This window comes from Lissotriton vulgaris, chromosome 8, assembly GCF_964263255.1.
Source record: "Lissotriton vulgaris chromosome 8, aLisVul1.2, whole genome shotgun sequence".
Taxonomy (NCBI): domain Eukaryota; kingdom Metazoa; phylum Chordata; class Amphibia; order Caudata; family Salamandridae; genus Lissotriton; species Lissotriton vulgaris.
Window position 1 is genome coordinate 93,467,143 of NC_141696.1, and position 72,089 is coordinate 93,539,231.

At 45.1% G+C, this 72,089-nt stretch overlaps 1 protein-coding gene across 1 annotated transcript; it reads right to left on the reverse strand.

The window, feature by feature from the left end:
- Positions 1 to 14,285: 14,285 nt before the first annotated feature.
- Positions 14,286 to 15,233, reverse strand: LOC147693504 (olfactory receptor 52K1-like). The gene has a single exon (XM_086936029.1). The coding sequence runs from the start codon at positions 15,231 to 15,233 to the stop codon at positions 14,286 to 14,288; it is 948 nt and encodes a 315-aa protein (XP_086792155.1).
- Positions 15,234 to 72,089: the final 56,856 nt, after the last annotated feature.

Genomic DNA, 72,089 nt, shown 5'->3' on the forward strand with positions numbered 1-72,089 from the left:
GAACTTGCAGGAGAGGCAGCTGAAAGGTCCGTCGGTGCGTCTCGGCGTGGCTCGGTAGCATCCCGGGACTCGGCCGGTGTTGAGTGCGTTGAGGGTGGCGTCGTCGAACGTCCGGCGGGTGGGCTGGGGTGCGCGGGGGCCAGGGGTACGGGCACTGGGCGTGGTCCAGGCGCGGACGGGCACAGACGGGCTTACCTTTGGCGTGCCTTCGGCACGCTTAGGGCGCGCCCACTGCGCGTCAACGCTGCGCATTTGCCACTCTGCCATAAGTGGAGAGTGGGGGGGCGGAGCGTGGGAGGAGCAGCTGGGAGGCGGGAGCAGGGCGGCGAATGGGAGGGCGACACAGGGGAGTGGGCGGGGCCGCAGGGGGGCAGCGGCGGGGAGGTGGCGGGAAAACGTGGCGGGGGCTGGCCTCGGCAAGGGGGGGACAGGGGACAACGGCGGGTGAAAGGCGGGAAAAGCTGGCAACGTCGGAACAAAAACACGGGCAGAAAAGCAGGAAACAGACGGTGACACGGCGGAGTTAGGTAGCAGGGGGAAGGAGCAGGCAGCGCAGGCGGGGCACAATCAGAAGCGGCGGCCGGGGACCAGGGGCGCCGCTGCGGGCAGCGGCCGCACAAGCCTGGGACCAGGGGCACAGTAGACGGGCAGTGGCGGCACTAGGCGGCAGCGGGGGCACACTTGACACACACCTGGAGGAGTGAGCTCGGTGCGTGGGGTGACCGGCCCAGAGGGTCAGTGGTCACCAAGATATAGTTATTTCGGGCATAAGGCAAAATCCAGGATTGATTACACATGATAACATTATATATATTTCATAACATCACCTCATACCAACTAATAAAAGTAAACACAAGTGATCATGCCCAGCCGTCAATACTAATGGATATTGGAATAACTTTGAAAAAGACTTACCAGATGGTCCAAGGGCATTTTGGTACTATTAATTATAAAAAACTGATCTGGAACATTAGTAACAAAGATGTAATGAATGATCAAGTGGAAAAGATCTTGGAAAAATGCCTGCAAGATACTGCATCAAAAACAGCAATTGAACAATGGGAAAATCTGACTGGGATGTTGACTAAAACACAAGGGCAAACTAAAACAAAAAAGCTCAAATACGGGAATGAACCTCAAAAGGAAAATGAAGTCAATTTAAACCTGCCGCATACAATAAGGACACTGAAGAAAGAACGAAATAGGATTATCAGACTAAGGAAGAAACCGGATATAAAAGCAGAAAACCTTGGAAACCTAAAGTTATTAAATCAGACTTTGAAAAAATTATTATGGGGTGAGAAAAACAAAGCGAAACAAGCTATCTGGGCAACAATATTCCATGCCAGTAAACAGAAAAATTCAAGAGACTTCTGGTATATTATCAATGGCCTTGCTAGACCCAACAAGTGAGTAGTCTCATCACCTTTAACTGAGCAGGATTGGGACAAGTTCCTTAGGAGACATTTAAACCAAGACTCTATACACACATCTTCACTGGAAATGCAACAGGGGCGTAAATCCGACAATGAGAATGACATTACTTATCAAGATAGTGATACGGATATGCAATTTCCTATAGAAAAAGAAGAGATAATTAAACTTATAAAACACCAGAAGAACGGTGCCCCGGGTCCAAATGGTATTCCGTTTGCCCTCTTGAAAGAAAATTCAGAATTATGGGCAACAATCCTACAGAAACTGTATTTAGAAGTCATGCTGACAGGAAAGGTACCCAAGTCATGGCGCGGATCCCTAATAACCCCAATCTTTAAAAAAGGAAACTGGGCACTGCCAGAAAACTACAGGCTGATCACACTGCAAGACTCTGATGCCAAGCTATTTGCCAGAATAATATTAACTAAACTAACTGACTGGGTGACGGAAGAAAAAAGAATGCCCTTAAATCAAACAGGCTTTATACGAGGATTAGGAACTACCACTAATACACTGATTCTCGCCCTACTTATGAACAAATCGCTTAGATTAAAGCAACCCTTGTATCTTTGCTTTCGATTGCGTCAACTTTATGTTTGAGGGCCACTACACCCGCCAGCTGGTGGAATTTAAAAACAGCCATGTCTACGTGGTTTTTCCAACTCATATTACACTGAAGGGATATTTCTAGATACGTGAAGGTCTCAACCTGTTCCAGGGGAGTACCATTAAAATTAATTGAACCCTTAAAAGTGTTCCGCTGGTTCAAGCACATGAACTTGGTTTTGGAGGTGTTTATCTCAAGACCACGTGTTTGGCAGAACTCACCGAAAGTGTTAACTGCCTTCTGGAGCCCACTCGGTGTTCGAGAAACTATAAGGGTGTCGTCCGCAAACATGAGGACTGGCATGCGTGCCCCTGCTAGAACAGGAGCATCGGTGGGAGAACGGCTTACACGGTCTACAATGCCATTGATGTAAATAGAAAACAGTGTGGGTGCCAAAACACACCCCTGCCAGACCCCACGTTCGACAGGGAACGTGTCCGTCACCTCACCCTGAGCCCCCCACCTGATTCTAGCATAATTGTTCTCATGCAAGCGGACAAGAAGCGTCAGCAATTCCGGGGCCAACCCAGCTTAGGCAAGTACCCACCAAAGTTTACAACGAGGAACTAGATCAAAAGCTGATTTTAAATCTACAAAAACAGCGTAGAGAGTCCCATTAGTTAGCATCACGTTCCTCCAGTATAGAGCTATGAAAAAAAAGACCTGGTCAACTGAACTTGTACAGGGACGGAAACCAGCTTGATAAGGGAATAAAATATCTTTTTCTACTATCCAGGTTTGCAGTTTGTTTTGCACTAGTCGAACTATTAATTTTTGGGCAGAGTCTATAAGACTGATATGTCTGTAATTACTAGGTAGGGATTTGTCTCCCTTTTTAAAAACTGGAATTATTTCTGCACCCATCCATGAGGTCGGCATTGGTGCACCCCTAGCCACAGAATTAGCTAACCACTCAAAGTACTGACACCAAGATAATCGATCACTTAAAAACACATCAGCAGGTATGCCGTCCATTCCTGGTGCTCGGCCCCCTATAACGCAGTCTAGCGCTATACTAACATCTTTTTTTAGTAAATAGCTGACATTGATAAAAAACTGTAGGAGGTAGTATACACTCTCCTTCGGCTAGAAGAAGTCTAACCACTGGTTTTTAGCAACATTATTTTGCGGGGGTTGTGCTAGCCCCCCTCTATCCCACTTGACCAGGGCCCAAAATTTACTTTGATTCTTTGCGGCACAGGCGGATTTAAGATCACGCCAGTGGGCCTCATCCCACTGTTTCCTGGCCTCTTTTTGTGCCTTCCTATATATATCCTTTGCCTTTCTCACACCTAGGATGTTCTTGTTTCTAAGTTCGGTGCTGAGATTCTGGCGGGCAACTCTACAGGACTTATCGTACCATCCCATTTTGGGTAATTTTTTTTTAACATTATCCAATTTTGTGGGCTTCTTGAAAAACTCCTGGAGCTTGGCAAAAAAGTTTGTATGAGCCTCAAGCGTAATTTCAGGAAGGTTTTGGTCTATAGTATGTGAATTTATCTTACCCACTTCTTCGACCACCACTTTTTAAAGATCCTCCTACCTCTCTGTGTTCTCAATTAGTCTGCCCCATTTTATGTGGCGCAGGTTATTCGAGGCTACAATATCTAAGGTGACTTTGCCACCCCCATAATTTGGTTCTCTTAACCCCATATTTGCTTTGAAGACCATACAGAGAGGGTTGTGGTCACTCTCCATCCTGATTTTTACAGCCATGTCAATCAGCCTGTGCCATTCTCTAATGTCCACCAAGAAGTAGTCTATTCGGCTAGAGAACCTACCATTGTCAAATGTTTTGTTCCCCATGCGATCTGAGGGGGTACGTCCATTAGCTGCTCTGAGTCCTCTTGCTAGACATAAAGCCTTCAGTTGGATGGCCACCGCTGTCCATCTTCTGACTACGGGTAGTTCTAGCTGGGGGACACCCCACTTGCTATCCTCCTCTTATGCTAGGATTTGGTCTTCTTGGCCAAGCGGTTCAAATGTGATGTTGACATCACCCCTCACAATAAAAGACAGCTGTGTTGGGAGTGCCTCGAGCTCAAGGTCAAGAGCGGTGATTACTTCTGATATTTGACCTCCCACTACTCCCCTGGCAAAAATGTTGAAAATAACCACCCCCTGTCCGTTAGCCCATGTGAGGTTAACTGACAAAATATCATCTGATGGAGAACTCCTTTGCTGGATTCTACAGCATAATGTTTGGCAGATCCAGATTATCAGCCCCCCTGATGGGCGACCCTTAGGATTTTTTGTAGCTGGGATTTGGAAATTAAGAAACTCTAGATGATGTACTGGGGTGTGTAGTACATGCAAGTTGTCTCTCTAGTCTATTTGGAATACTTATTGGCTTATGTTCTATGTTCTACATTCTTGTGTTGTCTGTTCACTGGGTTCTTCACTGTGGCAGTTGGTGTCTTGCTGCTGCTGTGGAGGGTCCGCTCTTATCCTGCTAACTATCCTGCAATAAACATCTCTACAACTACTTATCTCCGACTGATGGCTCTATTTACTACAATATTTTGGCGACGAGGGTGGGATTTTCTAAACTAGATCTCAGGAGTGCATACCACCAAATTGATTTGCATAGGGATTCTAAATGTTTGACAGCGTTTATCACTCCATGGGGTACCTATCAGTTTACTCGACTACCTTTCGGTCTCATTTCTGCAGCGAGTGTTTTCCAACAAATGGTTTCCAGCATTTTTGAAGGGGTACCAAAGGTTGTTTATTTTCAGGATGACATTTTGATCTATGGTCAAACTGAAAGTCAACACAATGCCAAACTCAAAATTGTTTTGGATAAGTTATCCACTGCTGGTCTTACCTTGCATAAAGATAAGTGTTTGTTTGGGGTGGACCAAGTGGATTATTTGGGTTACACCATCACTTCCTCAGGCATTAAACCAAAAAAAACTTGTATGAAGCCATTCGTTCTGCACCTCAACCTTGTGATAAGGATCAGCTTCGTTCCTTCATGGGACTCATCAAATATTATTCGAAATTTGTTAAAAACTTTTCTGATAAGACTGTTGGAATGAGATCTTTACTCAACGTGGTGTGTGTTTTACCTGGGGAATCCAACAACAAGAATGTTTTGAAAACATTAAGTAGGAGATTTGTGATGCAAAAGTATTGTTTCCTTTTGACATACATAACAAGTCCATTGTCACGGTGGATGCCAGTGCGCATGGTTTGGGTGCCATGCTCTCGCAAATGAAGGGGTCATCAGAGGTTACCATAGCTTTTGCATCAAGGACTCTCACAGATACTGAGAAAAATTACTCGGTCATCGAAAGGGAGGCGCTAGCTGCATCTTGGGCTGTTGAATACTTCCGTACGTATCTGTGGGGCATGAAATTCATTTTAAGGTCTGATCACAAACCCCTTATCAAAATACTTTCACCGGGAGGAGCGGGTAAAGGTTCAGCCCGACTCATGAAGCTTGCAGCCAGGTTACAAGAGTTTCAGTATTGTGTTGAATACATTCAGTGCTGGAGGAATGTTCAGGCCGATTGTCTTTCCAGGTTGCCGTTGGACTGGCGTTCCTCTCATAACTCTGAGGTGTCTTTAGACAGTGATGACATTGCTGTGGCTTCAGTTGAGGATGCTGTGTTTGTTGGTGAAGGTGTTTTCTCATCTAGTGATTGGTTGAAGGAGATGTCTGTTGATGTAACTCTTCAAGAAGTTATCAAACTGATTAGATTGGGATCAAGATGTGAGAGTTCAGTCTCTATATCAGTGAGACCTTATATAAAAGTTTTGGATGAGCTTTCGATTGTTAATGACATTCTTCTCAAGGGTGAGAAATTCATACCACCTTTTGGGTTGAGAAACAAGTTGCTAGCTTTGGCACATGAGGGGCACATGGGTCAGACTCTCACTCAGAGACGCATTAAGGACCACTTTTGGTGGCCTGGCATAGATTCGCAAGTTGTTGAGTGGGTTGAGAATTGTCCAATGTGCAGAGAAGGTGAGAAGCGTCTGAAAACTGGTCCAAGGGTTGTTCCTGATACACATATTCAGAGTCCTGGTCTGCCTTGGCACACAATCTGCTTGGGCTTCATTGGTCTGATGGGTGAGTTAGGTGAGAGGGACAGATTTGCTATAGTGGTAGTCGATGTTTTCACTAAGTGGTTGGTTGTCCAGTTTACTAATGATATCACTACATCAAATAACATCAGATTCTTAGGTAATCTTTTTAAAGAAGAGGGTCTACCTTCTGTCATTGTTACGGATAATGGACCTCAGCTCACTTCTGGAGACATGCAGGTGTTTTTGAAAGATTGTGGCATCTCTCATCATCGCACGTCTTTGTATAATCCCCAGGGCAATGCGATATGTGAGAGGGCGAATAAAGTAGTCAAGGGCATTATTCAAATGGCTTCCAGTGGTGGGTGCATTGTCAGAAAGATGGTGGATGAAATGTTATGGGCCTACCGCACTACGCCCTTAGTCGTTGGGGATTTGTCACCATTTCAATTGATGAGAGGGCGTGATCCTGGGTTGAAGTTGTTTCCTTCATGGATGAGAGATGTTGTTACTTTGCGTACTCAGTCTAACACTTTTGATGGTGAGGAGGTTAGTCCATCCTCTTCCCATGTTTCTGTTTCTTCTCCCTTTGTGGTAGGCGATTTAGTCAAAATTAAGTTGAGTAGATTTGAAAAGGGTTTGTCTAAATTCAAGGGGCCTTTCAAGGTTAAGAAGGTCTTAAATCATTGTGTGATCCCAAATAATGGGGAGTGTTGGAATTTCAGACGTGTTGCTCTCTACAAGAGAGTGAAATCTACCTTGTCCTCTGTTGTTCTGCCTAAGAGTGATTCTACTCCTCTTGTGCCTGATACTGCTGATGAGAGGTTACATGTTGGCTGACCATGTGCCCTTGGGTCTCCAGTACATAGTGCAGTTTCTGGCTCGGGAGGTGGTGATGCTCCTGTTTCTTCACAGGTTCTTCCCTCCCCGCACAATGATCTTGTTGGTACTCGTTCACTTAGGTCTCAACGGCCTCCTGCTTATTTGCAAGATTTTATTTGTTAAGTTTTTTTTCTTTCTTGTTTCACAACAGAAAGGGAGAAGATGTGTAGTACATGCAAGTTGTCTCTCTAGTCTATTTGGAATACTTATTGGCTTATGTTCTATGTTCTACATTCTTGTGTTGTCTGTTCACTGGGTTCTTCACTGTGGCAGTTGGTGTCTTGCTGCTGCTGTGGAGGGTCCGCTCTTATCCTGCTAACTATCCTGCAATAAACATCTCTACAACTACTTATCTCCGACTGATGGCTCTATTTACTACAGGGTCAATGACCATGTTCCCTGGAACAATAGAATGTCAAATTGATCTATAAAGTTACACCATTCTGGTGATGACAGCTTGTTAGTAATTCCGGCAATATTCCAGGAAAGAAAAGACAACCCTGCTTCATCTGCTGCTAAGCATAAGGGGACCTGAGTTATTAATGTGCCTTGGGTTTCATCCTCCAGCCCTGGTTCTGGTTCTATGTTAATACAATGATGACCTAATGGTTCGGGTGAAGGATCCTGGCCCAGCCCAGTCACGGTCAGTCTCGGACTGTCTAAGACTGTCCGCCCTTTGTCCGGGCTTCGTCGGGCATCCCGCTCGCGTCCCGCTGAGCGTGACACTGACCGTTGATATAGGAGAGCGTCGCAAGCGGGGGGCGTGGCTACCAGGGGGCGCGGCCGAGTTGACCGAGGCTGTGCAGGGACTCCTGGGCAAGAGAGTCCCTGCCACGCACCACCCCTGTAGCTGCAGCTAGCTCCCCTACTCGTGCTCGGTCTACAGGTTTAGTTTCAGCCCCCACCTGGAGCCGCGAAGCGGCACCGGCGAAGCGGGTGCAGCGAGAAGTGGCGGCAGCAGCAAGGATCCGCAAGGCAAGGTGAAGAGGGCAGCCCCAGGTCAGTTTCCTCCTTCAGAATTCGAAATGTAGCGTGAGCACTAACAGATGTTGATGCGAAAATATTTGCAAGCTGCCTTTTGGAGGAATTGGAATCATGGGCCTTAAGAGAAGATTTGATACCAAACTTACAAAATGGTTTTAGAAAGGGTGAATCAACTTGTACAAATTTGGTTTTATTACCATTATTAGGCGAAAGAGCCAAATATAGGAAACAAAAGTTGTACATATGCTTTATTGATTTAAAAGCCGTCTTTCAGTCTGTGCCCCGAGACATATTATGGTCAAAGTTAGCCGATTGGGGTATATCTGATACACTTTTAAACATGATCAAATTACTATACTCCGATGCTTGGGTTCAGATTAAAGTAGACGACGGCAGACACACAATTCGCCGCCTTGAAACCAATATTGGCTTGAAACAAGGATGTGTTTTGGCTCCTTTGCTTTTTAACCTTTTTATGTCCGACCTTCCAGCCCATTTCAAAGACATTAATGCTCACTCCCCCTCTGTGGTGGGTAAAGAGATTAAAGATTTACTATACACTGATGATACCATTTTACTAAGCCAAACTGTTATAGGTCTTAAAAGATTAATAGACTTGTTAAATCTATATGTTACAAGAAATGGTCTAAAAATAAATACAAAAAAACGAAAATAATGACCATGAGAAGGGGTAAACAAGGAGGAAAAGAATGGAATATAAATGGTCTGGTTATTGAGTGTGTAAAATCTTATAAATATCTGGGAATTACATTTGATGATAATTTGTCCTTTAGGAAACATTTCAATAACCTTGAAGCTAAAGGCACATCTCTCGCATTTGCTTTTAGAAAACTGAGAGATACATTATTATGCCCAAACTATGATTAAACCCCTCTTTGGATCTCAAGCCAACACAGGTTTGCTAGCGAACCTTCATCGGATCTGGATAACGACAATAAGAACTTTAAAAATGTAGATTGCCTAACTAAAAACGGATTCTTCAATCCAAATTCGAGTCTTACATTCGCGCGGCTAATATGTCTTGGAATCCTAAAGACCGATTTATATGTCCTTAATTCAATATCATCAAGTAATTTCACATCTTTGCCCTGAAAAATAATAGAACCATAGTCCAAAGATGGAATTAACTTCGCTTTCATAGCTTTCAACAAATAATTTATTTATTTATTTAAGAAGCTTATAAAGCGCGCGGCTACCCCCAGCGGGGGTGTCCCGGCGCTAAGAGTACAGGTTAATCACTAGAATCTGACAGTTCCCAGATTTAGGCTTACCCGAAGTGGCGGCAGAACGTTCGCCGTTACGGCAGCCAAGCACTGGAACAACCTACCTCTGGACCTTAGGTTCATTGAGTCAGAGCAAGTCTTCCGACGCAAACTAAAAACCTGGCTGTTCACCAAACTCTGATTAAGTGAGCCTCTGCAGCCCCAGGTTTTTGGATGGTTTTGAACCAGGTAACCCCCTCTAGTGATTAACCTGTACTCTTAGCGCTGGGACACCCCCGCTGGGGGTAGCCGCGCGCTTTATAAGCTTCTTAAATAAATAAATAAATTATTTGTTGAAAGCTATGAAAGCGAAGTTAATTCCATCTTTGGACTATGGTTCTATTATTTTTCAGGGCAAAGATGTGAAATTACTTGATGATATTGAATTAAGGACATATAAATCGGTCTTTAGGATTCCAAGACATATTAGCCGCGCGAATGTAAGACTCGAATTTGGATTGAAGAATCCGTTTTTAGTTAGGCAATCTACATTTTTAAAGTTCTTATTGTCGTTATCCAGATCCGATGAAGGTTCGCTAGCAAACCTGTGTTGGCTTGAGATCCAAAGAGGGGTACATGTGAAAAGTTGGCAAATCTATTTAAACGAGTGTTTACGTACCTTTGAATGCCCAAACTTATGGGATGAAACGAGGAGTAAAATGGTTTATAAAAAATCAATTAATCAATCTGCAGCCCTGTTGTCTTCCATAATGGATAAAGATGAACTAAGGGAAAAAAACTATGGTCAATAGCTAATTCTTTTATCAAATTGTATCCCCAACCTTATTTGCTATTTCATTTCAAACCTTCGATTAAGAATACATTTATGTTACTAAGAGTTGGGAGATACCCAACGAAAGATGGAATTCCAAAATGGGAGAAAAAGTGGCCATCTAATGTTTGTAGATTATGGCGGAAGAGTGAAGAAACCATACAGCACATAGTAACCTTGTGTCCAAAATTGCTTACAGAACGGAAGATGGTTTTAAAGTCAATTTTTAAGGAAATGGGAGTAAGAACTTGCAGAACCGCAATTATTGTATGTCTAAGAGGTATTAACACTTGTTTCATTCATCAATTTGTTATGTTTATTCTTATAGCTGAAACATAATTATGTACTGTAGATATTTCAACTGATGAGTTCCCTGCTATGAAGGCTAACTAAAAATTGATAAAGATATATTGTTTTTAAATGCTTTTAGGGATAGTGTGGGCTATTTTAAAGCATGTTCAATGTTAACTATTATAAATGTATTAGCCATGCACTTTAATGTTACCCCTTTATAGTGGATTACATCTCATTTATACATGGAAAGATAAAATAAAAACAACAAATAAACTTTACTTACTTACAGCCTCCTGTGAATACTGAAAGTCTTAAAGTTAGGATTGCTCTCAGTTTAGGAGTAGTAAAGTTGGGATTCCTATCTTTAGGACTTCGAAATGCCTTCTGTGAATAGCGAAAGTCCTAAAGTTCGGAGTCTTAACTTTACTACTCCTAAACTGAGAAAAATCCTAACTTTAAGACTTTCGGTATTTACAGAAGGCATTTAGGAGTCCTAAAGTTAGGCCTCCTAACTTCTGTGTATACAGAAATGAGTAAGTGCCTTCTGTGAATACCAAAATGAGCAAGTGCCTTCTGTGAATACCAAAATGGTAGTAAGTTTAGGATTTTGTCTTAAGTTAGTTCTATGAATCGGGCCTGTTTACTCAAAGCCTCTCTAATACTTATTTATTTTGATCATGTATTTATTGATCGTTTTGGACGAATACAGAATGCTAGTACATAGCTAAGCAGCCCGGAACTACAAATGGATGGGGAAGCAATGAATATGCTATCTAGACAAATAGATAATGAAGGACAGATTGGTGCCAGGGGTGTAACATAAGCCTCATGGCACAGGGGCCCCAACCCTCCAAAGAGCCCTAAATCATTCAGGGGGCTCTCTTTCAGCCCATGGACTATGTATATCTGTGAGAGATCGGAGACTTGGTGGCTCCTCATCACACTCTGCAGGGTGGCCCCATTAATTTGTGTAACACCACTGATTGATCCTTTATTCCTGTGGTACTATTATCTGTGCAGATTCAATACATTCCATGCTCTCTCTCTTTGCTCCTATAGTCCCTCCTACTGCAGGCCCAACCTTGACTACTCTACACCCACTTGTTAGATTCTCCACTTTTTCCACTTAATGAGATGTCATTTCTCCCTCTGGCTCTGTGCCACTGTTTGCATGTGCTTGTGTGATGGTGAAGCTATTAGCTTCCACCGCTCAGACTGAATGTGTAGAGGAGTGGAAGACGAAACGTTGGCCATTGCTTCTCCCTAAACCAGAGAGGGACAGCCAGCATTAATGGCATTGCAGCTTGGTTCAATCTGGCTTCAATCTTTCAGTGAATCTCCACAGAAGGGATGCTCCAGTCTTTGAGTGTCTTGCCCCAGTAACCCCAACTACTTGAATTATTCAGGAATGTATTACTGGGAAAAAAAGATGGAAAGGTATTGTGTTCTTCTACGCTCCAGCATTTCCATGGTACCCGCCTTGCCGACTTAGGAGTGACCGGAGATGCCCTGACATGGTTCGACTCTTTTTTATCTGACAGAACCTTTCAGGTCTTCGACGGCACATCCCGCTCATCCACTCGTCCTCTGGGATGCGGAGTCCATCAGGGCTTCTCTTTAAGCCCTACGCTCTTCAACGCATACATGAGGCCACTGGCTGAGGTTGTTCGTCCGCATGGTGTCAATATCATCTCCTATGCGGACGACACCCAGCTGGTGGTCTCCCTTGCACAGAAGAGCGGCCTCCAGCCGCCACCAGACCTAGCGGCCTGCCTGGAGGACGTAAAGAGGTGGATGATGAGCTCATGCCTAAAGCTAAACGACGATAAAACTGAGCTAATGCTCCTGGGCCCAGCCTCCCCTGCCTCCATAGAGCTGATCTGGCCATCAAGCATGGGAGTGGCCCCACCCCCCAGAGACAACATCAAAAGCTTAGGCGTCTGGCTCGATAAGTCTCTGAGCCTTAACACACAGGCCACCAAGATTTCAGCCACCTGTTTTGGCCTCCTCAGGGTGATCAAAAAAGTCCTTCCCCTCCTCCGCTTCGAGGCAAAACAGATAATCATACAGGGCCTCATCCAATCTCGTCTGGATTTTAACAACGCCCTCTACTTGGGAGCCCCAGACTACACCTTACAGAATCTCCAACGCACCCAGAACTGTGCTGCCAGAGCGCTGCTGGGAATCCCTCGGAGGACTTCAATTAAAACCGGCCTAAAGACCTTACATTGGTTACCTGTCAGGGACAGAATCAAATTTAAATCGCTCTGCATTGCCCACCAGACATTCTGGGAAACGGGCCCAGACATCAACCGCTCCCTGATTTCTCCCTACAGGCCCAATAAATCCCTCCGCTCTTCAACAGCATTCCTGGCCAAGATTCCCAGAATCCGCAGAACCAGAGCAGGAGGACGCTCCTTTTCGTATAATGTTTCCAAACTCTGGAACTCCCTCCCTCTGCAGCTGAGAAATAACCCCAACCTGACTAGCTTTCGCAAACAGCTAAAAACCCTACTGTTTAATGCCTAATAAAGTAACCTCATGAGGGCTTTTTCTGTTTCAGCACCTGGACGCCTCAGGGCAGCTGCAGCGCTCTACAAATCACATTTTCATTTCATTTCATTTCATTTCACTTTGCTATCCATGGAAGGGTCCAAAATCACTTCCTGGCTGATTGGGTAATTAGTTACTCTGCCTGTTGTGCCTGGTTGTGTAAGTGCATTAGTTGTGGTGTCCTCTATCAGTATGATTTTTGGTGTCATGCGTGGACCGTGGAGGTGTACTCACTCCACACTTGGTGTAGCATATGTGGCAGAGATTTGCCCATGAAGCTGTGAGTGCAGAGAGCCTTTGGGATAATTTCTACAAACAGTTTGATGTGTAGTCTCTGAGCCAGTTGAATCCTAACTTTAGGAACAATCAATGGGTTTCTTGAATACATACCAGATAATGCTGATTTATGCTCTCTTTGGGAATATGTTCCAAGTCTTGTACATCTGGGAAAAAGAGGACTTACCACTAATGTAGGTTTGTGGCAATCATTTTATGGCTCTTTCAGACCCCCAGAACGTACAGTATGGGATCTACCCATGAGCAAAAGAGGCACAACTAGGGCGCAATATTAAGCCACCAGCATTCAGTTAACTCCGGGCCCCTGGGGGCACATTACAATTGACTGGTTTCCCCGTTACCAGCAACAGTTTTGTATCCTACAATAGGCATGCTCACTTTGCCTCCCTCAAATGATGGGCATGACCTATATTAAAAAAAGAATCATCTTTAACGGGAGGTTTTCACAGTCCTCAGAGGGTCTTTTTGCTCCTGATGTGGCTTTTGGGGAGAGAGATTCAAAGACAGTACTCTGAAGCACAAAAGGCAATATTACCTGGCTTCCTAGTTGAGCTTGATGAGGAACATAGTTGTGTCTGCTTGAGAGGTAACCCTGGCTCAGTATGTATCTAATTATGTATGCAGCATTTATATTATGTGAACCTAGGTGGGAGGCAGCACTGAATTGTACAAAGGCAAAAGCAAAGATACTGACACACAAACCCTTGAGTGCTAGTGTGGCTTTGCATGAAAACAAATTTGGCAAGTGCACTCAATTTTCCGCCACACAAATTTTGCTGAACAATTCTGTGACTGTATTCCTACCTAGGATAGATTAATTTTGAGATGTCCTTACTTCTAAGGCTTTATTCTATTGTTTTCTACAGAGTCTAAAGTCTTTCAAGTCCCTGCACACAGGATACATAGATATATACATATATGCATACTTACATTCTGAGGAATGTGGCATGTCCTGGTTTATAGGAATATCTTAGATGTCAGCACGAGGATACAGGAAAATTGTTTTTGCAAGGAACAATATTCTGACATGTTTGCCAAATAACACAAGAGCTACTCTCTTTCCCATGGGTATGATTTTCCAGCCCCAACTACCTAATTTTCAGATGTGAGTCTCATGGCAGCGCATCACTGGAAATAGGTGCTATCAAAACTTCCTGTTGCAATGGAACAACTTGAGCACAGATATCCGTATCTGCTTTGTTTTGACCCCATAAATGATAGGATTGACCATGGATGGTCCCATGAGATAACAGTTAGCCAGCAATATGTGAATGTGAAGAGGGACATTGTGACCAAACCTGTGTACTACAGATGTGAGTGACACTGGCACGTAAAATGTTAAAATAGCACCAATATGTGCTGCACAAGTGCCAATCGCCATCATGCGCTCTTCCTTAGATGCCAGGCTGAAGACAGCCCGAAGGATCATTATGTAGGACAGAATGATGAACAACAAGTCCAAACCAACAATAAGTGAAACCAGAGCCATGCCATAGATGTTATTGAAGGTGGTGTCAGCACATGCTAGCTTTACCACAGCCATATGTTCACAGTAAGCATGGTGGATAAGATTGGAATCGCAGAAAGGCATCTTCTTGATAAGAAATGGAAGAGGAGCTATGAAGACCACAGCTCTAGTTATAACAGCTAGACCTATTTTACCAATAAGAAGATGGGTAAGAATGGATGAGTATCTTAACGGATTGCATATGGCAATGTAGCGATCGAAGGCCATTGCCAAAAGCACTGATGACTCCATGATGGCAAAGGAATGGAGAAAGAACATTTGGATAAGACAGGCATCAAAATAAATTTCTCTTGAGTTAACCCAAAGTATGCCCAGCATTTTTGGCATGGTAGATGTGGCAAGAACCAAATCAATGATGGACAACATGCAGAGGAAGAGGTACATGGGCTCATGGAGGCTGCGCTCTACTTTAATAATGTAAAGTAGGGTGATATTTCCCACAAGTGCAATAGTATATGCTGAGCAGAAAGGAATGGCAATCCAGGGGTAGAATTCTTCCAGGCCAGGTATGCCCATAAGTATAAACATGGAAGGTCTGAAGATGCTGATATTTGTATCTGCCATGATCCTCTGAAGAAATACTTCGTTTTGGAAGATTTCCAGAAGGTATTTTTCCTATTAAAATGAGTTGGAAAAAAATACAATTAGTACCTTTACAGACATATACATGAATAAGATGCTATTAAAAACATAGGATCATATTTATCAGTATTTCATTCAATCCATCTCAGCAAGACAACCTGCTGTATTGCGCTGTGTGAAAGGGAGAGGAAGGGACACCTTCCTGCACAAAATAATAATGAGATGTGTTTTTCTCTTTCTGGGAGTGTTCCAGAATGCAGCACTCTAGGAAAAAGGAAACTACGCAGAAAAATAAAGATACTTCCCCTTACTAGGCCTCCCATGGAAGGGTGTAGCATTTTGATGCAGTATCAGGTTTACCAGTCTTGAAAAATCTGGGAATGCACCAAAATCCATGGGTGGTAGCTTGTAAACACCCAGCCTTCACCCATGGATTGCCTACACAGGGCAGAATAACACAAGGCAGCGACTTATGCTCCCTTCAATTACTCAAGATTTACTAAGCAACGGAGAGCCATGCAAGGTGGCCTTGTGCTGCTTGGTCAATCTGACTTTCGTACAGTGCTGTCCGTGCGACACCATGCAAGGGCAACACAATACAATGATGACTCTCATCCATAGTTAATTATCTGGTAACACACCACTGTTGTTTTTAGTATGAAATAGTTTGAAAGATAAACTATGCTTTGTAACAACAGCTTCAGATTGCAAATTCTAAATATTACATATTAATTATATCTGAGAAAAAACTGTTGAAAACTATAGGCTCCTAAATTGATGTGTCAACCATATTTATTTTTATTTTTATGTCACACATTATTTTAAATCATATTTGCCAGGCTATGGACATTTGAATACAATACCTAGTGCAGTTTGTCACTGTTCAACGTATCTTGTCTTCTTTATAAGTATACCATTCACAGATGATGATCACTGAGCAAAGTTCAAGGTAATTTTTTTGTTGGCAGGAGTCTGACCCTGCCATTTAAATTGCCTAAATATGTTATTTTATTTATGCTACATGTTGCATGTGTGTTGTTAAGTACCTCATTTGAAGTTGCCACTTCCATTTGCTCCTGTGAGATATTTTGGATCCATAAAGTAGTGTGTTGATATAGGGTATGCTGAAAGGGATGATCCTGAATGTGGGCCTAAGCACTGTAAACTCACCCATGAGACTGGGTCGCCCATTGTATCAGTGTTCCTTTTCATCCTTTTTAAATCCTCCCTGTATGACACAGAAAGTACATTGGGAGTCATTAAATAGCAAATACATTTTGCTACATTTACTTCGGGAGTCACTATTCACAGAAAAATACTTTAAATAAATAAAATTAACTTAATATATATTTTCTAGAAACACACACACACACACTCCCACACCCACACATACACATACACACGCACACATACATACACATATATTGCCTACTGGCTGTTGCCAGTAGGTAGTTATAGTTAGGACCTAATTTCCACAGGAAAATCCTTTTTTGTTTTGTCAATCACGTTGGCGCCGTTTGACGAATCCTCACAAAATGTTCAAAACTAGTATGACACTCACTTCAGGTGCTGTCTTGAAAGTTTTGGGGTGATCTGTCAAGTTGACAAGAAAAAGGGGGGACGCAAAATGCATTTTCTATTTGTTAATAGCAGTAGGGATTTTAAACAGAGCTACAGCCTGAACCGCTGAATGGAATTACACTACATTTGGCAGAAAGGTAGCTGTTGGTACAGAGAAGTGCTTTGTTCTGATTTAGTGTAAATTCAAAAGAAAAGCAGGAGGGTCTTGCAGACCCCCATACCCCAGGGAACAACACCTGCCTGGGGTTATTTACTTTGCAATGGGGGGCAACCACCTCCTTGAACACAAAATGTTTTTTGAAAATGGTAGGGGAGGGGGACCTTCCTGGAGAAGGCCCTACTATATCAAAGGAGAAGGGCTGCATGGTCCCCCTCCTAGAGCCAAACAGCCCTAGGGTCCACCACTCCCCAGGGACCGCTCCTGCTATGTCTTGGGGTACGCACCCCAGGGACATAGCTGTTTGCTGTGGCTTAGTGGGAGCTTTAACTGCTCCCACCAAGTCACAGCATACTCTCTGCTTTCAGTATGCAAGAGCTGTGAAATTTTTCTCACTTGCTGTATGTGGAGCATTCATCTGTTTCTCTGCCTGCTGTCAAGTAAGCAGGTAAACAGACAAAGGGGCTTATTTACAAGCCATTGCTCCACCAGTGTGTCACTTTTATTGACGCACCAGCAGTGCAATGGGATTCTCCATATTTACAAGATGATTTAAAGTCACCCTGGGAGACCTAACATGGCCTTGTGAATATGTTTCTCTTCCACACATAGCTCTTCGCGTGAAAAGGGTGTTCCATTGGTTTTCCATGAGTGTTTCTGTGGGTGTTCCCATGCAACATCAATGGAACTTGATGTATTCTGAGATTTACAACATTTTGTAAACTTAGGCATTCGGCAGAATTCGAGGCGCAACGAGGAAAAATACTTTTATTTCTCCTTGTTTTTCTTCTTGTATGCATGCATACAGAGGAAAAAATGCCTTTATTGATTGTTTTTGTGCAGGAACATGTCCCTTCCTGCACAAAAACAATCATCTCTTCATCACAGGCACCCATGCAAAATGATGCAATGGTGTCTGCGCTGGCGCATGTCTACTGTGAAGGACAGGAATGTTGTATGGCCTGTATGTTGTAGATATGGCACATGCCTGCCCTTTTATTTTGATGCACAGCAGCGCCTTGAGGCTCCCCTCATGGTCCCAATGTAGGGTGGGTGCCATGGGGGCACCCTGAGAACCATGGGAAGGCCATGGGATGGGGTTCCAAGGGCCGAATTTGACCCGGGGAGGGGTGTCCCACGGTCCACATCACCCATTTAGTGACGGCTGGGCTATTGCTGTGACAAGTAAGTTCTCCACAGTGGGATTCCCAGGATGTAATTGGAGGCCCATCCCCTTTCTCAACCACTCTGCACAGGGAAATCCTGGTGAACCTATTGTTTGGGGGTGAACTCCCCTTGGCCGCTGAGAGTCATTGGTGGCCAAAATCCCTTATTGTTGTGATAAGTAAGTCACCCACGGCTGGACTGCTGAGATGTTGTTGGAGGCCCGCCCCTTTCTCAACCACTCTGCACAGGGGCCTCATGGTGTACCACTGGTTAGAGAAAAAACTCCCCTTGGGTGCTGAGGGTCATTGAGGGCCAAGAACCTCTTTTGTTGCAACAAGTAAGTTCCCCACAACTTAATTGCTAAGATGTCATTGGAGGCCTGCATCCTTTCTCAACACACTGCACAGGGGCCTCCTAGTGTACTACTGGCTTGGGGTTGAACTTACATTGCTTGCGGAGAGTCATTGGGGGACAAGAACCCCTATTGTTGCGACAAGTAAGTCCCCCACAGCTGGATTGCTAAGACAACATCAGAAGCCCGCCCCCTTTGCCAACCACTCTGCACAGGGGCTGTCTGGCATGCGGGCTTGAAGATGAACTCCGCTTAGCTGCTGAGGGTCGTTGGGGGCCAAGAACTCCTATTGTGGTAGCAAGTAAAGTTCCCCGCAGCATAATTGCAGAGATGTAATTGGAGGACCTGCTGCCTTTCTCAACCACTTTCCATTGGGTCCTTCTGGCATATTACTGGTTAGTGGATGAACTGCCCTTAGCTGCTGAGTATCTTTAGGGTCTTAGAATCCCTATTGCTGCGACAAGTATGTTCTCTACAGCAGGACTGCTGAGACTTCTTTGGAGGCCCGCCCCCTTTCTCAACCACTCTTCAAAAGCTCCTCCAGGGGCACTACTGGTTGGGGGATGAACTCCCCTTTGCTGCAGACTGAGGGTCATTGGGGTCCAAAATCCCTATTGCTACGACAAGTACGTTCTCCACAGCAGGATTGCTGAGACATCGTTGGCGGCCCCATCCCATTTATTAACCACTCTGCAAAGGGACCTCCTGGTGCACTATTGGTTGGGGGATGAACTACCCTTGGCTGCTGAGGGTTGCTTGGCTGCTGGCGAGAGCTCATCAAGTCTCATTGCACTTCCCGGAAAGCAAAATGACGTGATGAAGACACCAATGCAAAAATAAAATCCACTCCTTTGTAGAGTGCGTAGTTTATTGGTAATTCTGAGTTCTCTATGGAACACAGAGTTGCCGAATTCCGCAAACTCCACAAGTGGAGCCAAATTTTATACCATAGCATAGAAAAAACCAAAATTTAAGGGATATTATAGTTAGGAAGTTGAGTTTGAAAAACTTTAGAAATTCACTTAAAAACCGAAGGTTACAGGGATGTTATAGTTAGAAAATAGAATTTAAAAAAACCTTAGAAATTCTCTGGAAAAAAAAGTTACATGGAAGTTATAGTTAGATTTCACTCGTAAAAACCCAGTGAAATTCAGCAGTTATAGTTATCTGATCTAACTATAACTTACACCCCCACAATGCACTGCTTATGCCCTCACATTTTACAGAGCAAGGGGTTACAGTGAGTCCATACTAACTGAGGCAGAAAATGAAATCAATATAAAATCTAGAGATGTACTTTTATCCAAATTAAACAACACAGAAAATCCTGAAACCACTATAAGTCGGCCAAGAGTTTTAACTGCTTTCAATAAACAGGAGAGGAAAATCAGGTCTATTATTAGGCGTAATTGGCCCATCGTCATGAATGAGGGAGCACTTACTGATTAGACAGTAGAAAGTACTCCAGTTGAGTAGAGGTATTGCACAAAAAGGTGGCATCTTCGTGGACAAACACGCAGGGCGGAATTCATTCTGCCCCCTGTTAGACTCGTTTTTTGTGCCCTTCTGCCCTCTGTTAGACTCGTTTTTCCCTTGTTTTTCTGCCCTTCTGCCCCTTGTTAGACTCGTTTTTTGTGCCCTTCTGCCCTCTGTTAGACTCGTTTTTGTGCCTTTCTGCCCCGTTAGACTCGTTTTTTGTGCCCTTCTGCCCTCTGTTAGACTCGTTTTTCCCTTGTTTTTCTACCCTTCTGTCCTCTGTTAGACTGTTTTTTTGTGCCCTTCTGCCCTCTGTTAGACTCGTTTTTCCCATGTTTTTCTGCCGTTCTGCCCTTTTTTAGACTGCTTTTCGTGCCTTTCTGCCCTCTGCATCACCACATCATCACTCAGCGCTACCCCAACATCACTCAGCACAACCACAGCACTACTCAGCACCATCACAGCATCACTCAGCACCCCCACAGCATCACTCAGCACCACCTCAGCAACACTCAGCACAACCACAGCACCACTCAGTGCCACCACAGCATCACTCAGCACCACCACAGCATCACTCAGCACTGCCAAATTATCACTCAGCACCACCACAGCACCACTCAGCACCATCACAGCATCACTCAGCAGCACCACAGCACCACTCAGCAGCACCACAGCATCACTCAGCACCACCACAGCACCACTCAGCACCACCACAGTACCACTCAGCGCCACCACAGCATCACTCAGCGCCACCACAGCATCACTCAATGCCACCACATTATCACTCAGCACCACCACAGCACCTCTCAGCACCACCACAGCATCACTCAGCACCACCACAGCACCCCTCAGCACCACCACATTATCACTCAGCACCACCACAGCACCTCTCAGCACCAACACAGCATCACTCAGCACCACCACAGCATCACTCAGCACCACCACATTATCACTCAGCACCACCACAGCACCACTCAGCACCACCACAGCATCACTCAGCACCACCACAGCACCCCTCAGCACCACCACAGCATCACTCAGCACCACCACAGCATCACTCAGCACCACCACATTATCACTCAGCACCACCACAGCACTACTCAGCACCACCCCAGCATCAATCTGCACAACCATTCAACAACAACTGGTTCAAATATGTTCTCTCAATGTTTCAAACTTCATTACAAATGTCACAAAAAGATGTTAATATTTCACTTCTGTTCTTGGATTTTCGTCACAATAAAATGCACTGAACATAATCTTCACAAAAGTTATTTTCAAAAGTTTAAGCTATTGCCATTATAAATTAAAATCACTATTATTTATGTATTAATTATTTTAAAAAATGAAAAGCCATTGTAATTTGTAATATCAATACAGTTAAGTCACGTAAATACAAAACATGTTGCATCATAAATGCTATATGTGTCACATTTGCGAAAGTTACAACTATTGGCATTGTAAATGACAAAGCTATTAATTTGGCTATTTTCAAAACCAGCACATAAATAAAAAAAATTGTCATTCACAAGACCAATAGCTCAAACTTTCCTAATGCGAGACCTATTGCATTGTAAATGCTGGTTTTTATATCTGTCAGTGCTTCCTGTTGAGGTTTAATTTTCATGACAGGTGCCTCATTGCCTACTTGTAACTAATCTCTGACCCTGCTTCAAGGGTCAGAGCAGGGTCAGAGAATAGTTGCAAGTAGGCAACGAGGCGCCAGGAAGCACTTACAGACTTACAGCAGCAGGTGCCCAAGTTGAAGTTAATTTCTTTGTAACCCTTTTGTAAAAAGTTACAAAAAATTAGCTTCAACTTTTGCACCTGCTGCTGTAACCCTGTAAGTGCTTGGCTGAAAATGTGTCCCCGCTGATTCGCGGATTTTACCGCGATTTCTCGAGATTCGCGGATCGCAAAATCGAGGAAAATCCGCAAACTCTGCGAGCGGAACGAATTTTCAGCCCATGCTTAACCTAAACAGGTAAAACAACCTCCTATGCATAAACCATATCTAGAGGCATCAAACACAGGGTGCGCAAAACATACTACACACTGTACATTTCCTAACACCCAAAGCATTAGCACATAAATCACATTTAGCGCATCAATCACATTTAGCACATAACTCACATCAAGGTCCAGGTTGAGCCACTGCACCAAAACCTAAACGTAGCAGCTGCCCACTACTTGCTGGGCAGCTGAGGGACAAGAACAGGGCCTAAACGCTGCAGCTGGCACTAAGTGCTGCGAAGCTGGGGAAGGCCAAAGTAGGGGCGAAGGAGTGCCTCCCACTCCTGAGTTCACAAACACAGGTCCCCTAGAAACAAAACCTAAACGGAGCAGCTGCACACTACTTGCTGGGCAGCTGTAGGTCAAAACTGCGACATGGGCTCTCACTGGCCCTGGGACAAATAATGTGCCAAATGCTGGAGCCATCTAGGCTCGGGACAATATTGTGCAAAACGTGGGAGCCATCTGGCTCTGGAATCAACTTAGGCAAGTCTGGAGCTCAAAATAACATAGCGGAGCTACTCAGGGCTCTAGGAACCATGATGCCCCGCAAGGGCAGGAGCCCCAGCCTCTCTGGCTCTTTAAACAACAATGGTGCCCTCACTGGTACTAGAACTACACACGCCCAGGAGATCGTGGATACAACATGGGGGGCAGCCCACTGCCATCAGGGGCCGCCCTAGATGCACACCCTGCTATGGTGACTTTCTTCGACACCCACATCAGCCACTCCGGAGCCCCTCAGCCCTTCTCACTTACCGGCTGCTTTTTCTCTGACAGGGGCTCCTCCGGGCGGCGGCGCATGCGGGGCTCTCTCCCCGCATGAGAGCCCAGCCTTCCTCTTCACCCGGGACCCCTCTTGGGACCCGGGACCCTGGACGCAGCAGCCATGCTTCTGGAGGCGGGTGGGCTCCCGTCCTCCAGCGTTGTTGATCTCGGGCCTCACTCCGGCGGCGGCAGCAGGTGGGACTTCTTGCCGGATCGCAGGCCCCACCCATGTCCCAGGCAAAGACGCCAGACTTCCGGTTTTCTGGCCCGGCCGAGAGTTTCTTTGGTTCGGGCAGCAAGAGGGGTAGGCTCCCTCGTGATTTGAAATAAACAGCAGGGTGGGCACCCGCTCAGGTGCATATAAACGGGGTGGCACCCGTAAATAAAAATGTAAATGCGGGCATAATCGGTGTGGGCACCCGAAGTTAAAGAATTAAATAGGCGAAAAGAAAAATGCAATTGCAGCTCACGGGCCAGCGATCAGAGCACAAGCCTCCCCCAGTCTCTTCATGGCCACGAACAAGGGAGGACAGACAGCTGGTGCCAATTAACCCTACGCTTCCTGAAGACACCAGTGGGGGAAATTACAAGAAAGGTAGTACAGCACGCCCATGCGGCAAAAAGGTTTGCAAAAGTCCTGGAGGCAAGGAAGATACAGCCCAAGGGTCCCAGAAGTCTTTCCAGGCATAAAGGGCAAGGAAGAAGGGTCCCAAAGAAATCCTCCAGCATCCAGGGCATCCAGTAGCTGGGCAGGGCCCAGGGAGGCAAGCCTTCCCCTGGGCACCCAGCAGCAGCACGCCCCTGGTAGATTCAAGTCAGAAAACCAGAACATTTAACATGAGGTCACAGCCTCTTTTTATGCACAAAAATCCTTTGTTGTCAAAGGTGCAGGCAAGGGGCGAACCATCTGCAACTGGTACCTGGGCACTTTGTTTTGCTCAGCCCCTCTACCTATTCACAGGGTGGGTCAGGGACATCAACCACACCACAGGGGGTTGAGCCAGGATTGTTGAGGGAAAGCCCAGCCCTATAGAGGTCCCAGGTGCACTCCTCCCTGCCATCAACATGCAGATCTCTCCATTCACCACCGGGGCAGACCCATCCTGACTCCTGGAGCCAGGCACACCAGCCAGCTACAGCCAATCACAAGCCAGACAGTCAATTCACATTTACTGCACAGGCAGGCCAACTTCTAGAAGTGGCACTTCTACACTAGACACATTAAAGCCGCACACATCATCGCACAGCATTCAATCTCACGAGTTCGCACATGCCAAACTCAACCTTGCACTCCCCATGCATCAGGAATTACCATGGACACACATATTCCCAATGCATTCCTATGGGAGGGCAGGCCACTCTCACACACGCACTCAGAGAGTGCACGCACTTCACACTGCACCATAGTGCTAAAGTGCGCAAAGACCAGGAATCACTATAATGATGTAACATTAAAAGGCAAAAAGTTCAGGGGTGACCCTGCCAGAAGGGCCAAGTCCAACAGTCTCTTCATACCTGGTGGCCAAGCATTTTAAACAGGTGCATAACAATAATCTCAGTAGTAAGTATGGGCGAATTTTGCAAATTCGTGATCCGCGAATTTGCAGATTTGCGAATTCGCAATCCGCAAAATTCGCAAATTCGTGAGAATTTGCAGATTTTTATTTTTGCGTGTTCGCGGGTATTTGTGGGGAACTTCGCGTATTTGCGGGGCGCTTTGCGTGTTCGCAGGTTTTTTTTTTTGCCTGGTTCATCACTGCCACCCTCTCGTTTTCTATGCCCTTCTGCTCTCTGTACCATTTGTTTTTGTGCCTTTCTGCCCTCTGCCCCACTCTTGTTTGTGCCCTTTTGCCCTCTGCCCCACTGGTTTCTGTGCCCTTCTGCCCTCTGCCTAACTCTTGCCCTCTGTCCCACTTTGTGCCCTTCTGCCCTCAGCCATAAGTCAGCTTCAACAGGAAGCACTAATAGATAAAATAAAGCAGGTGCTTGAGTTGAAGGTCAAATTAAGTTACACAGTCATTAATCCCCCCAAGTTTGGGGTGATTAATGATTGTGTAACTGAATTTGAGATTCAACTCTAGCACCTGCTTTACTTTATCTATTAGTGCTTCCTGTTGAAGCTGACTTTTGTAACTATTTTAGAGGCTCTGGCAGCTTTCCGGCGCCATTCTAAAATAGTTACAAAAAGTCAGCTTGAACTTTTGACCCAATCCGTTCCGCTCGCGGATTTTGCAGGAAATTCGCGAATCTCGCGTATTGCGAATTTACAGAAAGTCCGCAAAATCCGCGAGCGGAATGGATTTTCCGCCCATGCTTACTCAATTGTTTGCAATATTTTGTTGTGGCACCTATTCCCAAACCCTGTAGAGGAGGTGATAAGTAAAAGATGTTGAGAAAATTAGAGTCCAAAATGATTTTAGAGCTGGACAGTAAAATAACAATAACATACCAATATGTAGGACCTGTACCACTTTCTGTAAATTTTCATATTTAGTTTTGCACTTACTTATGAATTAGTACTGTTGTATATGACTTTTTGAACTGTGATTTATTTTTATGCCGCAGGTTTCTATGGTTTTAATCCTTTTTCTATCAGCTTTGTTAGCAGGGTTATAACAGAGCTACCCAATGGTTTTAGTTTGTTGTATTCTTAATGAGAAATTATTTTTTCATTAGCACCAACCCTTTATAAGGGTCTATTTGGATCTCATAGCACTTTATTGATATCAGGCACTTTTTTGCGATTTTGCACATTTAAATTCAGAGTCATAATGGTTTCTTCCTAGCATTTACGCAAGAAGTGTATAAGAGAGGCGGAATCCGATTTTTACAGGCATGGTTAAACACAATCAGTGGTTTACAAAGAAATATATCGAATTTTGCACATCCAAAGGTTTTATTTCCATAAGAGTTTCATTTTCTTATTGATATATTTGTATATGCCACATGAATTAATAGAGTAGCCCGTCATGCATTACCACCATGTACACAGATGAGAGTATTTGTGGATATGATGATATGAATTTAAATTCTTTTCTTGGCTTAGGTTTTTATGAAGTTCAATTATTTAATTATAATGAAGACATAATACCTTTTGAATTGTGGTGCAATTTCGCTATTTTTAATGTATGCATTTATGCAGCAATATTAATATTTATGCCGTGAATGAGGGATCCTTATGGGATATGGCTCGAAATGTTTAGAAAACAGACTTGTTTGTGCAGACATATAGAAGTGCTAGTATGTTTTCTATGTTGTTCATCAAGTGGTGATATCACTAAAACACAGCAAAGTGTTTAAATATGGCAAATGGTGTTTCTCAGTTGACTTGTGAGCAAGGGCACTGTACGCGTCCGAATATCACTGGGTTCGTGTATATCTATACTACTATTATAAAGAGAGAACTGTGTCCTTTGAGCCAGGTAAACTCGAAAAGTACACCACCAATCCAAACACCAAAGACATCTTTGAAAACCTCAGGGCAAGCAGAAGGACATAGGCTATATAAAAATAAAAAATATACGTTGTTTAAAAAACTTAGGAATAACATTAAAGTAGTCCCTTGCAAGTAGCGCCGGCCGCGACGTCTGCGTGATGACATCGGGAAAGAACCTGGGCGTTTTAGTACTGTTTCAGCAAAGGGGACTACTTTTTCTTCGTTTTATATCTGCCCCGTTTGTCTCACTTTGCTGTACCCACTCTGAAACTGGTTACCAGACTGCTAACACACGCACCGGCTCTGCTGCTGTATTCCCTTCGGGGACGTGTTAGCAGGCTCAGTGAACAGTTAATAATTTTGAACACAGTCTGCTGCGCTGCAATGTTACTTTAAGCCCTGCTGCCTCTGGCTTTAGAAATTCCCGCCCGTGAGGTCGGATTCAGGAGGCTCGAGTGGAGTGGTGTGCTGACTGCTGTCCCAGCGACGCGGCATAATAAAGGTGCTGCTGCCTGCGCATATTTATTCCCGGGGCTTTGGACCGGGCAGGACGGCAGTTTCAACTCTCACACCTGGCAGTGCATGAGTCAGGGCCTCGGGTAATGCGGGAAGCTTCAGTCAGTGCTTACTCACGGCCGTCGCTGCACCGCGCTCGACGCTCAGAGTGCCAGAGGACTCTGTGGGCTCAATGACTGTCTAGACACGACTACCAGCCTGACAGTCAGACTACAGCACAGGAAAGTAAGTACTTTGGTCAGGCAGCTGCCTTAACCTGAACATAATGCAAACAAAGAGGGTTATGTATGAAGCTCAGGTACCCGCAATTTGGAAAACGATTATTCATCATGGTTTTATGAAATGTAAACTATGATCGAATCCCTTCTTGAGTATCCACAGAGCATTGTGTATTTACCTGTGTTACAGTGCTGTTTACTTAAAACCTTTTATGTCTCAATATTCATCGCAATTTGATGCCTCCTTTACTTTTGTGCCCATGCTAACAATCTATGCCCTGTAGACCGCACAAGTTTGGATGCCACACAACGGAGATAGGTCCGTAGCCTCCTTCTTTGCATAAATGAATTTGCCTACAGTTAATCCCAGTTCCACTTATCCTTTACCCCTAAATGTTGCGATCTGGTTGGTGATTTTACTCACTCCATGAGCTCAGGTTGCTGCTTGCCTATGGGCGTTGCCTGTGAACATTGCTACCTTTGTTTCGTCTAGAAAAGTGCATCAAGGCATGTGGCATGGTGTGCAAACGTACTCAACGTTCTGATATTGGTTGTACGATGTATGCTCATCATCTTTATGTAACAGATTTGTATCAGTGACACACTATTTGAGGGTTGACTATGAGTCTGGCTTATACCTCCCGTGTTGCTTGATGTTTTCTAAAGTATCTATTTTTTCATTTTCCATGAACATGTGATAGGAACGATTTATACATTATTTTATTTTTTTAAACAGGAGAGTTACCGAAAGCCACAGTGACTCCATCCTTGTGCTTTATAAACATAAACTCTCAGAGGCACCTGTGCTGTACCAGGTAGCTGCAGCCGATGCCTGCAGGTGTTAGTACTCTAAGGTGACACTGCAGGATGTTTTTAATTTCAAATACCCGGATGGCCTTGGCCCCCAGTTACTTATTCCATATTTCTGCTGGAGTTCTTACAGTGCACCAGACAGAATGCTTGGGCACACTGCAAATCACTTCAGTTTCATTCTAGACTATTGCTGGATGGATGAACTACGGGGGGTGTGCTACAAATATAATTTCTAGACTGGATTACCTACAAATGAGTCATTCTGTTTGTATATGGTCAGTCACTGCTCTCTCTCTCTCACAATTTTTTTTTATTTGACAAAGAATTCACCGATCCATACTAATATGATAAAGAGAGAGCCCAAACATTTGAGGCGGGTAATCTCAGGAACTACAGCCCCAATCACAACACCTAATACAGCGTTGGAAGTAGTCCCTTGTGGGCGTGTCTGCGTTGTGCTGTGGGTGTGTGCTGGTGGCGTGACATACGCTGGGGGCATGTGGTACGTTCCGCCCTTCATGCCATGTCTCATATCGTGGGCGTGGGCGTGTGCGGGGCACAGGATTACGAGAAAAAAAGTGTGCGTTGTGCCCAATATTTCATAGTTTTTTTCCAGGTTCAGTACATTCCAGCTCCGGGTGTCCACCCTGCTCCCTTTAAATACCCCTGCACCCCATCATCATAACCCACCCTTACTCCTTAAAATACCCCAACACCCTTAAACACTAACCCATCTTAACCCTATAAATATACCCTGTACCCCAAAACCCAAACCTACCGCTAAACCCTAAAAATCCCCCTGTACCCCAAAACCCAAACCTAGCCCTGAACCCTATAAATACCCCTGTACCCCAAAACCTACCCCTGAACCCTAAAAATACTCCTGTACACCAAAACCCAAACCTAGCCCTGAACCATAAAAATACCCCTGTACCCCAAAACCCAAACCTACCCCTGAACCCTAAAATACCCCTGTACCCCAAAACCCAAACCTGCCCTGAACCCTTAAAACACCCCTGTACCCCAAAACCCAAACCTACCCCTGAACCCTAAAAATACCTCTGTACCCCAAAACCCAAACCTAGCCCATAACCATAAAAATAACCCTGTAACCCAAAACCCAAACCTACTCCTGAAACCTAAAATACCCCTGTACCCCAAAACCCAAACCTACCCCTGAACCCTAAAAATACCCCTATACCCCAAAACCCAAACTTAGCCCTGAACCCTAAAAATACCCCTGTACCCCAAAACCCAAAACTATATCTGAACCCTTAAAATAACCAAACACCCAAAAACATATACCTCAGTACCCCAAAACATATCCCTCTATACCCATACTTACCTTATCCAAACATAACAAAAAAAACATGCTTTTACCATTCATGCATTTACAACGAATTTCATTGTAAATGTATGCGTGGTAAAAGCATATAAAATGTAATGCCATTCGTTATAATGGCATTGCAGAGTCATGGTACTTTCATAATGAAAGCATGCGGAGTGATGGTATGCGGAAAGAAAGTTGCGAAATAATGGGTGTTTACCCTCCCCGGTAAGTACATTGGTGGCACGGCGGCCCACATCTCCAGCAACATACTCATATTTTTTCACCACCGATTTGAAAAATGCACAGATCTCTCTCACTGATGGCCAGCACTGACATACACTTTTAGACACACCTCCCGCCACAAGTTCTAGAATTGCGAACTTTAGAGCTGGGGAGCTACGTTCGAATCTCGGCATCAGCTCAACATCCTGTGATTCCAGGCAAATCGCTTTGTCTCCCCGTGCCTACCACAAATGAATGTGTTCTTCTGTAATGTACATTGTGCTCATGCCATGTTGTCGAGTTAGCGCTATATAATATTGCAAGGAAAAATAAAGTAGGGAAACTCGAGTTCACGCACTACTGAACGCGCACTCTTAAGTGCATCAGCAGTGCACTGTGAATTGGAGCGTTTCACAGGCCTGTCACAGATAAGAAATGCTATCAAAACGAAATCCTACAAAACAATATACTACTGGCCGGCAGCAATTCATACCCGGACAACGTCGGGACGGGCTGCTAGTTTACATATAAAAGCAAACGAAGGAAATATCAGATTGTTAATGTTTAGATGTATTAGAGGTGGACTGCCAGTTCCTCACTACAATTCATCCCAACAGGGTGTAGTGTCTCGAAATCAATAATGAATTTGGATTCCTGGATTCTCAATTGGTGCAGTCTATCACCTCCTCTCACATTTTCTTTAACTGCATCTAGCACCACATATTTCAATAAGTTGTCATTTTGATTGTGGTGTGTTTTAAAATGCCGAGCAACTGGATATTGTTCATTGATGTTTCTAATTGCTCGCTTGTGTTCCAATATCCTAATCTTGGCCCTGTGTTTGGTGCTTCCAATATAGAATTTCCCACAGGGACAGATCAGGCAGTACACACAGTATTCAGTATTGCAGTCAAATGGACCCTTGATGTTAAAAAATCTGGAACTGTTAGGCACTCTGATTTTGTTACAATTGTTGCTTCCCTTACATGCTTTGCACTTCATACAGCATTCAAAGCCAGTGAGATTTTTGTTATGTACTGTTTTTTTAGATGTGACCATATTCTTGCTCAAATCATCCTTCAAGGATTTCCCCTTACGGTAAGTAATCTGTGGATGTTCTTTCACATATTTACTTAAAAAGTCATCAGTTGTCAAGATTGGCCAATTTTTTGTCAGTATAGTTCTCACTCTGTATGCTTGGCCTGAATATGTGGTAATGAACCTTACTGTTTCTTCATCCTCACTCATTAATTTTTGTTTGGGGACTAGTAGATCAGTTCTTGCTACCTTATCAACCCTTTCAACAGCTTGTCGGATAGTTTTTTCTGAGTATCCTCTTTCTTTGAAACGGTCTAGCTGAACTCCTCGTGAAGCGGTTGCTCCCAGCTCACCTCCCACTCCTCAAGCGCCACTGTGGTATCGTAGCGCTGAATATCGAATTGCTTTTTGTTTCTTGTTGGCATTTTCAGTCATTCCTGACAACCGCCCAGCTCCCTGCGTAGCGCTCCGCATTTGCGTAGTCAATTACAGTTATTGTTTGCTACGTTCATTGCTCTGTAACTGCAGCTGTCCCTTTCAGGCTTGATATCAATTGTTGCTGACCTGTATGTATAGCGCTGCTACTTTGAAACATCGCATTTGTATTTAGCTTGCCCTCGCATAGCGTCCTGTTGTTTGATTGTAAGCCCACCATTTTGTTGTGCCTGCAGACGGTCCCTCCCCCTTCGCTAACGCCTCCCAGCTCACCCTCCCACCCACGAAGGACTAGAAACCACTCTGCTGAGGAGCCCCTGTGACCAGCTGAACTCCTCGTGAAGCGGTTGCTCCCAGCTCACCTCCCACTCCTCAAGCGCCACTGTGGTATCGTAGCGCTGAATATCGAATTGCTTTTTGTTTCTTGTTGGCATTTTCAGTCATTCCTGACAAGCGCCCAGCTCCCTGCGTAGCGCTCCGCATTTGCGTAGTCAATTACAGTTATTGTTTGCTACGTTCATTGCTCTGTAACTGCAGCTGTCCCTTTCAGGCTTGATATCAATTGTTGCTGACCTGTATGTATAGCGCTGCTACTTTGAAACATCGCATTTGTATTTAGCTTGCCCTCGCATAGCGTCCTGTTGTTTGATTGTAAGCCCACCATTTTGTTGTGCCTGCAGACCGTCCCTCCCCCTTCGCTAACGCCTCCCAGCTCACCCTCCCACGCTCCGCCCCCTCCTCTGTCCATTAATGTCAGATGGTCCCACGCGCAGCGTCCACGCGCTACGTACACGCCGAAGGTGCGCCAAAGGTAAGCCCGTCTACGCCCGTCCGCGCCTGGACCGCGCCCAGCGCCAGACCCCCTGCCCCTCGCGCTGCCCAGCCCTCCCGCATTACCTACGATGCCGCCACCCTCCTAGCCCTTAACCCCGGTCGCGCCCCCAACTGCGTCCAAGCCGCCCCTGGACAAACCCATGGACCTTTCTCCTGCTACTCCTGCAAATTCAGCGGCACCAACAACATCTCCGCTACGACCACACCACTGACTCCCGACCCCAACCACCTACAATGCATCCTTCCCAACACCCGATCAGTCCACAGGCACGCCATTGACATATGGAATCTACTAGACACCATTTCTCCAGACATCGCCTTCCTAACGGAAACATGGATGAATGCTTCCTCCGCACCAGACATCACCATTGCCATCCCTGAAGACTATAAGATCACTCGCAAAGACCGTCCCAGCCACACAGGAGGAGGAATCGCTATCGTCCATAAGAAATCAATCCGCATCTCAACCAGCTCTGACGCCAACCTCGCCAACTCCGAACACCTTCACTTCCAGATCCACATCGACCCCAAAACCACACTCAGAGGCACCCTCCTCTACAGACCACCAGGACCCCGCGCAAAATTCAGTGAAGACATCACAGACTTCATCACTCCACACGCGCTCCCCTCCAAAGAATACATCCTTCTGGGAGACCTCAACTTTCACCTTGAAAAGATCAACGACCGCAACACCACCACCCTCTTGGACAATCTCGCCAACCTCGGACTTAAACAACTGGTCACTTCCCCCACCCACATCGCAGGTCACACACTCGACCCCATCCTCACCTCCAGCAATCATGTCTCCTTCAGCCACACTACGGATCTCCTCTGGACTGACCACAGCTGCGTTCACTTCACCTACAACAAGCCCAAACCCACCAACCACCTCCAACCAACTCTGCAAAGAAACTGGAAAAAAATCTCCACCGACCAGATCTCCTCATCGCTCCTTCTAAACACCCCAGCCCACTCCTCGGACCCAAACCTAGCCGCCGCCAACTTCACCCTATGGTTATCCAACACCGCCGACACCTTAGCACCACTGAAAAAACGTCAAAGCAAACCTGGCAACAAGAAGGCCTCATGGTTCAACGATGATCTTAAGAAGTCCAAGAAACTCTGCCGCACCCTTGAAAAAGCGTGGAAAAAAGACCCAACCACCAGCACCAAGGACGCCTTCAAAAACGCCACCCGCACTCACCACCAACTAATCCGAAAGGCCAAGAAAACAGCATTCAAGGATCGACTTGACAACAACGCCCACAACAGCAAGGAACTTTTCAACATCGTCAAGGAGTTTTCCAATCCCTCGGCCAACTCCAACGACATCACCCCCTCTCAAGCCCTCTGCGACTCCCTAGCCTCATTCTTCCACAACAAGATTGCAGACATCCACAACAGCTTCGACAACCAACCCGGAGCCCAACCCACCCAACCACATGCTGAACTCTCTCCCCCCGCGAACACCCTTAACGACTGGAACCCAATCTCCACTGAGGACACCATCCGCCTGATGAACTCCATCCACTCAGGATCCCCCACAGACCCATGCCCTCACCACATCTTCAACAAAGCAGACTCCGTCATAGCACCGCACCTCCGAGACGTCATCAACTGCTCCTTCAACTCCGCCACCTTTCCGGAAAACTGGAAACACGCTGAACTCACCGCCCTTCTGAAAAAACCCACTGCGGACCCCACCGAACTCAAAAATTACCGACCCATCTCGCTCCTTCCATTCCCGGCCAAAGTAATCGAGAAAGCTGTCAACAACCAGCTCGCCGCTTTCCTCGAAGCCAACAAATCCCTCGACTCCTCACAATCTGGCTTCCGAGCAAAACACAGCACTGAGACCGCCCTCATCGCAGCAACAGACGACATTCGAACTCTACTGGACAATGGAGACACAGTCGCCCTCATCCTCCTCGACCTCTCTGCAGCCTTCGACACAGTCTGTCATAGCACCCTGTTACAACGCCTCAATAACATCGGAATCCAAGGAAAAGCACTAGAATGGATCACCTCGTTCCTCACCGGAAGAACCCAGAGAGTCCGCCTTCCACCATTCAAGTCAGAGGCCACTGAAGTCATCTGCGGCGTACCACAAGGATCCTCTCTCAGCCCCACCCTCTTCAACGTATACATGAGCCCCCTCGCGACCATCGCCTGCCAACACAACCTCAACATCATCTCTTACGCGGATGACACTCAACTGATCCTTTCTCTCACCAAGGACCCCAGCACCGCCAAAACTAACCTACACGAAGGAATGAAAGAAGTTGCTGAATGGATGAAACACAGCCATCTGAAACTGAACTCAGATAAAACAGAAGTCCTCATCCTAGGTACATCCCCCTCTGCATGGGACGACTCTTGGTGTCCGGAAGCCCTTGGAAAAGCACCCATCCCGACAGACCACGCACGGAACCTAGGCGTTATCCTGGATTCTTCACTTTCAATGAACAGACAAGTCAGCGCCGTATCCTCATCCTGCTTCAACATTCTTCGCATGCTCAAAAAAACATTTCGCTGGATCCCCTCCGAAACCAGGAAAACAGTCACCCATGCTCTGGTCACGAGCCGACTGGACTACGGAAACACCCTCTACGCAGGCACTACCGCTAAACTCCAAAAGAAACTCCAACGAATCCAAAACGCCTCAGCCAGAATCATATTAGACATCCCACGGAACGAACACATCTCTGGTCACCTGAAAGACCTCCACTGGCTACCCGTCAATAAGAGAATCACTTTCCGACTGCTAACCCACGCACACAAATCACTCTACGACATCGGACCAGAATGCTTCAACTCAAGACTGTCCTTCTACACCCCCTCCCGCCAACTACGCTCCTCCAGCCAAGCCCTCGCCACTGTACCTCGCATCAACAAGACCACCATGGGAGGCAGATCCTTCTCTTACCTGGCTGCTAAAACATGGAACTCACTCCCCACTCACCTTCGCCTTACCCAGAACCACCTAGCTTTCAGAAAGCAACTTAAAACGTGGATATTTGACAAGTAATCCTCCTCCCCCTCCTTAGCGCCTTGAGACCCTCTGGGTATGTAGTGCGCTATATAAATTCTCTGACTTGACTTGACTTGACTTGACTCTATCATTACCTGTTTCTCCATTTCAAAGTCACTGTTGCTGCTGTTGTTTCTTTTGGCTCTTAGTAACTCCCCAAATGGGATGCTCTGAATAAGAGTGTACGGATGAGCACTGGTGGCAAATAATAGGCTATTCCCTGCAGTTTCTTTTCTGTGGAGGCTAGTGACTATTTTGTTGTTCCTGACTTCTACTTGTGTATCAAGGAAGATGACCTTTTCTCTGCTAATTTGTGAAGTTAATTTGATATTCACTTCGTTGTTGTTGAGGTTAGCAATATATTCCCTAGCACTTGCCTCGTCTCCCTTCCAAATGCAGAAAATATTATCTATGAACCGGGTCCATAGTATCACCCTTTCACCCTGGTCACCTTGGCTACTGGACACTTGCTCCTCCCACCAGCCCATGAATAAATTCGCGTAGCTGGGGGCGAAGCAAGTGCCCATCGCCGTCCCTTGTGTCTGCCTGTACAACTGATCATCAAAGTAGAAAAAATTATTAGTCAAGCAGTAGTGTGTCATGTCAGCCAACATCTCAGTATGTGTCACGGCGTTGATTGATCTTGCCCTCAGGAAGTGCCTTATTGCCAAAATACCAGTTTCATGTCTAATGGAAGTGTACAAGCTTGTAACATCCATAGTAATTAGAAGATAGTCTGGTTCCCAAGCTAGATCATGAATTAGGTTCAAGAAGTGCATTGTGTCTCTAAGGTAAGCTGGTAAGGACATTACAAAAGGTCTCAGGTAGTGGTCTATATACTTGGATATTGTTTCTAGTTGTGACCCCATAGAGGACACAATGGGTCTACCTGGTGGAACTAGTGGATCTTTGTGCAATTTTGGTAAAAGGTATAGGACCGGTGTTTTTGGATATTTACATCTCAAGCCCAAGTATTCTCCCTTTTCCAGAGTACCATTTTCATACCAATTTACTAGCATCTCATTGTATGTCTCATATGAAGTTTTTAGCTCTTTAACAGTTGCTTTACAATAACATTGTATGTCACTTAGCTGTTTAAGACCCTCGGATAAGTACTCAGTTTTTCCCCATACCACAACATTCCCCCCCTTATCAGATTGACGTATTACAATGGAATCATCATTTCTGAGGGAGTCAAGTGCCTCACATTGTTCTTTAGATAAGTTGTGTTTTGCTAGACCTTTAGTGTTGTATCTTATGTTCTTTAAGTCTCTGGTAACACTTCGTTCAAAAACGTCAATGGCATCGCTTTGGACTACTGGTACAAATCTCGACTTAGGTTTAAAACCACTTTTACTTGGTATATCAGGTATCTGTTCCTCAGTATCAACATCTATGTCTTGATCATCTGTTCTGTCTGTTACGTTTTCTACAGTTTCTGCAGTGGATAAAGCCAAATTAACTGTGGGGTCTATTTCAACATCTCCTGTTAAATTAGGTGCGTGGAATTTGAACCATTTCTTTAATTTCAATTTCAATTTGCGAATAAAGCAAAATGTGTCTATGCGAGTTTGTACGTAATCTAATTTGCGCATAGGGCAAAATGACAAACCCAAAGCCAATAAGTCAATTTCAACATTGTTCAGCTCACGTTTGGAAAGGTTGACTACAGTCATCTTGTCCCTTTTCTTGCTCTTGTCAGCATGGATGCGGGTGCGTTGGAATCTCCTTTTCTTTCTTCTCCTTGCTTTTTGGTTCCTCTGAATCCTCCGGTTTTCCCTCGAAAGTTTCGTCCTCGGCCCCTGTGAAAATCCTGATCCTCTTGTCCTCCTTGTTGGTTTTGTTTGGCTTTGTTTAACATTTGAAATTGTGTCAAAAAATTGATCCTGCCTCTACCCACTCTACCCACTCCTCGCTTTGGTGTTCCTGGTGTGCTCCCGGTGGCATCAGAGAGGTTACCATCTGAGGCGTCACTTTCTTCGGGAACAGTGCTATCTCCTTCCACGGTGGTGTTGGCTTTAGTGGTTTCCGCCGGTTCGGCACTTGCGTTTTGAAATAAATAATCCTATTTCTTATGAAATGTTAGGGTTCTGCCAGATTGGTAGATTTTGAAATCCCTTATAAATTTTCGTTGCTTTTTTGCCATTATTTCATCCTCAAGCTTCTTTAGACGTACTTCCAATTTAGTCATGAAATCCTGAATTTTCTCCTGAGTGGTTAATTTCGCTAGTTCCGACAATATTTCTTCAATTTGTTCCAGCAATTTAGCTCTATCCTTTACAGCATATTTTATCAGGATTCGCATCATTTAGGCTGAGCAATCCTTAGAGTTACACGCCCACTCTTCCAGCATCTCAGGGTCTGGATTTTCAAATGTAGGGATGGTGTATATTCTTAATCCTCTTGGAACACGTTGTACGTCTAAGTACTTTTGGAGCGACTCAGCTTCCCACCACTTCGCCACTTCTTTACGATGTAGTTTATCAAACAATTGTTGAATCTTTACTTCGTTGGTTAATAAAGCGTGTTCTCCTTGTTGTTGTCCCTCCGTATTAGTTCCAGGTATTGGGTCAGTGAGGAATAACCGATCTGACATTTCCTTTCGTTTCGCTTCAAATCGAGCCGCCATCTTTCGTGCCTGTCCTCAGTTATAACGCTGATCCCAGCGTAGATAGCATCCAAAAGTAGACACAAGCGTTCAAAATCTCGCTTGCTGTCTACTCCGTTACCGTAAATGGTTCAAGTTCACAGCTTGTCAGAGCCCCTAGTCAATGCCCTTCCCGCTTTTCTTTCCACGGAGTTGCCGACTCGGGTTGCTTCTTGCGACTTTCACAGCTGTCTACTGGTGCGTTTGCAAATCAACAGTCCCAGTTTGCGAGTGTACTCACGAACTTCACCGCCTCACGCAAATTTCTGATTGTTTTTCCGCTTTTGAGGTTCTTAATGCGAAGTCCATTTACAGGAAACAAGGAACATGAATTCACATACTCCAACAACAAAACAATTTAAACGATACTGAACTTTATTTTTACATTGTTTTGGTTATTCATCCATTAACTAACGTGGTACGTCAATACTGTAGAGATGACTAATGTAGAATGTTAATGGTTGCCTAGCAGCTTAGAATGTTATCTCTTGAGAGATGAAACTGAGCTGTGAAGGAGGCTGTGGATGAGCTGGAGGTTCCTGTACTTACTCTTCAATAAAGACTACAATTATAATATTTCTTGGACTTATCTTTACATTGGCGACGAGGGAAACCTTTCTGCGCAAGAGGCAGATGCTGGGTACCTCCACCCTTGGATTTTGGAACAATTTAAATACATCATCCACCGATTTGTGAGTAATTGATTAAATTCTGCACTCAACTGATTGAATTCTGAACTCAACTTCGAACTAATTTGCATTCAGATTGACTATTTTAATTTATTGGAGATTTTTAAAATAACATCTGGAAGTTCGTGTGAATTACTGCCTATATTTACAAGCCTTCTGCCATGAAAATGTTAATAATGCTTGTGAAACGCTACCTTATGGAAGTGACAGCGCTGAGAATGGTTCTTCGTGCACTTCTCTAATGCTTTATACCTTCGTGTGCTATAATCTCCGTTTTCAGATGTAAATGGCAATTCTGAAGGATTGATACGATATCTGACAAAGCGCGACGTCAAGTTCTTTGTGTTTGCAAGTTTATTTCCTGGATTCTGACCTGAGGGAGCTAACTGAGACATCGTCGTGATAAAAGGAAAACTTTCACTTACTGCTTTTAAAGAGGAAATCTGCAGAAAACGAAGAAATTGCTTTTAAATAGGAAATCTGCAGAGAACGAAGAAAACAAAGAAAACGAAGATTTCGATCTTTATAATCTGGTCACTCTGGACTTAACTTTGTCAAGAATTGAAGGTTTTTATTTTAATTTGTTATGTTAGTTTCTTTATTTTAAACTAACTTTTCCTTCCTTTACAGGTGCAATTTGTTTAAAATGTCTGATCAAGCTTTGTCCACTCCACCTGCCTTTTTGCCAACTCCTGGAGAACCAATAATTCCTTGGAAGGAATGGAAAAAGTTGTTTTTTACCTACATTCTTGCCACTGGTGCTGATAAATATGGTCCAGTGCGTAGGCAAACTATTTTACTACACAATTTGGGGGTGGAAGGTCGTAGATTATATGAAAATCTTCCAGAAGTTTCCCTTGGTAGTGGAGATGGACAAGCTATAAATGTTTATGAAATGAGTTTACAAATGCTTGAAATAAGGTTTACCACAAAAGTAAATTTAGTTATTGAAAGATACAAGTTTTTCTGTAGGGTACAAAAAGTTGACGAAGATATAGCGTCATATGTTGGTGCATTAAGAGGGTTGTCACTGACTTGTCAATTTGGCACTTTAACAGACTCACTTATTCGTGATCAGATAGTTAGATGTACTAATAATAAGAGAGTACGTGAAAAGTTATTGATTGAAGATTCTGGACTAGAAGAAGCTATTCAAATAGCAAAGGGGTTGGAGCATAGTGACATTTGGATTAAAGAAATGGATAAATGTACAAATGATATTGCAAATAAGGAGGGTGCATTGAAAGTTTTAGTTCTAAAGATTCTGAAATTCATGCAAATATTGATGAAACCAAAATAACCAAACCTTTGGCTAAAATTCATGATAAACCCAGTACTAAAGTTTTTGATAAGAATAGGGAATTTCGCCAAAACAGTGGCTTTATTAATGTGCGACCTATCAAATGTTACCGTTGTGGTGCACCCGGTCATATTGCTTCCAGTGTGAAGTGTATGGCCAGGAACGCAATATGTAGGACATGTGGTATGAGAGGCCATCTTGCTAAGGTTTGTAGAACTAAAATTCCTTCTGTTCATCAAATTGATGATTCTTGTGAAGATGTTTGTGAATTTATCCCCTCTATTGATAATGTCAAGGGTTTTCAACCTAATGTTGGTGTTGAGGTTGAAATTAACAATATTGATTTGTCAGGTATTCCTAGGGAGAGCACTGCCAAGCTAGATAAACCTCATTATGTTATCAAGTTTGATACTGTGGGGGTAAACATGTTAATTGATTCTGGAAGTTTATATACCTTGATGTCAAAGGAAATGTACATTAAGTCATGGGGAGTATCTGCTAATATAAATAACTGGGATCCATCAGATATCAGAGCTGTAGGCTATGGGGGAAAGAACATTGACATTTTGGGTTTAAAATGGATGGTAATTGAATTTGATAACAAGAAACTCTATGGTAGAGTGTACCTAACTGAACAAGGTTCAAATTTATTGGGATGGCGTCACCAGAGAGATTTAGGTATAGTTTTAAATCCTAATGCCACTGTTCCAGTTCAGTCTATATGCTTAGTAAATAGTGAGGGTTATGATTCCTTAATTATGGGAAAGTACTCTGATGTCTTTTGTGATGAATTGGGAAAGTTGAGAAATTTTTCTCATAAAATTATTCTCAAAAGTAATGCTACTCCCGTAGTTCACAAAGTTAGATCTGTTCCCCATCTCATGAAAGGTCCTTTACAAGTTGAACTTGATAGGTTACTGAATTTGGGGATAATTGAGCCTATTGAGGCTTCTGAGTGGCTTGCGCTCATTGTCGTCGCGCCCAAGGATGGGGGAAAGAAGATTTGTTTATGTATTGATCTTCGCGATCTAAACAAAAACATTTGGGTTGATCGCCAACCTCTACCAAACATTTCAGAGATGTTGACGGCAATGGGGGGGGGGGGTGTTTTTAGCGTCATTGATATGTCGTCAGCATATCACCAGATTGATCTCAATGAAGAATCTAGACATTTGACATCATTTGTAACACCGCTGGGTGCTTTTCGTTACCGTAGGATGCCATTTGGACTAGCTTCGGCCTCAGCGGTGTTCCAAAGGGTCATGGGAAAAGTTACTCATGGTATAAATGATGTACTTTGCTTCCAAGATGATGTGTTAATTGTCGGCAAAGATTTTGATCATCATGATCAAGTGATGGAAAGTGTCTTGTGTAGAATGAGAGAACATGGGTTGACTATTCAGAAGGAGAAATGTCAGTTAAGGAAGGATGTAGTTAATTTCCTTGGCCACGAAATTTCCAAGGAAGGAATCAGACCAAAGAAAAGTATTGTCTCTGCCATTAGAGATGCTCCTGTTCCTTCTACTAAAGATCAGTTGAGTAGTTTTCTCGGTTTAGCGGAGTATTGCTCCAAGTTTGTGAGAAATTTTACTAATATTGTGGAACCATTGCGGATATTAATGAAAAGTGGTGTTGAATTTGTATGGAGTGATGCTTGTGGAAAAGCATTTCAGGATGTTAAAGATGGAATATTGTCTGCACCCAGCCTTGGACACTTTGATGTTAGAGCAAAAACTTTTATCACCACTGATGCGAGCGCTATAGGTATTGGTGCAGTTTTAACGCAAGTATGTAATGGAGAGGAAAGAATTATTGGGTTTGCATCTAGAAGACTACAGGGTGCTGAGAGGTCATATTCAGTGATAGAAAAAGAGGCCTTGGGATGTTGTTGGGGGATTAAACATTTCAAATACTTTGTATGGGGTTTACCATTTAGACTTCGTACTGATCACAAACCTTTAGTTCATTTGTTTAAGGGGGGCAAAGGTTTAGAAGGGAGTGTTACTCCGAGGATATCAAGGTGGATTTTATCAGTTTTAGAGTACAATTTTGAAGTGGAATACATGAAGGGATTGAAGAATATAGTAGCGGATTGCTTGTCGAGAATACCTGTTGTTGTGAGTAATATTGAGTCTGAAGCTGATGTTGAGGAAGTGAGATACACTGAAGAACAAGCTTTTGGGTTGGAGCAATGGGATGCTGCAATGTTGGAAGATGAAGTATTGGAAAGAGTTATGTTTTCTATTTCTAATGGATGGGATGCGCAATTGTGCAATGATTTACGGTTTAAAGGTTACATTAATGTTGCAGAAGAGTTAAGTGTAAGAGAAGGGAAACTGTGGAGGAGAGACAAATTAGTACCACCGAAGAATCTTAGATCTAAAATTCTCATCATGGCACACGAAGGTCATTTGGAGAGAAATATGACTAAGCTACGTGTACGTCAGTCATTCTGGTGGCCTAGTTTAGATAATGAGGTTGAAGCAGTTGTCAAAGATTGTTATGCTTGTGCTGCTAGTGACAAGACCAAAGTTTTACGTCAACCTCCTATTTCTTCTGTGAAGTTTCCTGAGCGTCCTTGGGAAAGGTTGGCTTTAGATTTCATTGAGCCTATTTCCAAGTTGGGAACAAATTGCAAATTCTTAATGGTTTTGGTGGATTATCACTCCAAGTGGTTTGTGGTTGAGACATCTGAGAGTATTACAACTGAAAAAGTAATTAAGTTTCTTGAGAAAGTCTTCTTGAATGAGGGGATTCCAAAGGTCTTGGTGTCAGACAATGGTCCGCAATTAATTTCTAGGAAAATGGTGGAGTTCCTGTGTGGGAAAGGGATTAAACATGAGAGAGTTGCTTTATTTAGGCCAAAAGCCAATGGCTTAGTTGAGAGGATTAATCGCCTGATCTTGGACAATATACAACTTTCTTTGTGCAATGGTTTGTTCTGGTCTGAAGAATTGAAGAAGCTGATGTGGTCTTATAGGGTAACACCACATTCCATGACTGGAGTGTCACCTTTCATTTCTCTTAAAGGAAGGGAACCAGGTTTGAAAGAAGTACCAGGCTGGTTGAAAGACAGGGAATGTGTATGGGTGAATCGTGATGAGGTTGGAGATCAAGTGCTTAACAAACAAATCATTGCTGCCAAACATTATGATCACTTAAAAGGTGTCAAATTTCCTAACATAAAATCTGGTGATTGGGTTGTAGTGAGACGTGGAGGTTTTATTGTCAAGGGTGATAGCAAGCTCTCTATACCTGTTCAGGTGAAGGAAGTGAAGAAGAATGTGGTGATTCTGTGTGATGGGACTACTTGGAGTTTGGGACATGTATCCAAGTGTTTTTCTCCTTGTAGTTAAATTGATTTTCACTCATTTTTCTGTTCTGTATAATAGTTTCCTTCAAGTTTTTGTTGTGGGATATATAAGGGGGAAGGTGTGTAGAGATGACTAATGTAGAATGTTAATGGTTGCCTAGCAGCTTAGAATGTTATCTCTTGAGAGATGAAACTGAGCTGTGAAGCAGGCTGTGGATGAGCTGGAGGTTCCTGTACTTACTCTTCAATAAAGACTACAATTATAATATTTCTTGGACTCATCTTTACAAATACCACTCCAAGATGGCGGCCAAAACGGGTCTAAGAGCACGCGAGTATGAGCAGACTCTCCTGTATGATTTCACGAACATTTAATTATGTTTAGCCCACTTGGGCAAGATTTAATTTACTGTATTAGAATTTGTTTGAAAATGCAGTAATGTGACAATGCATGTTTATTGAACTTTACCACTCTAGAATGGCGGTCAAAAATTAGCCGAGTGGATTTACTGTAGTCCCTTTTCTATGCATCTTGTTTTCACTATGTAAATAGCACTGTGTAAGGAGCACATTAACCGTTACCAAGCCTTAGTGGCGAAACGCGTCGGTAGGGAGCTGCTGATTTCGTGCCTCTAATAAATACACTTTGAAGCATCCAGGAGTAGCCTGTGCCGTTCTTCTGAGTGGGAGAATCTTTGTTCTTGATATATATATATATATAAACAAAACCTTTTCAGGCATAGAGTGACGCATAAATTATGCAAAAAAGAAGAAGAGAACTCTGGGTAGTTCTCAGTTTAGGTGGAAAGTAGCTCCTGTTAGAGCACTCTCAACACCAGCGACACTCTAGATCTGCTCACCTCAAATGTCTGTTTTTCTATGAAAGTCTTTAAGCATAGGATTAGCACAGTGCCATCCACATCGAGATAGAAAAGGACAAAGTCTTTTGCCATTTCTACAGCAAAGTCTTTGAGCATAGGACTAACACAGTGCTGTCCTTGCCGAGCTGTAAAATGACACAAGCCATTTATCACTCCAGGCACAGTATTACAGAATTTGGAATGGTATAATACCAACTCAAGCCAACCTGAAATGAGTAAAAGCAATCCCTGAGAGTGTTTCGCTCTAATTAGAGCTCTTCAGAGAGGTATAGCTTTGTCCAGACAAAAGGGAGCACCCAGTATAAGTCAAAACAAAACCCTTTCCGGCATAGAGTGAAGCATAAATTATGCAAAAAAGAAGAAGAGAACTCTGGGTAGTTCTCAGTTTAGGTGGAAAGCAGCTCCTGTTAGAGCACTCTCAACACCAGCGACACTCTAGATCTGCTCACCTCAAATGTCTGTTTTTCTATGAAAGTCTTTAAGCATAGGATTAGCACAGTGCCATCCACGTCGAGATAGAAAAGGACAAAGTCTTTTGTCATTTCTACAGCAAAGTCTTTGAGCATAGGACTAACACAGTGCTGTCCTTGCCGAGCTGTAAAATGACACAAGCCATTTATCACTCCAGGCACAGTATTACAGAATTTGGAATGGTATAATACCAACTCAAGCCAACCTGAAATGAGTAAAAGCAATCCCTGAGAGTGTTTCGCTCTAATTAGAGCTCTTCAGAGAGGTATAGCTTTGTCCAGACAAAAGGGAGCACCCAGTATAAGTCAAAACAAAACCCTTTCCGGCATAGAGTGAAGCATAAATTATGCAAAAAAGAAGAAGAGAACTCTGGGTAGTTCTCAGTTTAGGTGGAAAGCAGCTCCTGTTAGAGCACTCTCAACACCAGCGACACTCTAGATCTGCTCACCTCAAATGTCTGTTTTTCTATGAAAGTCTTTAAGCATAGGATTAGCACAGTGCCATCCACGTCGAGATAGAAAAGGACAAAGTCTTTTGTCATTTCTACAGCAAAGACTTTGAGCATAGGACTAACACAGTGCTGTCCTTGCCGAGCTGTAAAATGACACAAGCCATTTATCACTCCAGGCACAGTATTACAGAATTTGGAAGGGTATAATACCAACTCAAGCCAACCTGAAATGAGTAAAAGCAATCCCTGAGATAGTGTTTCGCTCTAATTAGAGCTCTTCAGAGAGGTATAGCTTTGTCCAGACAAAAGGGAGCACCCAGTATAAGTCAAAACAAAACCCTTTCCGGCATAGAGTGAAGCATAAATTATGCAAAAAAGAAGAAGAGAACTCTGGGTAGTTCTCAGTTTAGGTGGAAAGCAGCTCCTGTTAGAGCACTCTCAACACCAGCGACACTCTAGATCTGCTCACCTCAAATGTCTGTTTTTCTATCAAAGTCTTTAAGCATAGGATTAGCACAGTGCCATCCACGCCGAGATAGAAAAGAACAAAGTCTTTTGCCATTTCTACAGCAAAGTGTTGGGAGGGGGGGCCGAGCGTCTTAAGGCACAGAATCAGGCGGTCTCTTGCAACAAGGGATCTCAGATCCAACCATCTTGGCCTTATGTTCTGCCCACGCTTTCGTCTGACTCGCACAGGTGGTAGGGCTTTTGCCGTGGCCACTTCCAGATTGTGGAACTCACTTCCAGAAGAACTCAGATTCCTCTCATCTGAGGCTGTGTTCCGCCGGAAACTCAAAACCTGGTTCTTCTCTCGGATCTAGCCTGACGGAACTCTCTGATGGACCCTTTAGGACTTCACACGCTGTCAGCGCCGGGACACCCCCGTTGGGGGTAGCTGTTCGCGCTTTACAAGTGACTAAATAATAATAATAATAATAATAATAATAATAATGATAATAATAATAATCTCTTGCTCTCACACATACTCACTTATATACATCACTTTTATACATCAATACTCACATATACTAGTTTAAAACATATGTAGTTACTCATAAAGATACTATTGAGACAGTGATTCACTCACTAACACACCCATACACACACTCATCCACCCATACAGTCCTGCACACATGCTGTCTTCAAAACACACACAGTGAGTCACCCATTCATGCATCTATGCGTTAAGTAATACCCCCCACCAAACCATACAGACACTCATACTGATACTCTAAAAACCAACTAATAACCCATATCGATATTCATGTAGCTACTCACCAACCCATGCAGCCACTTTTACACAAAGTGAGACACTGATACAGATATTTACATATTTTAACATTTCTCGCTAATACATGTATTAACTAAGATACACTTAATAAGTCAGTTATACAATCATTTTTACAAAGAAAACATCCATTTAGACACTTATTTACACATTTATTCTTCCATCGACCTTTGGATATACATATATAAAACATATTTATTTTTCAGAAAGACACACATTCATAGGATGATGTCATCAGTGATGTCATTTGAGATGTCATCAGTGATGTCATGAGTGATGTCACTGACCATGTCATGAGTGATGTAATATGTGACGTCATCAGCAGTGCATTGCGGGCAGTATCCCCCACTCACAAAATCCAATTTGGAGAAACCCTTCTCTCCTTGTGCAGAGGCTTTATGCCTACCCAGAGGTGTGCCATTTCAAATCAGTTCTGCAGCCAGCTCTCCCTCCACTGGGTTTGGTGCCTGCCTGACTTGGACGACCGAAGAGAGAGCCTGAGCAGTCTTTAAAGTTAACTCTATTCCTGGGCACTGTCAAACGGGTCTACCTGCTAGAGGATCAAAACACCTTTCTACACCCAGGCCTCTGACTAGGCTCTGGGAGAAGATTTCACTCCTCCTCAGGGCTATTCACCAGCTGGGTGACAGTTGAACGCTGATGCAAATTATCCACCAGGCACTTCAGACAGGAAACATTTAGCTTTCTAATACTCCCTTTTTGTATATTTATTAAAAATCCAGCCTCACCACTGTTTCTAGTTGGCTTCTAGCGTGAGGTAGCAAAATTAATATTTATTATGATTTCCCAGTGCTTCTTTATGATCCGGCTAGCCTTGGTAGCGTAAAAATAGCTTATGTTGACTTTAATTTTGTACATGTCCCAATCTTAAATTCTATTCAACCTGCCTTGTGGCCAACAAGCCCCACAAAGGGGAAAAGGGTAGAGGCTGTTTACTCCTTCAAAAAGGGTCAAATTGTCTACATTTTTTCAGTTTTAAACTACAGTTACCAGGCTGCTGTGGCAAGCCTGAATCAAGTCTGCCTGACCACACTAGTGGATCACACCGTAGCGCTGTCGTCCATAGGTGACATTTAACCCTTTCAGTGTACCTGTTGGCCACTGGCAAATGCCTTCACTACCTCACCAGTAAGGCCCTCTGCCGATGGCCCACACTGTGGCGGATTTAAACGGAAACCACCGTGCTTGCGCAGGAGGATTCCCTTTTTCAAACTAAGGGGTAGGGCTAAAGCACAATCTCTTACACTTCATCCCCGGCTCTCTGCATGCCCATCTGTGACATTAGCATGCAGCAAGGTGTGCTCATGTCAAAAATCCCCACCAACATCATGAGGAAGAAGCTGGTGATTGCTCTTGCCTGTTTCCAGGGGTAGTTTAGGCCCTAGCCAGTCTCCCCCCATTTGAGTAAGGCATTGTTGGAAAGGGAAGAGTTCCCCATTTGCAGCAGCCCCTTTCTCAAATAATCTCCTGGATGTGGATCATGGACACGCTGCAATCAATGTGCCAGAATCACTAGGCACCAGTGAATTTCTGCTTGTTTATTTTTATGACTATTTATGACTGCCATAGGGGTCAGCCTATATATTAGGGATCGACGACCCTGGGTGGAATATATTCTTTCTTGGCAATGTTTGTTTTCCACTCGGGCTACAATCTCACTACCAAGACAGGCACAATGTCTCCTACCCTGGGAAAAAAATATATTCTAATTTTGAGAGAGGATCAACATACCGGCCAACAGCCTGGGGCAATATTTGATTTTGTAAATGTGTGTTTTCCCCTGTGGGTACAATAGCATCCCCAAGATGGGTCTTATGGTGACCCCAGGTGAAAACAAAATGGCACACATGTTTTCTGGGTGTCGGTCCATCTAAAAAACATGTTGACCCCCCCCCCTTGGGGGCCAGGTAATTGTTTTGGAATATGTATTTTCCCATGGGGGTAGTCAAAATCAAACTTATTGGCACCACATCCAATGATAGTATGTAGGCCCATGCTATGGATATATTTTCCTGTTGATTTCTCAGATATTGCCACAAATATTGCCTGTAGCAAGCACAAATGCATGCACTCTTCCATTCAGGGCAAACACCTGTCTATACAGCAAATGTTTCTTTATTAGTTACTATCCAACCCAAACCTTGCGCTGCTTTGCACTACTTAGCATTAAGGGGCGTTACATGAGTATTCCCATACAATCATCCACCCTTTTGATACAAAATCCAATCTACCGAAAATGCGAGACAGGGGTTTGCATCAAAAATTAATGCCTTTTGAAACCAGGTATTAAACGAAGAAATGTACTAAATTCTCCATCCTTTCTGACTTTGCATGTGTGCTGAGCTTTACAGCACACATACAAGGTACAAACATGTTTTGAATTTGTCTAGGCATAGTGTTTTCTACTGGAAGGGAACCCTTCCAGTACAAAACCTATGGTATACTCTAGCAAACATCCTTGCACTGTGATGCAAAGGTGTGTGCATGGCGCACCGCAGCAAAATTCTGGACCAGTGCCAGGGAAATCAGAGGGGAGTGCCATATCTCTGTAGATATGGCTCTTTCCTGCTCCTTCCCTGTCACACAATGCAGTGCAGCATTTTTGGCAGCTACACTGCATTGGGTAACAGATTAGTAAATCTGCCCCTAAATCATAGTCTTCTTATTGGGCTTTACCGGATTTGCTGGAGGCTTTAGAGCCACTCGTGGGAGCGCCAATTCAAATATAAAGCATTCTGAATGGCCTAGGGAGCTTAATGTCCTTTGGGCCAATAAGCTCCCACAGGAGTTAGTCTCCTGTGGGACACAGCAGGTGTGGGCAGGGAAACTTGTGTGACAGCATTTTTGAAAGTCTCACCAACCATGAGCAAACACTAAAGCTGCTCAAATCAGCCTGGAGCTTTAAAAATGCTTCTGCCAGCTGGGAGCAGACGTTTAATATGTTTCCCTGCCTGTAATGAAAAAAAGTTTTGCTCCCACCCAGAGGGATCAGCATAAATAGCTGCTCCCTGTGAAATGAGCAATGCCTGCTCCAGCAGCATGTGAGGAGCTGGTGAGGGCGGTGGGGCCCTGAGGCTCCTCCAGCAGCACCCAACATTATGTACTGTGCATGCACTGGGTGTGAACCAGGGCACCCACCTATATTAAACATAGGCCCCGAGGAATGGGGTCCCTGGGGTCAGAATAGGTTCCCAGAGGGAGGGACACCTGCTCCTAAAAAATACTTGTCATGAGGATGGGTTACCCAAGGCCTTTAAAAGACTCAGGTGGGGGTCTGTGCAGCCCCCTCCTCTTTATTATATGGTACCAATTCACCTACAAGCTCTGCTTGTTTAGCCGCGCCCCTTCCATGTGCTTTCTTTACAGTTCCACATTGGAAAACTATCTGAAATCTGTAATGGAGGTGAATGCATCATTGACTTATTGGAATGCAATCCCTTCTAAATTTACTGTTCAAAGTGAGTGGGTTCTTTCTCGTTGTCTCCTGGTCAGACGGCAGAGTCCTTTGTTCTCCCTTTTTTATTGCTGCTGAGTATGAAAAGGCGCCACATCACCTACACGCTGCACTTGGTTAGACCCACCCCTTCCACATTTGCAGTATGCAACGGCGTTCTACTCATTTTCAAATCTGATGGACAGTGTGTTTTCTCTATAATTACACACTGAAAAAATATCTGAAATTCTTGCTGGAGGTGAAGGCATCATTGATTTAATGTATTGGAGCGCAATCTCTTCTGTAGAGACTGTTCAAGATGATTGGGGTCTTTGTTGACATCTCCTGGTCTGAAAGCAGAATCTAGAGTTCTCCCATTTAATTGCTGCTGAGCATGAGAAGGTGCCAAATTGCCTACAAACTCCAGAAGTTTTGCCACACCCCTTCCACATTAGTAGTAAGCATTGATGCTCACTCTGGGTGGGTTTAAGCGACACCCTGCTGACAACTCCCTGCAGTGTGGGGTTGGCTGCCTGTGGGGTTCGTGCCACCGGCACTGGCTGTGGGGGAATTGACTTTACATATGGTAATAATACATTTATTTACGTTAAAATAATACATATACACTCACTGCAAAAAACAAAAGTTAAAGTAATGTTATAGTTAGGGGTGATACACAGATCTATTTTTGTTCAGAAAAAAACTGAAAAAATTAAGTGAAAAAAACAAAGGTTAAAGTAACATTAAAGTTATGTGAAGCTGCCAGTGAGAACATTAACATCATCAACTAAAATAACACAGAAATTCACCAGTTATATTTAGCAGAGTTAGCTATAACTTGCTCCCCCACCATGCACTGCTTATGACCTTACAGATGACATCCCTCGAGACATGTTCATTGAAACACCATTTATGACATCACTGTTGACATCTCAAATGACATCATTAATGACATCACTGATAGCATCCTTGATGAGGTCATCAAAGGTTTTTGTACATATTACTCTATAAACTAGTATGGCATTAGAGGCTTGAAGGTAAGTACACAAAGCTCAAAATAATATGAAGCACCATTAGGGCCATAATATATAGAACTCCCTTATGAGTAGCAAGCATGTGTCATGTACAACATTGACTGCATACACTTCACGGGTAGCCTAGTTCACATTAACAATCACTTACAGATTTATGTTAAACACTCATTGCATACATTGTTGAATATGTATACGACTGTTCAGAGAAAGTCAAGTTACTAAACATACACAACGTCTGTTTCAAAATGAATGCCCTACTATGGACAGCTTTTATCTTGATCAAACCCCTCACAGTCACCAAACTTAGATTGGGAAATGAAGTTGATATTTGTAGAAAGGTGTGCACTGTAACAGTGTCAAAGTCAAAAAGCTTTATTTCGATAAAATTTCATTATCATAAAAGCAAGTTAAAAAAAATTGGTAGTTAATAATAAAATTGGTAACACATTTCCAGTTAATAGCAAAGAGTATAACATTTACTAGAATTAATATTGTTTAAAAAGAGATTAAACAGAGTGTTTAAGCTTTCTGGCTCGAATAGCCCAAGCCCAGAATAAAAATTTTGCTAGGGCACAGGCATAGGGTACATAGCTGTCCGAAACAAGTATCCTAATTGCCACATCATGGCTCCTGGTTCCCAGTTGCCGGCACAAGTTCTTCAGCCACGCCCTTCTTGGATTGGCATACTCCCTGCAGACAAACAAGAAATGGGCCAATGTCTCTGGGTGGGCTAAACATGATGGGCACAAGTCAGTTTTGTCTGTGCAGGATTTCCATGTTTTGGTGAAAGTATTCAATGGCAAGGTACCCGTTCTAAATTTAAAATACAGAGAGCGGGCAAACGGTTTCCCGATTATGTCTAGGTAGGGTTCTCGCCTAGGACAGTCTTTAAACATTAAAAAATCCTCTGTAAGCCTACCAATGGATGTGCTAGAATGCCTTTGGGAGCAAATCCAATCCCGGTAAAGGTTTTTAAGTACTTGTTTAGGAGGAGATGTTCTGCTTGACCAGGAATCCAATAGGCCCAAGTTCGACAATAAAGTTTTCATGTCTGTTAGCCATTTGACTCTGGCCCAGTGTGGTGACGCCATTATCTCTTCCAGACCTCTGGCGTAGGCACTAAGTTCCTCTACCCGCCAAATACGGGCCCATAATAGGAGAGGACGGAATTTCACAATTTCGCCAATCTGGGTACATCCAAGGTCCAGAAATAAGGGTAAAAGTGGGGTGCTTTGAGGGAGGGACATTATTTGTCTACAGAAATTGTTCTCAGATTTTTGTAAAGCTTGAGAAGATGCAAAGCCCCAAAGTTCAGCTCCATAAAGTGCAGAGCTGACACCCTTGGCAGCGTAGATCTCTAGGACTGTTCCTATTGGTTTGAACGAACTGGAACGTTGCTCCCTCAATAGGGCACCTGTGATCCTTTTATGGTTCAGCAGCATCTTATCTAGATGGGGAGTCCAATCCATTTTGTCTGAGATGCGTATCCCTAAATAATCAAATACTTTACCCTTTCCAGGGACTCGGTGTTTAAGGTAGGGGGACGCACTTGCTGTTTAGGGGGATTAAGGACAAGATATTTTGTTTTATTGGTGTTTATAACCAAGCCCCGGTCAGTACAAAAGGTTTGGAAATTGTCCAAGAGTTTCTGTAGTCCCATTGGGGTCTTAGAGATTAGGAGCGTGTCGTCCGCGAAGAGGAGGGTCGGTATACGTACCCCCGCCAGGGATGGTTCGTCGGATGGTGATTTAAGTAGGTGCTCAACCACCCCATTGATGTACAAAGAGAAAAGGGTGGGAGCCAGAACACATCCCTGGCGGACCCCTCTCTCGACCGGAATACAGCCCGTTTTCTCCCCTCCAGAGCCCCACCTAATTTGGGCAAAGCTGTCCTGATGGAGCCTGACCAATAGGGATAGAAGATACTCTGGAAGCCCCATGTTGGCCAGAACCTTCCACAACAAGTCCCTGGGGACAAGGTCAAAGGCAGTCTTTAAATCGATGAATGCGAGATAAAGACTGCCCTTGCCTATCACTACCACCTTCCAGTAAATCATCATAAGCCTGAAGGCCTGCTCTATCGTTCCAGTGCCTACTCTAAAACCGGCCTGAAAGTCGGTAAGTATTTTGTTTTCATCTACCCAGTTGAGTATCCTGAGTAGAATAACTTTACCGACAACTTTTTGGCTTACGTCTAGTAAGCTAATCGGCCTATAATTGGACGGATCATCCCTAGGGCCTTTCTTGTGGATGGGAACTACCTCTGCCCCCTTCCAAGACACGGGAATTGGGGCACCCCTACAGATGGCAAGAAGGAGGGAGTGGATTAATTTGCCCCAATTAACACCATCGGATTTTAGCAGGTCCCCGGGGATGCCATCTGGTCCTGCGGCTTTTTGTGGAATGATGGAGTTAATAGCATATTCTACTTCCTTCAGTGTAAAGTCAGGGTCACTAGGGAGAAGAATATAATTAGTGTAGGGAGAGGAATCGAAAGAACCCCTTCCATTCCGGTCGTTATGGCAGGAGTAAAGTTTGGAAAAATGAGCCTCCCATACCTGGCCCGAAATACTGCAGGTTACAAGGTCGCTATCCGGTCTATTTCGTGCCCTTATGGTATCCCAGAAGGATTTAGAGTCTTTTTTCATACTGGCTTCCTTAAGGGTTAGCCAGTAGGCATCCTCCCACTCTCTTTTAGCTACCTGTAGGGCCTTTTTATGGTCTCTTCTGGCAATTTGGATTAGTGGGGGGGACTTCCCTTTGACTGCCTCTATTAGGCATGATTTGGCCTTCCTGCATATTGCCGAATACCAATCGTGTTTGCTTTTAGGTTTAGGTTTCTGTTTCCCTGAGGGCAGTTGTACCCAAAAGAGGTCCCCAATGGTTTTTACGGCAGCTTCAAAAATAGCGGTGGCCTTATCTGCTGCTATAGTTAGATCAATAGAGCCAATTTCAGCCTGCGTGCCCTTAACCACTTCGTCTATTGTGGAAAGTTTGTCGGTGTTACACATAAACTTACTCCACTTTAGACGCCTGCCACAAGTGGCAACAGTAATCCCCTGTGGGCGGCTTAAAGAGACTGGCAATACTTCAATGTGCCAAGGATTTTTTAAGGATAAAGAGAGTGGGTTATGGTCGCTCTCTATGGTATTGGTAATAACCATGTCGTTAACATGGCTCCAGAGGCCCCTATCCAGCAGAATATAGTCAATCCGTGTGCATTGACCAACTCTGTTAAATGTGGGAGCACCCAGGAGGTCAGATCGAGTGCGACCATTGGCAGCTCTTAATCCAAACTCCAATGTGAGTGCATTTAGATGGATTGGACTGCGAGTCCAGCGCTTGATGGGTGGGATAGAGAGGGTAGGGATACCCCATCTACTATCCTCTTCTCCTAGGTGTGATATCCCTTCTAGGGAGAGTGGTTCATATGTACAATTAAAATCCCCTGCTACTAGGATATGTCTAAGTCCACTCTGCTCTCCCAGCTGAGCCTCAAGCTCCATCATTGTGGGTGAAATGCGCCCATTTTTTGTTCCCCTGATATAAAAATTATAAAGGTCAACAGTTATACTTCCCCGTAGGCCCAATAGGGAGACACCAAGAATATCCGGGGTTCCTGCCTTCTTAGTGATTATCCTGCAATTGAGCAGGATACTTATCCAAATAATTAGCCCCCCCCGATGGCCGCCCCTTCCCTGCCTTGGGTTTTACTGCTGGTGTAGAAAAGGTGACAAACCCCGCCCGGTGCAGTGGTTCAGTGGCCCATGTCTCTTGAAATATACAGATTTTATGGGCATCAACCAGGGCATTCCACTCCGGGAGGCCTAGTTTCCTTGAGATCCCAGCAAGGTTCCAACTAAGGATTTTTAACTCGCCATGTGCTGAGTTTCCGTCTGGAATCACAGTACAATGGGGGTTAGATGAAGCTACACTGTCCCTAATTAGTGTAGGTGATGGCACCTCTAAGTTTGTAGGGAGAGATGTGCCCAGCACTGCATCCTTCATGGCGATATTAGCATGAGGGAGGTTAGTATCTGAACCTCCCTTAGGAGGAAGTCAATCAACCTCATCCAATACACAGTACCTATTTGGATGGGCAAACTGTGTGTAGGAGGGGTTAAAGGACAGGGATGAAGATGGATCCTGCCATGGCTGTTGCCATTGATGATTAGCAGTGAGTGGTGGCTGAGGAGGTTGTTGCCACTGCTGGGAAGGTTGGAAAAAAGGTGGTAAGGGGTGGAAAGGTTGTTGCCACTGGGGGCCAACATGGTGCGGGACAAAAGGTGGAAAGTTAGGCGGCTGCTGCCAGTGGTTAGGGGCATATTGAGGGGGACGTACAGGCCCTTGATTACTTGGAAAAATTGGCCGGTGGAAGTTGGGTCTTGTCGAGTTGGGGAGGAAGTAAGACAAGGGGAGTGGTTTGATCTGGGTGGCAGGACCGCTGTTAGGTGCATTACAAATAAAAGTCGCAGCCCCCACATCCCTGAAATTAACAGTAATTACATCCCCTGGTATTGTTTTCTTACTCCTACCCACCCAATCCCCTCTACGTACAGTGAGAATTTCCCCACTCATGCTACTAGGTAGTGGTTTATGTATTTGGAGCCACTGGGCACATTTATTTCTTAACTCTACATAGGTCTCTTTAACTCCTTCCTTCAGTGGGGGGACAGCAGTCAACACAACCACAAAAGGAGAGACTTCTGGTGGCAGACTAATAGACTTATAGCGGGTCTGCCTTGGCTTAGGGGTTTCAGAGTTATTAGTAGAGTGAGAGGCTAGGATATTCGTAGGTTTCCCTTTGGGATCCGTGGTTTGGGAGGTGTTAGATTTGGTACCAACGGCTGATTGCTGCACGGATGAAGGATTGCTCACCGCTTTTGTATTGAAGATAGGTGGCGGCTGAGCAGGGTTGTTCCCTGAATGGGGAGAATGTAATGCAGCTTGGTCCTTGGAAGATGGGAAGATGTTCGCTTTATCAGTTTTGGGCTTGGTGACCTTGGCTGGTGGTTGGGGGTTGGGTGGTAGTTCTCTGTGCCCTTGTTGCTGGACGGGTCCAAGCTCATTAATCTTGTTGGGCCATTTAGTATTAATGAGCGATGTTAGCCTATCGAGTTTAGAAATCAAGGGTTTGATTTGGGCCGCTATTGTAGCTTCAAGATCATGCTTGAGATCCGTGACCATGTTTTCGACCCAACATGGAATGCCAGGCGCTGTGTGTGGAGTAGGTGTTACCAAATTATGGTTACTAGCTTTGGCTTTGGTCTTCTCCTTAGGTTTAGACTCCTTAGTTTTGGACTTAGTCACTACTTTTATTGGGATAAAAGTAACCTTTCCCCTGGAATCACTAGGCACGTGAGGGGTCGACTTGGCAGTTAACCCATCCAGGCCCGGCCCCGTCTCTCTGGGTGTCCGACAGGCTTCTAGGTCTGGGGTCGCCTCCAGATCCACAAAGGACGGGTCCGACTCCGAACAGGTAACTGACAAGTCGACAGCACTCGGTACTGTAACAGTGCCCATGCTGGTCAAGGGCAAGGGCAAAGAGCAATTGTTCGAAGCTTGCTGAGAGGGTGAATTTGCATTTGCAAGGGAGCCCAGGGAGGAGCGCTTGGCATTCATGAGGTCCAGGGACACTCTTTTCTCTAGGAGTACAATGCTCTTATCAATTGTCTCATTTACCCGTGAGATGAAAAGGTCAATGGGACCAGTCACTTGTGCTACCTCCGTAGCTTTTTTGGTACAGCTTCTTGTTTTGTGCCGCATGCTTGGCGTTGACAATGAAAATGCTATACCAGGTATTGAATGACTGTGGCCTCAGAGAAGGCTAAGTGACAATCGGCCTACCTGGATGGTGGTTTCAGGGCGATGAGACAGGGATTCGGGGCCTGGGCCGTCCTCTGCCGTCCTTGAACGGCCTTAAACGGCCCGCTCTTTGCCCGGTCTTCGCCCCGGCCTTTGCCCCGCGCGCGTCCCGCGTGCGCGTTACCCACGCAAGTTATGAAGGCAGGACAGGAGAAGGGGGCGGGAAGAGGGCCAGCTGCGGCCGATCCACGCCGCTCGGAACGCTGGTCCTCGCAGTCCCGCCTCTACCCTTGTTAGCAAGCTGACAAAGTCCAAAGGACGCGTTGGTGCACAATGCACATGTAAAAATGCAGGAAATTATTTCTCCCAAAGAAGTCTTGCCTACGAGCGGCTCCCGCGAAGCGGGGGCCGCGAGGCGTGGCGGAAAGGTCGGGCAGCAGCACTCAGGGACAGCGCTTCCTTGTGTAAGGGCTCACAGGGCTCACTCGCTCCACGGAGATTTTGAAGGGAGGAGGAAGGGGCGGGAAGAGGACCAGCTGCGGCCGATCCACGCCGCTCGGAACGCTGGTCCTCGCAGTCCCGCCTCTACCCTTGTTAGCAAGCTGACAAAGTCCAAAGGACGCGTTGGTGCACAATGCACATGTAAAAATGCAGGAAATTATTTCTCCCAAAGAAGTCTTGCCTACGAGCGGCACTCGCGAAGCGGGGTCCGCGAGGCGTGGCGGAAAGGTCGGGCAGCAGCACTCAGGGACAGCGCTTCCTTGTGCAAGGGCTCACAGTGTTTACTCTATAGAGAGATTTCACACTGTGCCCCAATGTTTGCAGACGCTGAAACTCTTTTGTTGGTATTGTAGCCAGAGTGTCTCCTCCTCCTGGCCTGGTCTTTCTGGGCACTCTCACAAGATTTGGTTTCCAAGCCAATAAGTTTCCAGCCTCATGTTTTTGGCGTCCCGAGTGGTCAGAATTTGAGGAATTAGCGTTGTGTTATTGCTTGCAAGTTATTATGGAGACTTCAGAGGATGATGCTGGGTCTTCATTTCAGCCCTCATTGGAGTCTGTCTCTGCTGCGTCCTCCAAGGTCACAGAAGTGGACGTCACTGGCTTGGGGCGTGCCAATGCCTTTCCCATGGCCAATAACCCTCACTGGTGTCAGGAGTCTGGGTCAGCTTCCAAGCTGCTACCGAAGAGATGTACCCTGGGTGCTTCGAGGCTAGAAAGGAGGGAAGTTACAGCTGCACAGTGAAAACCTTGGCAACATTGTCAATGATCGGTGGTACCCAGGATGGAAACATTCACACGAAAGGGTGCTGACAGAGGAGACTGTCATCTGCCAATCACACTGTCTTCGCTTCCCAGCTCTGGGGAGAAGACAAAAAATAATGTTCATGCCTCAGAACACCAAGCTTTAGTTGTATGTCCAGCACTGATGCCAGAAGGACAGCTGCACGAATTATTACTGGAGAGGGTCGTCCAACCAGCTGGCTGGCATTCATACACATGTTGTGCCCCAGTTGTGCAGCTCTGGGAGCGGCTTGTGTGATGCTACTTAGCACTGGCAGACACAACCCTCACTCCAGAAGCGATGGGAATGTTACCTGCCTCACTGTATTGGGACCTGCAAGAGGTCCCCTCAAACTAGACCCCTAACAAGCTAACAGGGCAGAACTACGAAGGAGGTGGAAAGCTGAGACAAGTGTACTTTCCTTTCCTGCTCATTCAGCATCTCCTTTTCCAGCAATCTCTGCAAAGAATTCATACTCAGTGGGAACTGATGCACATGTGCCCTCCTCTCCCTCCCAGCAGCAGAAATAAAAGCAGACGGTTTTATGGAAACCTTCAATCATTCAATATTTTCTTTGGAACGTTTGCAGTGAGTGGCAAAATGTGTAACAATACGTTTCGTAACATTGAGGCTTAATTTTGAGATGAACGTTAGGGCCAGAGGTATGATAATTTCCATTTGCAACTCGCAATTTGCAAGTCGCAAAACGAAATGTACTAATGTGTCTCAGGGACATTTTGCAATTCCCAACAGGGTCGCAAATGATCAGCCTTATCAATATTCATGAGGCAGGCCGTAATTTGCGACCTGTTTGAAATGGGAAATAACACAGGGATGATGGCCTGCTGGGGGCAGAAGACGCCCATGTCTGTGTTTGCTTTTTAAATAAAGCAACTTTTTTTTTTAACTGCAACCCATCTTCGTTCAAGGAAAACAGGATGCAATTTTAAAAACAAAATTAAAATTTTTAATTTTCATTTTTTAAGAGTAGGACAGACCACTGTCAGCTCTTATAAATGTTTTGCAACCATTCACAAATTGGAAAGGGAGGCCCCTTCCCATTTGTGAGTGGATTACCACCTACCTGAAGTAGGTGGTAAACTGCAATTGATTTGTGACCGCATTCCTGTTGCAAAACAATCGTATAGGTCCTTGCGACTCACTATTAGGAAGGTATGTCCTTGGTATGTCCCATCCTAATAGCTACTCGCAAACCCTATTTTAACAGTCAGTGATAGGTTACCAACTCACAAAATAGGGTTGATACATGTTACAACCCTTTTTTGCAGTCACAAAGGGCCGGAATTTCCATTTGCAACAGCTAACAAGCATTTACAATGCAATGGTTTTGCCTTTGTTAAAGTTAGAGCTATTGGCATTGCTCTTGACATTATTTTTATTTATGTTTTTTTTAACATAAATAAATGGCATTGTCATTTACAATGCCACTAGCTTTATCTCTCGCAAATGACACACACAAACACACACAGAGCCCCCACACACACACACCCACACAGAGCCCCCCACACACACAGCCACACAGAGCCCCCCACACACACAGCCACACAAAGCCCCCCACACACACAGCCACACAAAGCCCCCCACACACCCATACAGAGCCTTCCACACACACCCACACAGCACAAGCAGGCAACAGGGGCACACGGAGGCACAAGCAGGCAACAGGGGCACACGGAGGCACAAGCAGGCAACAGGGGTACGAAAACTGAGGCACAAGCAGGCAACAGGGGCACGAAAACTGAGGCACAAGCAGGCGACAGGGGCACGAAAACGGAGGCACAAGCAGGCAACAGGGGCACACGGAGGCACAAGCAGGCAACAGGGGCACACGGAGGCACAAGCAGGCAACAGGGGCACACGGAGGCAAAAGCAGGCAACAGGGGCACGAAAACTGAGGCACAAGCAGGCAACAGGGGCACGAAAACTGAGGCACAAGCAGGCGACAGGGGCACGAAAATAGAGGCACAAGCAGGCAACAGGGGCACACGGAGGCACAAGCAGGCAACAGGGGCACACGGAGGCACAAGCAGGCAACAGGGGCACACGGAGGCACAAGAAGGCAACAGGGGCACACGGAGGCACAAGCAGGCAACAGGGTCACGAAAACAAGCACAAGCAGGCAAAAGGGTCACAAGCAGGAATTGTAATTTAGACGGGGCTGAAGTGGAGAACGGTCAGTAGGGAAGTAGTGCGGCTGGTGCAGTGGTACCAGGCCGAAAGGTGAGAGGGGCTGTGTGCACCCCAGTTTGGACAGTTTCCGCTACCTAACAGGGATTGGTGGGAGGGGGGTGTACTTCTTGCTTGCTTTAGGGCTGTTACTTCGGGGACGCAGTGCACGCTCTTGCCTGCTGCCTGCTGCCACCGGGACACAACAACAGGCAGGGAGAAGACAGGCTGGGAGAGGGCAGGGAGGGGACAGGCTGGGAGAGGGCAGGCTGGGAGAGGGCAGGGAGGGGACAGGCTGGGAGAGGGCAGGTTGGGAGAGGGCAGGCTGGAAGTGGACAAGCTGGGAGAGGACAGGCTGGGAAAGGTCATGGAGGGTACAGGCTGGGAGAGGGCAGGCTGGAAGTGGACAGGCTGGAAGAGGACAGGCTGGGAAAGGGCAGGGAGGGGACAGGCTGGGAGAGGGCAGGCTGGGAAAGGGCAGGGAGGGGACAGGCTGGGAGAGGGCAGGCTGGGAGTGGGCAGGCTGGGAGTGGGCAGGCTGGGAGATGACAGGCTGCGAGAGGACAGGCTGCGAGAGGACAGGCTGCGAGAGGACAGGGTGCAAGAGGACAGGCTGGGAGTGTGCAGGCTGCGAGAGGACAGGCTGCGAGAGGACAGGCTGCGAGAGGGCAGGCTGGGAGAGGGCAGGCTGGGAGAGGGCAGGCTTGGAGAGGGCAGGCTGGGTGACGACAGGCTGGGAAGCAGAGAGGGTCTTACCTGAGAAGTCTGCCAGCGCGGGGACAGGCTGGGAGAGGGCAGGCTGGGAAAGGGCAGGGAGGGGACAGGCTGGGAGAGGGCAGGCTGGGAGTGGGCAGGCCGGGAGTGGGCAGGCCGGGAGAGGACAGGCCGGGAGTAGGCAGGCTGCGAGAGGGCAGGCTGCGAGAGGACAGGCTGCGAGAGGACAGGCTGCGAGAGGACAGGCTGCGAGAGGACAGGCTGGGAGAGGACAGGCTGGGAGAGGGCAGGCTGGGAGAGGGCAGGTTGGGAGAGGGCAGGCTGGGTGACGACAGGCTGGGAAGCAGAGAGGGTCTTACCTGAGAAGTCTACCAGCGCGGAGCTCTCCGGGGCGCAGAGCAGCAGCAGGGCCCAGCAGAGCAGGGCGGGGGGCGGGAAATAATGGTGTGGAACCTTTGTTTCCAGCAGGCATCCTGCACAGAAAGTGGATTGTCCTCTAGGTGCTTCTCAGTCGTGTCTTTTATAACTAAGGCCTCATTTAGGCTCCAAATGGTGAAGCCTCTCCTCTTCCATAATGAGATGTGGGGGAGAGAAGAATGCGAGAAATGACGCTCAAGTCTGAAGCACCAATTTGTCATGGATAACAGTGGTATATGCCGCTGAGCAGCCACAAAACACAGCCTCAGAGCCTTTACATACAGGCAGGGTTTTGTATGTTGATGGTGCTACATAAGAAATCTCTGTTCTCCACGCCATCCAGGTTACTTCACCGGCCCTCAGAAGATGTGTTCATTAATACGGTGAGCTCTGGATAGGACAGGAAGAATGGTATGCCGCAGGTCAGGCTAGCATCTGTCACCCACAATAGAAGGGCTGCAACGTCTGATATGTGGTTGTTGTTTAGATCATTAAGAGGCATGCATGGAAAAAGGCCTGGTTAAGTGTAATATAAACAGTAGATTAACACAAGTAAAATGTAACTACAAAAATATTCGCTTGTCGGGAATCCTGTTTCACCAATGTGATAAAATAAATTGTACGGACCTCTTTACAGCATTCCCAAAATACCAGCACATTCATATAATCTCAATAATACAGATAGCCCCTCCTATTCTGACACAAAGTTACCATGGGCTGGTTCCAATAAACTCCACGAGTCGAGGAACACTCAACAACATTGCCCTGAAACTGGGGAAATATATTCTGTAGATGCAAAACGTCAACTACAAACGCGCATTTATTAGTGGTGCGAAGCTCAAGTTCTCTAACAAATGCCAACAATCTACAGACGTCAACACGCTGGTGCTCTTTTAAGTTTTTAACTATCACGAGCTCCGACCAACCACCAATACTTTGATAGAGATTGCTACATTTTGTGGATAACATTTTTGACAGAATATAATTATAGAATCGAGGGAAATCGGGAATCCTGGCTACGGCAGACTACCCTCCCGAATGAATTCTGCGGTATACAAATACACATGTCACTAAACTATATGAGTCTTGGGTGTTGCAAAAGGCCCTTACCGTGACAGCAAAAAGATTACACATTTTAAAATCTGTGTTTAAGAGTCTAACTTCATTTTAAAATAAAGTAGCGACATACCTAGAGTAGCCAGTTTCTCTTTGTTTTCAGCAGAGGTTTCCGGGAACCAGAGCGGTTACTTGAAGCGTGGGCTCTGGGGGGCGGGCACTTCCGGCCGGCCGCGCTAGGATTGGCCGGCCGGCTAGTCACTTCCGGGTCGCCGCGGGCAGCGCGGCGGCCCGTCAAACATTTTGACAGAATATATTTATAGAATCGAGGGAAATCGGGAATCCTGGCTACGGCAGACTACCCTCCCGAATGAATTCTGCGGTATACAAATACACATGTCACTAAACTATATGAGTCTTGGGTGTTGCAAAAGGCCCTTACCGTGACAGCAAAAAGATTACACATTTTAAAATCTGTGTTTAAGAGTCTAACTTCATTTTAAAATAAAGTAGCGACATACCTAGAGAAGCCAGTTTCTCTTTGTTTTCAGCAGAGGTTTCCGGGAACCAGAGCGGTTACTTGAAGCGTGGGCTGCGGGGGGCGGGCAGGAAGGCAGGTGCCGGCAATGCCGGACCAGATTCGGGGGCGTTCCTGGCTTTTGGCTGACGTAGCGTTACGTGGCCAAAAGCCAAAAATTCTCGGGAACGCCCCCGAATCTGGTCCGAGATTGACAGACAGAGCCCTCTCCCAATGGCTAGCCTCCATTTATGGAGCTAGCCAATGGGAGGAAGGGGCGTATACCCGACCCACACACACAAATCATAAGGTTTTATGGCGCATGCGCACTACGTGCGCATCGCCAGTCAAAACCTAAAAATGGTTGTACATAAGACCCTAATGGGAATCTTCACAAGCCCCTATCACCACCACAACGCCATATTCAGTGACATAGTGATGGCGATATGGGCTTCGCCCTATTCACAAAGCAGTGTTAAGCCACTTAACATGGCTTAATGCTGCCTTGTGAATAAGGCACCCTTTCGTGTTGAATTTAGCATGAAAGGGGTGTGCAGTGGGCTTTCCACCAATCCATCCATTGATTTTGACGCTGCCCCCTATTCACAAGGGCAAAGTAAATAGGAGGCAGCGCTAAAATGAAGACCAGGAAAATGCTGGTCTTAAACAGGCAAAACGAGGAGAAATGCTTTATTTCTCCTTGTTTTCGCTTTTCCATGTGCGCTGACTTGTGCAGCACACATGGAAAAACAAATTGCCATGGTTTTGTATGTACCAGAAGGTGCCCTTCCTGTACATAAACAAACCTTTTTTTAAAACGCCATTCTGTCACTTTAATGTGTGCTGCATAAAGCAGCACACATGAAAGTGAGAGAATAGCATTTAGGTTTGTTTATGTGCGGGAAGGGACACCTTCCTACACGTAAATAATCCTCCCCTGCACAAAGACACCCTTGCACTCTGGTGCAAGGGTGCCTGCGTTGGTGCTAAGTTGTTAAACTTAGCGCCATCGCAGGGGGAAACGCAAGGCTGCACCATATCCTTGTGAATATGGTCCCGTCTTGCATTTCCGAAGTGGCGGAGAGATCCGCTAAGCGAAGAAGGCTAACTCCTCTGTCCCCCACTTCCTTATGAATATCCTTCTAAGTGTGTCAGAAAATATATCATCTTTGCTTACCTTACCACCACACACCTCACAGTCGAGGTCACCCACCAGCCTCAAAATGAACTTTTAATTGATCACTCCCTCCCTTCTCCTTCCTAATCAGTAATATCAAAAGGGACCCCACAGCCCCCCACCTTCACTCATGCTTCAGGCTGACTGCTGACAATCTATAACAACCTAAATCTTTCGTAACCCAGCACAAACCTTCTCTTAACTCTAATCTTAAAGCTGTTATCTCAAATAATCTGGGGATTTACAAAACCTCAAATCACCCAAAGGTTTCAGTGGTTTGAGATCAAAGATATTTGGGAGCAAATTCAATAACAATTCAAACTTGCTACGCTTTGTGAAAGAGAGACAGGGAACAGTGCCATATTTGCAACCATATGGTGTGTTTTCCTCTACCTCTGTGCTGGGGGAATTTAGGCTGGCTTGTGCCACGTAAAAACCCTTGCACCATACTGCAAAGGGCTGTGTGATGTCTACAATTGGTTTTATACTGGAAGGGTATGCTTTCAGGATAAAATGCTATGCTTGTGCATAGTTCAACACTTTCCTCACTTGCATATGTGTTGTTCCATACAGCAGAAATGCAAAGTTGAAATGGTTCGAGAAATGAAACGCTTTCTCTCATGTGACACCTCCCTCGAGTAGGTTTTATTTTTTGATGCAACTCTTTACATTAATAAGAGGTAGGGATTTGCGTCAAAATTCGTGGGTGTTTGCATGGAAACACATATGTCCCACACATGGTATGCCCCCTTTATGCGAAGTGACACACAGAAGTGCACAGTGCAACGTTACATTACATTAAGCTTCTTTCCCACTGCAAAGGAAGTTTTACATTGGAAAGCAAATAAAAAAGCATCACTTTCCGTCCTTTTGTGTCACTTTCTTGATGCAAAACTGGGAGCAAGTGTTGGTTTGCCAAGGTTTTTTCACGACTAGACTTCCAACTCATGAGAGAAATAATGTGTACTTACTGCTATGTTGTACTATGCTTGCTCACTGGGACTTTAAGACAGGTTGTCTGATCCCTTCTCACCCTAAAAGGATATAAAGTAGGGGTAGCTTTAAACATAAAGTAAATCATTATTTTGAGTTATAGTTTTCACTTTTCTCCAATGTACTGTTGGCTAAAAGGACTGCCACTTTAATCACTTTTGCCTGCGCTTCTTTCTTTTAAATTTAAATGTACACATTGTGAAACCTAAAATTAAAAAACACTATATTCTAAGTAAACTTGTAAAATGCAGGCCAACATTTATACTGTATCCTACAAAACTGTACTTTGTATAAATGGAAACCTAGTTGCACCCGAATGTGTGCAGATATTTGTACTATTTATTTACCTGATTGTTCTTATTATAACTATAATAATAATATTTTTTCTTTTTATTATTAGATGACTGTAAAGCACGCCACTTACTCTTAAGGAGAGATTTATTTAAATAAATACATCTGAAAATAAGCATATGCAGTCCTGCAATAAAGATATTTTAATAAACATAAAAAGCATTTGAAAATACACTCACAATCAGGTTTGTAACTCACCAGAAATTACGCTACAGAGGAACGCACAACACAGTTCAAATGACTCCTGACCATCATCTGACTGATGCTTGTCCAGCACAGGGGCATTTATTCTATCGCGGATGAGAGGTCCTACTGGGACCAGTGCCATTTTCTAGATATGAAACTGTCTCAGGGGTGTCAGCCCAACAGCCATAAAATGTTTATGCTAATTAATGCACATTGGGAATGCCAGGAAAACGGTGCAGAATGTTACTACTATCAAGTGAAAAATGGTGTAATAGAGTACAAGATTGTGTAATAGACTACAACATCTTAAAAGTTAGGTAAGACACAGTTCTTAAACAATCGACACAATTATTACCATTTATTTGCTCACACTCAATGAGTGCATTCATCGCATCAGGTTTTTCATCAGAATTCAGCTATGTATTGAAAAAAATATATATTTGCGTTGAAAACTATTAAAACAACAGTACTGTTCTGACATATACAGCACATGATAAAAACTGTCAAATAAATCCAGCTGGTGGATAGACACATTAATTTTATTCAGCACCTCTGTAAATTACTGTTGGAACGTGGTTTATTAGTAAGGGCAGTAGGTAACTACAGCTAGTAATAATATCACAATCATAAATAAGGTCCAGTCAAGTTCTCAATAAACTAGTCCTTGGTCAACCCTTTGTAGCTTGGCTGAGAGCAAACAGGGTTAACTTAGGAGACAGGTGTGTAAAGCATTTAAAAACACCAAAACATTAAATAAGTAAGATAGAAAACAATACAAATCCAATACAACTTTATAAATATAGGCATTATTTTTACGATTCAAATGACATCGAAATGACAAGAATCCAATGTGGGGAACCAGAGATATGACTTTTTATAGATTCAATCAATCAGTATTTTTAGAGCGTGGCTTATCACCTGTGAGGGAATCCAGGCGCTGGGTTTCTGGACTTAGTCGAAAAGCCACATATTGAGTCTCTTCCTGAAGTCAATCAGCAAGGGTGATGCTTGAAGTTGGAGAGAGAAGGCATTCCGGGACTTGACGGCGAGATGGGAGACGGAGGGGCCTCTGCTGAGGCTCCGATGGTGTATGTGCAAGAGTGATGGACGTAGAGTTGAAGGACTGGGTTATTCTAAGACCCAGCGGTGCCAGGGGACAACACCTAAAACCTTCGTGGGTAACCTGTTCCGGCGTACAAATGACAGAGACACGGGACACTTCCTTCGGCGTCAAAGATTCGAGGTTTATTACTGCAGGGAACACAGAAGTCACGAGAAGTACATAACGTAGGTTCACAGAGCCTGATTCGAATTGCTACTGTAGGTCGCTCCTTTTATACACATTTCTCTCATAGGTTAACATGATACACAAAGGGTTACAACTTGGTTCCCATCGTAAAACCAGAAGGGGTTGCTTTCATGTATTCAGGGCCCGGAACATAAGTACAGAAACATTTGGTGGTTCCCAACTGTAAAAACCCATCTTCCCACCATTAGTACATTCCAATTGGCAATAGACAGATCGAAGAAGGAACAGAAACAGGTGCAGAGGAAGGCAGAAACAGTGGGGAGATCGGAAAGGGTGTAAAAGGGGTGGCATCGGGAAACACGAGCTGCAGGCATCAAAGGGACGTGCCTAATGAGATGTACGACTAAAACAATAGACCGGCACGGCAAGATGTGCCTCGAGCGGAGCCATCTGCCTTACAGTGTCATCCCCCTCATCATAAAGACACCTTCAAAGGAACACGTGTCTTCCGCAAGAGTTTAGGAATCCCAGGGTCGCGAAGCGGACAGCGTCCGTTCGCTGGCTACTTGAGGGCAAGAAACAAAATGGATGCCGTATCTAAGATGGAACCCGTGGGTACAAATAGAGAAACCCATGAAACAGACGAACGGTTTAGGCTAGCACAGCGAAACCGCGTACACCCACTAAACTTGTCATTTGCGGTTCATAGATACCAGACTCGACCATATTCGTGCGAGCCAAAAACACCACTAACGATCGTTACGGAACCTCAGACGCTCCTTTTGCCCTCATGTAGGCAAGCATTAGTCGGAATCATATTCGATATTCATCAGACCATCTAGATGTTGCTGCAACATAATTCTATCCATCTGAGCTCCTTTGGTAACAGGCGACTGTCTCATACACGTTGTAGCACAGAGGCCACATAAGGCAGGACCACACTGCACACAAAGACAACACGTGAACAGAAATGCTACAACAACTCCGATGATCATCAGAATTTTCCAACCCCAAGTCGACATTAGGCCCCAAAACCACCCAAGTAGCGTCCAATCCCCTACGTCCACGTGTATGGACTCAGAGATCTTATCCAACTTTGAGATGGCTTGATAGACAGTCGGAGCGTTATCTGGAATGAAAATACAGCAGCTCGAATGGATCACTTTACATACTCCACCTCGATCTGCTGAAACAACGTCTAAAACCATACGGTTTTGTAGCGTCATAAGCCTGTCCGCCTGAAGTTCTGCGGTGATATTACCAAGGGCACTGGCAGTGATATTAGCTGTCGATTCCACCACTCGAGTCAACTGTCTCAGGTTCCTACTATTGACCATAGGCCCCCAAAACGGAAAGAAACCCTTGAAAAAGTCTCCTGCCTCTTGACCGGCAGTGTCCTCTTCGCTAATCACGCCCCTCACAACTCTAGTCTTGTGGTAGTCTGCATCAACGGTGAACGTCGGAGGCAACAAATTTGCAATATAACATGTGCCCGCAAAGTCGGAGGGCAACCACGTATACGCACGATCATGGCAGACGAAGTACGTACCCTTGGCAGTCAGAAACACAGGGAAAGAGAGCATCGGCAAGACATACGTCTCGGAGCAAGCACTCTCTCCAAGATGAGCTCTCGGGCTTTGGCCACGACCTTTTAGACAGAAATTACCAAGGTGGGGTACGATCCATATTGGAGACGAGCTTCTGAGCTGTCTTTCACCCACGAGCGCACTATACTCAGCCTCACTCAGATCCCTATAGGCTCGCACCTCCTCCTCTGGGATGAGCGACGGCTCATAGATATCCCTATCTAAATCAGCGATCGCTATGGCCAAAGGCTTGTGGTACGGACCAGGACCAAAGTGCGGAGGACGTGGCTCTCGATTGGGGTAGGAATCTAGTGCACTGCGAAACATTGTTTGTAATGCTCGAGCTGAACCCTGGGAACTATAAGGAAGGACCAGATATGGAATTCCTTTATCCGTGGTATGTGGCATTAACCCACACACCCAACAATTAGTGGTATTAACCACTAATTGATGCTGATGAAGGAGCTGAATAAAGGAATTATTTCTGAATTCCGCACGTCTAGCCTGCTCGTGTTGCGGTAGGATATGGAAGGAATGAGGGGACACAGTGGAGGTAGTTTTAGGTTCAAAAGTAGGAGTAGGTATGGCAGAAGGTAGGAAGTACTGTATCATATAATACACCCCACCCGCCAATAACGAGGAAACAATTAGAAACAGAAGGAACACCTGAAACATAAAGCATTTTGTTCGAGTAATCTGTTGCAGTTTGAATCTTTGCGCCTGAGCTTTTTCCAAGTCCATCAGCTTTGAAAACGCCATCCTCTTAAACCGTCCGCAACGTTTCTTGACGCACTTCGTTCTGTGTAGCAGTAGTCAATCCCCAGGAGTTCCCAGGAACCGACGGCCTTCGACCTAGTGTCAAGACCTACTAACCAGAAGGAAGTACATGCGCGGCCCTACGGTACACCTGGATGCAAGGTATCCTAATTCACAAATATGTACAAAGTCTCTAAGCTGTGGAAGCAAAAACACATATATGGAAAAAACTCAATATTTACAAAATCACAGTTGTACGAGTGTTTAGACTGATCGTGGCAATGGGGTAACATAGATGTCGAGGGACAAAAACAACTCTTTTTTATTTGTCCTTGGTATTAGATCGCAAGAAGTAGCGGCTTCTCCCAGGACGTGTCTGTTCGTCAAACAATGGATCCGATGAGGGAACAGAGTTCTGTTGATCAGTCAATTGTTCAGATCTTGAATCTTGTGATGACAAATGTTCAACAATGTCGTTCTGCTGCACTGAGGATTCTCCGACAAGCTGAGCATCGCTAAAAGGTACAAAGGTCTGCAATACTTCAGTTTCAGACGAGGCAATGCCCTTCCTCACCCACGAGTCCGCTAGTAAAGGTATAGGTACCTTCTTGGTATGGGTGGCATGCACCCAGTGCTTTCGACCTTCCAAACGGACAGCAGTCCTCGTGGCGAGAAGAACTTGGTAGGGTCCAGTAAAGCGGGGTTCAAGATTTCTTTTGCGTCCAAAGTTCCGCGTCACCACCCAGTCTCGAGGCTGGAGCTGGTGGCCTGGACCCTCCGTCTGCGTCGGCAGTGCTTCAAAGACCTGTTGGTGAATTAACCTCAGTTTAGCAGTCAGATCATGAAGATAATCAATCAACATTGGGTATTCAAGATCAGAAAACACACTCGGTCTAGGGACCCCCCAAACATTCGCAGGACGGCCGAACACTATTTCATAGGGACTGAGCCCTACTCGGGAGTGTACAGTCGCCCTTGTTGACAACAGAGCTAGAGGCAAAGCGTCAGGCCATGAGAGACCAGTCGTAGCCTGAATCTTCGCTAGTTTTAGTTTAAGGGTGCCATTATACCCTTCAACTAAACCTGCTGACTGGGGATGATTGGCGCTGTGGAATTTTTGAGTAATTCCAAGGCCCTTACACACATTCTTCATCACACTCCCCACAAACTCACTTCCGTTATCAGACCATACAATCCGTGGTATTCCATACCGAGGAAAGTATTCCTTCAGTAGGATTTTCGCAGTGGACAGAGCCGTGTTGTCTTTGAGAGGGTAGGCTTCAATCCATCGGGAGAATGCGCAAACCACCACTTAAACGTATTTCAGGTTATTGCATCGCTCCATATGGATGAAGTCTAGCTGGATGACCTCAAAGCAGTGCTTTAAATGGGCCGGTACTCACCGGTACTGAGTACCGGCACTTCCACATTTTTTAGCCACCAGTACCGGCACTTTTTTTGTTGTCAGGGAGAGTACCGGTACCCTGATAGATGGAACGGCAGGCTCAGGCTTGGAATCTCTCCCAACGCAGGACAGATGCCGCTCTGCTTCCTAATGTCGCACATCACCCCGAGTCCTTGAAGCGGCGTTTTTGCAGACAGGCTGCTGGATTAGCGGTGCCCATTGGAATTTCCCCACACTGCAGGTGTTGGAGAGGGATTGTGTCACACAGTGATTAACAACCCTACACCCGCGCCAAAGCTGGTTTTCTTTTCATGATTTTCGCACAGGAGCTGCTTCCCTTTGTGTGCTTCTCCAGCACTAATGGCTGCATTTACATTAAAACCGTGAGAGATCAGTGAGTGTGAAGGCAGCCCTCCCCAAAGAGCAAAGAATACCAGGGACCCCTGCAGCACCCCATGAAGGACAACTGGCAATAGATCTGGTTGAGGGAAAAACGAGATAAACATAGAAGGAAGGGGGTGGGGGGGGAGAATGTAAAAGTGGTACAGCTGAAGTTAGATATGCCACTTTTTTCCGATAAAATACCAGCTATTTGGAAATGGGTGCTTAGAAATGTTATTTTAACATACATTTGTGTAACTTTGCCTTGCAGAATTTGCAGGGCACACACTTTCACAGCTTGCAACACAGGAATTGACGTCACGAAAGGTGGCTTGCACCACCAGACTCATTTCCTCCCCTCGCTCACCCCTTAGCAAATGGAGTCACACATTCACTCTTTGGCCTCTCTGGGGCGAGATCTCGCCCCAGAGAGACCAAAGAGTGAATGTGTGGCTCCATTTGCTCCAGCTATCGAGCTCCTGGTAAAATAAGTGTGGGGGGGGGCGCTGTCCACACGCGTAGTACCCCGACTCGCGCCCTGGGACAGAGTAAGCGAGAGGTGGGAGTAGGAGAGGCAGAACCATGGAGAGAAGGTTAGAGGCTGGGTAGGAATGAGAGGTGAATCGAAAACGGAGAGATGTGACTGTAAAGACACGGACCCAGCAATAGACAGGAAGAGCCTGACCGTAGTGAAAAGGGCAGAGACAGTGCTTTAAATAGGACTATACTCACAGGTACTGAGTACCGCCACTCCTTATTTTTATCACTGTTAGTACCAACATTTATCTACTGGTAGGCTCATTGGCTGGTAGTGCTGGTGAACACTAGGCTGTCCGAGAAGACGCTGACTCTGACAGCCAAGGCAATTCTGTAGTCCCTAGCTCAGCCACTGCTGACTATTCAGCTTAGGCTCCTCTGCATGGTGGAATGCTTTTGTGTACGTCTGCTTGTTTGTTTGTGTGTTTACACGCTTGAGAATACATAGCATTGTGCCAGCCAACCAACAACAAATATTGGTTTGACATTAAGAATTTGCAAAATTACAAAACAAGGAAATGTTGACCTATCCTGTTTAGCTTTTATTTTGTGTAAGGATTTAACCTATTTTGTTTACATAAATGCATTTTTGTTGTGTTTTGATATGTGCGGCAACTGGTATAGAAGTCATTAAGTATCATTATGTCTCGCCCCTAGCCCCGCCCCTAACCCCGCCCACTTGGCATACCTCTAGCTTATTTTAATGAGTACCTGCACTTATTTTTGCCCATTTAAAGCACTGCCTCAAAGGGACATGAAGGGGGAGCAAAATGGCCAGAAGGTGTAGGGGTTCCCTTACCAGGATTGTACATCATACATATCATGCAATTCTTGACCAATCTCTCAGCACTCTTAGTAATACCGTCATTCTTCCGCACAGGGGACAACAACTTGCAGATACCTTTCGCACTAATATGCGCTAACCCGTGTGCCATCGTCACAACAGCTAGCACATACGCATCTGGCAACATCCATCTCTTATGTTCCGACAAATCAATCCAACAACCATTCGCATCCAACTTTCCCGTACTCTCTTTCCACTTCGTCTTTTCAGTCTCAGTGGCCTCATTCTGTATCGCTTTCACACTCTCGATAGTATCCTCACACATACCAGTCTCTGTAGGCCACCTAACCGAACTCGTCACATACATTCCGGTGCTAAGGTTCCGGGCAGTGTCTTTAGCAGTCTCATCTGCAAACGCATTGCCACGACCAACATCATCCGTCACCTTACGATGCGCACTACATTTAACAATCGCTACCTGCTTAGGCAATGTAAGTGCATCTAAAAGATCATTCACAAGCTGTCCATGCTGTATCTTAGT

Excerpts from the sequence above, each read along its gene's own strand:
- LOC147693504 (XM_086936029.1), bottom strand. The coding sequence starts at position 15,233 with ATGGCAGATACAAATATCAGCATCTTCAGACCTTCCATGTTTATACTT.